Below are 72,089 nucleotides of genomic sequence, written 5' to 3'. Positions count from 1 at the left end.
GGCGACCCGGAGGCCGCCTCATGGTGGAGGGACTCCTTTGCGGTGGTAATTGGGAGCCTCCACCGGCGACCCGGAGGCCGCCTCAGGGGGGAGGGAATCCTTTGCGGTGGTACTTGTCTGGGAGCCTCCACCGGCGACCCGGAGGCCGCCTCAGGGTGGAGGGACTCCTTTGCGGTGGTACTTGTCTGGGAGCCTCCACCGGCGACCCGGAGGCCGCCTCAGGGTGGAGGGACTCCTTTGCGGTGGAACTTGTCTGGGAGCCTCCACTGGCGACCCGGAGGCCGCCTCAGGGTGGAAGGACTCCTTTGCGGTGGTACTTGTTTGGGAGCCTCCACCGGCGACCCGGAGGCCGCCTCAGGGTGGAGGGACTGCTTTGCGGTGGTACTTGTCTGGGAGACTCCACCGGCGACCCGGAGGCCGCCTCAGGGTGGAGGGACTCCTTTGCGGTGGTAATTGTCTGGAAGCCTCCACCGGCGACCCAGGGGCCGCCTCAGGGTGGAGGGACTCCTTTGCGGTGGTAATTGTCTGGGAGCCTCCATCGGCGACCCGGAGGCCGCCTCAGGGTGGAGGGACTCCTTTGCGGTGGTAATAGTCTGGGAGCCTCCACCGGCGACCCGGAGGCCGCCTCAGGGTGGAGGGACTCCTTTGCGGTGGTAATATTCTGGGAGCCTCCACCGGCGACCCGGAGGCCGCCTCAGGGTGGAGGGACTCCTTTGCGGTGGTACTTGTCTGGGAGCCTCCACCGGCGACCCGGAGGCCGCCTCAGGGTGGAGGGACTCCTTTGGGGTGGTAATAGTCTGAGAGCCTCCACCGGCGACCTGGAGGCCGCCTCGGGGTGGAGGGACTCCTTTGCGGTGGTAATTGTCTGGGAGCCTCCACCGGCGACCGCCTCATGGTGGAGGGACTCCTTTGCGGTGGTAATTGTCTGGGAGCCTCCACCGGCGACCCGGAGGCCGCCTCAGGGGGGAGGGAATCCTTTGCGGTGGTACTTGTCTGGGAGCCTCCACCGGCAACCCGTAGTCCGCCTCAGGGTGGAGGGACTCCTTTGCGGTGGTACTTGTCTGGGAGCATCCACCGGCGACCCGGAGGCCGCCTCAGGGTGGAGGGACTCCTTTGCGGTGGAACTTGTCTGGGAGCCTCCACCGGCGACCCGGAGGCCGCCTCAGGGTGGAAGGACTCCTTTGCGGTGGTACTTGTTTGGGAGCCTCCACCGGCGACCCGGAGGCTGCCTCAGGGTGGAGGGACTGCTTTGCTTTGCGGTGGTACTTGTCTGGGAGCCTCCACCGGCGACCCGGAGGCCGCCTCAGGGTGGAGGAACTCCTTTGCGGTGGTACTTGTCTGGGAGCCTCCACCGGAGGCCGCCTCAGGGTGGAGGGACTCCTTTGCGGTGGTAATTGTCTGGAAGCCTCCACCGGCGACCCAGGGGCCGCCTCAGGGTGGAGGGACTCCTTTGCGGTGGTAAATGTCTGGGAGCCTCCACCGGCGACCCGGAGGCCGCCTCAGGGTGGAGGGACTCCTTTGCGGTGGTAATAGTCTGGGAGCCTCCACCGGCGACCCGGAGGCCGCCTCAGGGTGGAGGGACTCCTTTGCGGTGGTAATATTCTGGGAGCCTCCACCGGCGACCCGGAGGCCGCCTCAGGGTGGAGGGACTCCTTTGCGGTGGTACTTGTCTGGGAGCCTCCACCGGCGACCTGGAGGCCGCCTCGGGGTGGAGGGACTCCTTTGCGGTGGTATTTGTCTGGGAGCCTCCACCGGCGACCTGGAGGTCGCCTCGGGGTGGAGGGACTCCTTTGCGGTGGTAATTGTCTGGGAGCCTCCACCGGCGACCTGGAGGCCGCCTCGGGGTGGAGGGACTCCTTTGCGGTGGTAATAGTCTGGGAGCCTCCGCCGGCGACCTGGAGGCTGCCTCGGGGTGGAGGGACGACTCCTTTGCGGTGGTAATTGTCTGGGAGCCTCCACCGGCGACCTGGAGGCCGCCACAGGGTGGAGGGACGCCTTTGCGGTGGTACTTGTCTGGGAGCCTACACCGGCGACCCGGAGGCCGCCTCAGGGTGGAGGGACTCCTTTGCGGTGGTAATTGTCTGGGAGCCTCCACCGGCGACCCGGAGGCCGCCTCATGGTGGAGGGACTCCTTTGCGGTGGTAATTGGGAGCCTCCACCGGCGACCCGGAGGCCGCCTCAGGGGGGAGGGAATCCTTTGCGGTGGTACTTGTCTGGGAGCCTCCACCGGCGACCCGGAGGCCGCCTCAGGGTGGAGGGACTCCTTTGCGGTGGTACTTGTCTGGGAGCCTCCACCGGCGACCCGGAGGCCGCCTCAGGGTGGAGGGACTCCTTTGCGGTGGAACTTGTCTGGGAGCCTCCACTGGCGACCCGGAGGCCGCCTCAGGGTGGAAGGACTCCTTTGCGGTGGTACTTGTTTGGGAGCCTCCACCGGCGACCCGGAGGCCGCCTCAGGGTGGAGGGACTGCTTTGCGGTGGTACTTGTCTGGGAGACTCCACCGGCGACCCGGAGGCCGCCTCAGGGTGGAGGGACTCCTTTGCGGTGGTACTTGTCTGGGAACCTCCACCGGAGGCCGCCTCAGGGTGGAGGGACTCCTTTGCGGTGGTAATTGTCTGGAAGCCTCCACCGGCGACCCAGGGGCCGCCTCAGGGTGGAGGGACTCCTTTGCGGTGGTAATTGTCTGGGAGCCTCCATCGGCGACCCGGAGGCCGCCTCAGGGTGGAGGGACTCCTTTGCGGTGGTAATAGTCTGGGAGCCTCCACCGGCGACCCGGAGGCCGCCTCAGGGTGGAGGGACTCCTTTGCGGTGGTAATATTCTGGGAGCCTCCACCGGCGACCCGGAGGCCGCCTCAGGGTGGAGGGACTCCTTTGCGGTGGTACTTGTCTGGGAGCCTCCACCGGCGACCCGGAGGCCGCCTCAGGGTGGAGGGACTCCTTTGGGGTGGTAATAGTCTGAGAGCCTCCACCGGCGACCTGGAGGCCGCCTCGGGGTGGAGGGACTCCTTTGCGGTGGTAATTGTCTGGGAGCCTCCACCGGCGACCGCCTCATGGTGGAGGGACTCCTTTGCGGTGGTAATTGTCTGGGAGCCTCCACCGGCGACCCGGAGGCCGCCTCAGGGGGGAGGGAATCCTTTGCGGTGGTACTTGTCTGGGAGCCTCCACCGGCAACCCGTAGTCCGCCTCAGGGTGGAGGGACTCCTTTGCGGTGGTACTTGTCTGGGAGCCTCCACCGGCGACCCGGAGGCCGCCTCAGGGTGGAGGGACTCCTTTGCGGTGGAACTTGTCTGGGAGCCTCCACCGGCGACCCGGAGGCCGCCTCAGGGTGGAAGGACTCCTTTGCGGTGGTACTTGTTTGGGAGCCTCCACCGGCGACCCGGAGGCTGCCTCAGGGTGGAGGGACTGCTTTGCGGTGGTACTTGTCTGGGAGCCTCCACCGGCGACCCGGAGGCCGCCTCAGGGTGGAGGGACTCCTTTGCGGTGGTACTTGTCTGGGAGCCTCCACCGGAGGCCGCCTCACGGTGGAGGGACTCCTTTGCGGTGGTAATTGTCTGGAAGCCTCCACCGGCGACCCAGGGGCCGCCTCAGGGTGGAGGGACTCCTTTGCGGTGGTAATTGTCTGGGAGCCTCCATCGGCGACCCGGAGGCCGCCTCAGGGTGGAGGGACTCCTTTGCAGTGGTAATAGTCTGGGAGCCTCCACCGGCGACCCGGAGGCCGCCTCAGGGTGGAGGGACTCCTTTGCGGTGGTAATATTCTGGGAGCCTCCACCGGCGACCCGGAGGCCGCCTCAGGGTGGAGGGACTCCTTTGCGGTGGTACTTGTCTGGGAGCCTCCACCGGCGACCGCCTCAGGGTGGAGGGACTCCTTTGCGGTGATAATAGTCTGGGAGCCTCCACCGGCGACCCGGAGGCTGCCTCAGGGTGGAGGGACTCCTTTGTGGTAGTAATAGTCTGGGAGCCTCCACCGGCGACCCGGAGGCCGCCTCAGGGTGGAGGGACTCCTTTGCGGTGGTACTTGTCTGGGAGCCTCCACCGGCGACCCGGAGGCCGCCTCAGGGTAGAGGGATTCCTTTGGGGTGGTAATAGTCTGGGAGCCTCCACCGGCGACCTGGAGGCCGCCTCGGGGTGGAGGGACTCCTTTGCAGTGGTAATTGTCTGGGAGCCTCCACCGGCGACCTGGAGGCCGCCTCGGGGTGGAGGGACTCCTTTGCGGTGGTAATTGGGAGCCTCCACCGGCGACCTGGAGGCCGCCTCGGGGTGGAGGGACTCCTTTGCGGTGGTAATTGTCTGGGAGCCTCCACCGGCGACCCGGAGGCTGCCTCGGGGTCGATGGACTCCTTTGCGGTGGTACTTGTCTGGGAGCCTACACCGGCGACCGCCTCAGGGTGGAGGGACTCCTTTGCGGTGGTACTTGTCTGGGAGCCTCCACCGGCGACCCGGAGGCCGCCTCAGGGTGGGGGGACTCCTTTGCGGTGGTACTTGTCTGGAAGCCTCCACCGGCGACCCGGAGGCCGCCTCAGGGTGGAGGGACTCTTTTGCGGTGGTAATTGTCTGGGAGCCTCCACCGGCGACCCGGAGGCCGCCTCAGGGTGGAGGGACTCCTTTGCGGTGGTAATAGTCTGGGAGCCTCCACCGGTGACCCGGAGGCCGCCTCAGGGTGGAGGGACTTCTTTGCGGTGGTACTTGTCTGGGAGCCTCCACCGGCGACCCGGAGGCCGCCTCAGGGTGGAGGGACTCCTTTGGGGTGGTAATAGTCTGGGAGCCTCCACCGGCGACCTGGAGGCCGCCTCAAGGTGGAGGGACTCCTTTGCGGTGGTAATTGTCTGGGAGCCTCCACCGGCGACCTGGAGGCCGCCTCGGGGTGGAGGGACTCCTTTGCGGTGGTAATTGGGAGCCTCCACCGGCGACCTGGAAGCCGCCTCGGGGTGGAGGGACTCCTTTGCGGTGGTAATTGTCTGGGAGCCTCCACCGGCGACCTGGAGGCTGCCTCAGGGTGGAGGGACTCCTTTGCGGTGGTAAATGTCTGGGAGCCTCCACCGGCGACCTGGAGACCGCCTCAGGGTGGAGGGACTCCTTTGCGGTGGTAATAGTCTGGGAGCCTCCACCGGCGACCTGGAGGCCGCCTCGGGGTGGAGGGACTCCTTTGCGGTGGTAATAGTCTGGGAGACTCCACCGGCGACCTGGAGGCCGCCTCGGGGTGGAGGGACTCCTTTGCGGTGGTAATAGTCTGGGAGCCTCCACCGGCGACCTGGAGGCCGCCTCGGGGTGGAGGGACTCCTTTGCGGTGGTAATAGTCTGGGAGCCTCCACCGGCGACCCGGAGGCCGCCTCAGGGTGGAGGGACTCCTTTGCGGTGGTAATTGTCTGGGAGCCTCCACCGGCGACCTGGAGGCCGCCTCGGGGTGGAGGGACTCCTTTGCGGTGCTAATAGTCTGGGAGCCTCCACCGGCGACCCGGAGGCCGCCTCAGGGTGGAGGGACTCCTTTGCGGTGGTAATTGTCTGGGAGCCTCCACCGGCGACCTGGAGGCCGCCTCGGGGTGGAGGGACTCCTTTGCGGTGCTAATAGTCTGGGAGCCTCCACCGGCGACCCGGAGGCCGCCTCAGGGTGGAGGGACTCCTTTGCGGTGGTAATTGTCTGGGAGCCTCCACCGGCGACCTGGAGGCCGCCTCAGGGTGGAGGGACTCCTTTGCGGTGGTAATTGGGAGCCTCCACCGGCGACCTGGAGGCTGCCTCAGGGTGGAGGGACTCCTTTGCGGTGGTACTTGTCTGGGAGCCTCCACCGGTGACCCGGAGGCCGCCTCAGGGTGGAGGGACTCCTTTGCGGTGGTACTTGTCTGGGAGCCTCCACCGGCGACCTGGAAGCCGCCTCGGGGTGGAGGGACTCCTTTGCGGTGGTAATTGTCTGGGAGCCTCCACCGGCGACCTGGAGGCTGCCTCAGGGTGGAGGGACTCCTTTGCGGTGGTAAATGTCTGGGAGCCTCCACCGGCGACCTGGAGGCCGCCTCGGGGTGGAGGGACTCCTTTGCGGTGGTAATAGTCTGGGAGCCTCCACCGGCGACCTGGAGGCCGCCTCGGGGTGGAGGGACTCCTTTGCGGTGGTAATAGTCTGGGAGCCTCCACCAGCGACCCGGAGGCCGCCTCAGGGTGGAGGGACTCCTTTGCGGTGGTAATTGTCTGGGAGCCTCCACCGGCGACCTGGAGGCCGCCTCGGGGTGGAGGGACTCCTTTGCGGTGCTAATAGTCTGGGAGCCTCCACCGGCGACCCGGAGGCCGCCTCAGGGTGGAGGGACTCCTTTGCGGTGGTAATTGTCTGGGAGCCTCCACCGGCGACCTGGAGGCCGCCTCGGGGTGGAGGGACTCCTTTGCGGTGCTAATAGTCTGGGAGCCTCCACCGGCGACCCGGAGGCCGCCTCAGGGTGGAGGGACTCCTTTGCGGTGGTAATTGTCTGGGAGCCTCCACCGGCGACCTGGAGGCCGCCTCAGGGTGGAGGGACTCCTTTGCGGTGGTAATTGGGAGCCTCCACCGGCGACCTGGAGGCTGCCTCAGGGTGGAGGGACTCCTTTGCGGTGGTACTTGTCTGGGAGCCTCCACCGGTGACCCGGAGGCCGCCTCAGGGTGGAGGGACTCCTTTGCGGTGGTACTTGTCTGGGAGCCTCCACCGGCGACCCGGAGGCCGCCTCAGGGTGGAGGGACTGCTTTGCGGTGGTACTTGTCTGGGAGCCTCCACCGGTGACCCGGAGGCCGCCTCAGGGTGGAGGAACTCCTTTGCTGTGGTACTTGTCTGGGAGCCTCCACCGGCGACCCGGAGGCCGCCTCAGGGTGGGGGGACTCCTTTGTGGTGGTAATAGTCTGGGAGCCTCCACCGGCGACCTGGAGGCCGCCTCGGGGTGGAGGGACGACTCCTTTGCGGTGGTAATTGTCTGGGAGCCTCCACCGGCGACCTGGAGGCCGCCTCGGGGTGGAGGGACTGCTTTGTGGTGGTATTTGTCTGGGAGCCTCCACCGGCGACCTGTAGGCCGCCTCGGGGTGGAGGGACTCCTTTGCGGTGGTAACAGTCTGGGAGCCTCCACCGGCGACCCGGAGGCCGCCTCAGGGTGAAGGGACTCCTTTGCGGTGGTACTTGTCTGGGAGCCTCCACTGGCGACCCGGAGGCCGCCTCAGGGTGGAGGAACTCCTTTGCGGTGGTACTTGTCTTGGAGCCTCCACCGGCGACCCAGTGGCCGCCTCAGGGTGGAGGGACTCCTTTGCGGTGGTACTTGTCTGGGAGCCTCCACCGGCGACCCGGAGGCCGCCTCAGGGTGGAGGGACTCCTTTAAGGTGGTACTTGTCTGGGAGCCTCCACCGGCGACCCGGAGGCCGCCTCAGGGTGGAGGGACTCCTTTGCGGTGGTACTTGTCTGGGAGCCTCCACCGGCGACCCGGAGGCCGCCTAAGGGTGGAGGGACTCCTTTGCGGTGGTACTTGTCTGGGAGCCTCCACCGGCGACCCGGAGGCCGCCTCAGGGTGGAGGGACTCCTTTGCGGTGGTAATTGTCTGAGAGCCTCCACCGGCGACCCGGAGGCCACCTCAGGGTGGAGGGACTCCTTTGCGGTGGTAATTGTCTGAGAGCCTCCACCGGCGACCCGGAGGCCGCCTCGGGGTGGAGGGACTCCTTTGCGGTGGTAATTGTCTGAGAGCCTCCACCGGCGACCCGGAGGCCGCCTCGGGGTGGAGGGACTCCTTTGTGGTGGTAATTGTCTCGGAGCCTCCACCGGCGACCCGGAGGCCGCCTCGGGGTGGAGGGACTCCTTTGCGGTGGTAATAGTCTGGGAGCCTCCACCGGCGACCTGGAGGCCGCCTCGGGGTGGGGGGACTCCTTTGCGGTGGTACTTGTCTGGGAGCCTCCACCGGCGACCTGGAGGCCGCCTCAGGGTGGAGGGACTCCTTTGCGGTGGTACTTGTCTGGGAGCCTCCACCGGCGACCTGGAGGCCGCCTCAGGATGGAGGGACTCCTTTGCGGTGGTATTTGTCTGGGAGCCTCCACCGGCGACCTGGAGGCCGCCTCAGGGTGGAGGGACTCCTTTGCGGTGGTACTTGTCTGGGAGCCTCCACTGGCGACCCGGAGGCCGCCTCAGGGTGGAGGAACTCCTTTGCGGTGGTACTTGTCTGGGAGCCTCCACCGGCGACCCAGTGGCCGCCTCAGGGTGGAGGGACTCCTTTGCGGTGGTACATGTCTGGGAGCCTCCACCGGCGACCCGGAGGCCGCCTCAGGGTGGAGGGACTCCTTTGCGGTGGTACTTGTCTGGGAGCCTCCACCGGCGACCCGGAGGCCGCCTCAGGGTGGAGGGACTCCTTTGCGGTGGTACTTGTCTGGGAGCCTCCACCGGCGACCCGGAGGCCGCCTCAGGGTGGAGGGACTCCTTTGCGGTGGTACTTGTCTGGGAGCCTCCACCGGCGACCCGGAGGCCGCCTAAGGGTGGAGGGACTCCTTTGCGGTGGTACTTGTCTGGGAGCCTCCACCGGCGACCCGGAGGCCGCCTCAGGGTGGAGGGACTCCTCTGCGGTGGTAATTGTCTGAGAGCCTCCACCGGCGACCCGGAGGCCACCTCAGGGTGGAGGGACTCCTTTGCGGTGGTAATTGTCTGAGAGCCTCCACCGGCGACCCGGAGGCCGCCTCGGGGTGGAGGGACTCCTTTGTGGTGGTAATTGTCTCGGAGCCTCCACCGGCGACCCGGAGGCCGCCTCGGGGTGGCGGGACTCCTTTGCGGTGGTAATAGTCTGGGAGCCTCCACCGGCGACCTGGAGGCCGCCTCGGGGTGGGGGGACTCCTTTGCGGTGGGACTTGTCTGGGAGCCTCCACCGGCGACCTGGAGGCCGCCTCAGGGTGGAGGGACTCCTTTGCGGTGGTACTTGTCTGGGAGCCTCCACCGGCGACCTGGAGGCCGCCTCAGGATGGAGGGACTCCTTTGCGGTGGTATTTGTCTGGGAGCCTCCACCGGCGACCTGGAGGCCGCCTCAGGGTGGAGGGACTCCTTTGCGGTGGTACTTGTCTGGGAGCCTCCACCGGCGACCTGGAGGCCGCCTCAGGGTGGAGGGACTCCTTTGCGGTGGTACTTGTCTGGGAGCCTCCACCGGCGACCTGGAGGCAGCCTCAGGGTGGAGGGACTCCTTTGCGGTGGTACTTGTCTGGGAGCCTCCACCGGCGACCTGGAGGCCGCCTCAGGCTGGTGGGACTCCTTTGCGGTGGTACTTGTCTGGGAGCCTCCACCGGCGACCTGGAGGCCGCCTCAGGGTGGAGGGACTCCTTTGCGGTGGTACTTGTCTGGGAGCCTTCACCGGCGACCTGGAGGCCGCCTCAGGGTGGAGGGACTCCTTTGCGGTGGTACTTGTCTGGGAGCCTCCACCGGTGACCTGGTGGCCGCCTCAGGGTCGAGGGACTCCTTTGCGGTGGTACTTGTCTGGGAACCTCCACCGGCGACCTGGAGGCCGCCTCAGGGTCGAGGGACTCCTTTGCGGTGGTACTTGTCTTGGAGCCTCCACCGGCGACCTGGAGGCCGCCTCAGGGTGGAGGGACTCCTTTGCGGTGGTACTTGTCTGGGAGCCTCCACCGGCGACCTGGAGGCCGCCTCCGGCTGGAGGGACTCCTTTGCGGTGGTACTTGTCTGGGAGCCTCCACCGGCGACCTGGAGGCCGCCTCAGGGTGGAGGGACTCCTTTGCGGTGGTACTTGTCTGGGAGCCTCCATCGGCGACCTGGAGGCCGCCTCAGGCTGGAGGGACTCCTTTGCGGTGGTACTTGTCTCGGAGCCTCCACCGGCGACCTGGAGGCCGCCTCAGGGTGGAGGGACTCCTTTGCGGTGGTACTTGTCTGGGAGCCTCCACCGGCGACCTGGAGGCCGCCTCAGGGTGGAGGGACTCCTTTGCGGTGGTAATTGTCTGAAGTATATTTTTTTTTCCTGGCATTATATACTATAAGGGTCCTTTCACACTGGGGCGGTTTGCAGGCGCTATTGCGCTAATAATAGCGCCTGCAAACCGACCCGAAAGTGCCGCTACTTTCATTCCAGTGTGAAAGTCCCGAGGGCTTTCACACTGGAGCGATGCGCTGGCAGGACGGTAAAAAAAGTCCTGCTAGCAGCATCTTCGGAGCGGTGAAGGAGCGGAGTGTATACCGCTCCTGCCCATTGAAATCAATGGGACGGCGCGGCTATACCGCCGGCAAAGCGCCTCTGCAGAGGCGCTTTGCGGTGGTTTTTAACCATTTCTCAGCCGCTAGCGGGGGGTAAAACCACCCCACTATCGGCCGCATACCGACAGTAAAGCGCCGCTGCTGACGCCCGCCCCAGTGTGAAAGGGCTCTAAGCAGGAAATATAAAAAAAACATACATATTGGTATACTGTACTTTGCCCCATGTTGTTTTTGAGGCATGAGTGGTAAACTGTACATTACAAGAAAACCATTTGGATGCCTCCATTTTCATCAATCCTCGCGACAACACGAATCTGCAAGACGGGTTCTTCATTTGGTGGAGCAAATGCCCGGCAGACAGGACAAGTTGGGGTTTGTCGAAGCCATCTGTTAATACAAGCAGAATGGAACATGTGAGAACATGGTAATGTTCGGGTGTCCTCTGCATTATACTCACCGAGGCAAATGGAACAGGTAGGCTGCTCCATTGCCGGTGGACTCTGTGGCGCTGGGTGTTGTCTCCTCCGAAGTTGTCCTCTTGTCCGGTGTGCAATTGGCTCCTCTCCGCCCTCCTGACGGGATCGCCTTCCACCGGACCGACGTCGTGAAGCTCGTGGCATGGTGGTGGTGACTGATGCCGGTGTACCTGAAAAAAAACTAAAAATGTTAAATATTAATCATAAATAGTAATATGTACAATAATAGTAACATAGCAATATATTTGAATAAAAAACTATAATAATCCCAGGAGACACAATGTGACTCGGTCAGCTTCCAGTGCAGGAATGTTTTGAAACAACTGCAGTCTGGTTTGAACCGGTTTGCAGCCCACTGTGACATCACACACCTCATACCAGCTGACAGCTTTAAGCCTGAAAACTTTGACTGGGAAGGAATACCTCAGTCATGTAACACTGTACCAAATACATTTTATATCATTTCATAGATTTTACATGTAATTAAACTGTACTATTATCATTTTAATGGCTGGGTATGATGGGCATAATTCTCAATATCTCTTCTTATTCTGTATGTGTGGACCCTGCACAGTGCCACTTCTATTTTCCCCTATGCTGGGTATAATGTGAAAGATGAAGTTAAGCTGAGTAAACAGATACCTAACATGTCACGCTCCAAAATTGCACACGCTCGTGGAATTGCGCCAAACTTCGATATTTAAAAATCCCCATAAGCGACGCTTTAAAATTTTTTACTGGTTATGTTTTGAGTTACAGAGGATGTCCAGGGCTAGAATTATTGCTCTCGCTCTAAGGTTCACGGCGACACCTCACACGTGTGATTTGAACACTGTTTTCATATGTGGGCAGGACTTACGTATGCATTCGCTTCTGCATGTGAGCACACAGGGACAGGGGCACTTTATTTTTTATTTTTTATTTTTTTTTATTGTTAATTTTACTTTAGATTTTTTAGTTTGACACTTTAAAAAAAAAAAAAATTAGGATCACTTTTATTCCTATTACAAGGAATGTAAACATCCCTTGTAATAGGAATATGGCATGACAGGTCCTCTTTACAGTGAGATATGGGGTCAATAAGACCCCACATCTCACCTCTAGGCTGGGATGGCTGAAATAAAAAAAAACAAAAAACGATCTCAGCTTCCCAGCCGAGGTGGCGCCGTTTGTTTGAATGCAGAGGCCGGGCGTGATGTCATAACATCGCGCCCGGCCTCTAAACGATCATAGAGACTCCGGCGACCATCTGGTTCGCTGGAAATCTCTATGGTAGACATCCGGGGCTGGCGGATCTGTTCTCCGGCTCACCGATGGCAGCGGTGAATTGGTAGAAGCACTGGAGGGCGGTGGGAGGGGGGTGACGTCCATAAGAATGATCAAGTGGCGGAACAGCCGCTATGATTGTTCTTATGGTGTAGGGCAGGGATATGCAATGAGCGGACCTCCAGCTGTTGCAAAACTACAAGTCCCATCATGCTTCTGCCTCTGGGTGTCATGCTTGTGGCTGTCAGAGTCTTGCTATGCCTCATGGGACTTGTAGTTCTGCAACAGCTGGAGGTCTGCAAGTTGAATATCCCTGGTGTAGGGAATCGCCAATACAATATCTGAAAGATGCCTGTAGCTGCACTAGGGTTGCCACTTGTCCGGGATTCACCCGGACAAACCCGGACACATAATTCAGACTGGACTATGGCCTCCCAGCAGTTGCTGGCTGCAGTTGTCTAAGCTGTGTCTGTTACACTCTCTTTCACACTGCCCAAAGCCAGCACTAACAGTTCCCCCCACATATAGACAGGAGAGGAGAGAGGGCTCGATCTGCTTCTCTTCCTCCCGCCCCTACCCCTCTGTGTCTGCCCACACTCCAATCCCCAGGGATGTGCCTCAGAATAGGAAAGTGGGGGCCGGAAATTTGAAGTCCAGCAGCCTCAGATACGTCTGGATGAGAGGTGCTGACTGCCAAGGGGTGAGTGAGCTCACCATCCATCCCTGTCTGTGACTGAAGTCTCCCCCTTCTCTGTCTTGCATTTTACACTTAGTTTTTAGCAGTAAAGTGAGTTTATCTAGTGAAATACAGTACTTACAATTCCGTCGGACTCGTTAGATGTTGAATTTTAAAAGCAGCGTCAAGCCTGCTTATGTCATAGGTTTGCTAATCTAACAGAAGTTCACTGCTTTCAAAATGTAACATCTAACCAGTCAGACGGAGTTCTAAGAATTGTATTTCACTATATAAACTCACTTTACTGTTACAAATAAGTGTAAAATGCAAAACTCCGGTGGGTGTAACAAGATGTCCTCTTTCCCCTTCTCAGTGTATCCTTACTATGGAGGAGTGTGGGGTGTAGCAAGATGGTGGAGACGGAACGTCACTTCTGTTACACATTCTGACGGGTCGCCTAAGCTGACGAAACAACAGTGTTGGAACGCATATGGAGTGTATGTGCTAGGTGGAGAGTTTGGGGGGATTTGAGCCAGGAGGGGGCATTGGGTGAATATATGTGCTAGGAGAGGGGGTGAAAAATTCTGCTAAGGGGGCTTGGGCTGGGAGGAGGGATTGGGGGGATTTTGTGCTAGGAGGGGGATTGAGGAGGGGGATCTGTGTTAGAAGAAGTGATTGGAAGGATTTGTGCTAGCAGGAAGAATTGGGGGGGGGAGCAGATTTTTGTTAGGAGGGGGAATTGGGGTGGGATGTGAGTTGGGAGGTGGGATTCTATGCCCCCCACTCTTAGCTAACCCCAGACCCCTCTATACCCCCTACTCCTAGATGACACCATAACCACTATACCCCCTACTCCTAGATAAGAACAGAACCATTGTACCTCCCACAATTAGGTAACAACAGACCCCCCCTATACACCCTACTCTTGGAACATACCAGAACCACTATACCCCCCCCCCCACGCACACACTATACTACCTACTATCAGCAATGTGTGCCCCCCTGGCGGGGGATCTCTGTGCCCCCATTGGGTAGTGTGTGTCCCCTGACGGGTATCTCTGTGTCCCCACTGGGTAGTTTTGCCCCCCGTCAGGGATCTCTCTGACCCCATTGGGTAGTGTGTGCCCCCTGGTGGGGATCTCTGTGCCCCCACTAGGTAGTGTGTGCCCCCCGTCAGGGATCTCTCTACCCCCCACTTAGTAGTGTGTGTGCCCCCATGGCGTGGATCTCTGTGCCCCCACTTGATAGTGTTTTGCCCCCAGGCGGGGATCTCTGTGCCCACTGGAAGGGATCCCTGTGCCCCATTGGGTAGTGTGTGCCCCCTGGTGAGGATCTCTGTGCCCCCTTGCAGGGATCCCTGTGCCCCCATTGGTGAGTGAGAGGCAGCAGGGGGCAGCATCTATGTCAGCAGGCAAGCTGCTTTTGGTCCAACCAGAAAGGATCACTGTGACCGCGCATGCTCTATGCAGCCCCCTGTATATAAGGACGCCCGTCCGGTCCGAGCCGGATAAAAACACAGGAGCTGTCACATTTGAGGGGAGATTTACAGCGGGCAAGTGGTGACCCAATAAAGATACCAGCCCAGGAGACTCTCATGGGGCCTCTACTGGTCCCGGGCCCTCGGGCATGGCCAGTCCGCCCCTGGTTACATTACATTTATCATTTGATATATAATAAAGTACATTTTGTATTTTTACTCATTCAGTTTAGGTTATACTTTGTTACTATACCTCAGTGCCTTACTATTGTGTCCTTATGGCAGCTTCTCCTACCTGCTGTCCATAGGCGTGCGCAACCTATTGCATTAGGGTGTGCACCCCAAAGCTCAAATACGCGTGTGTGTGTGTGTGTGTATATATATATATATATATATATATATATATATGAACTTTAAAGGCATCCCAGTCTTAGTCCGTAGGGTTCAATATTGAGTTGCCCACCCTTTGCAGCTATAACAGCTTCAACTCTTCTGGGAACGCTGTCCACAAGGTTTAGGAGTGTGTCTATGGGAATTTGACCATTCTTCCAGAAGCGCATTTGTGAGGTCAGGCGCTGATGTTGGATGAGAAGGCCTGGCTCGCAGTCTCGGCTCTAATTCATCCCAAAGGTGTTCTATCGGGTTGAGGTCAGGAATCTGTGCAGGCCAGTCAAGTTCCTCCACCCCAAACTCGCTCACCCATGTCTTTATGGACATTGCTTTGTGCACTGGTCCAAATTATTTGGTGGAGGGGGGATTATGATGTGGGGTTTTTTTCAGGGGTTGAGTTTGGCCCCTTGGTTCCAGTGAAGGAAACTCTTAAGGCGTCAGCATACCAAGACATTTTGGACAATTTCATGCTCCCAGCTTTGTGGGAACAGTTTGGGGACAGCCCCTTCCTGTTCCAACATGACTGCACACCAGAGCACAAAGCAAGGTCCATAAGACATGGACTTAGCAAGGGTGATGGAAAATTAACTTCAAGTGCAAAAATTCACATTATAATAGTAACTAAAACATATAAAATTAAGTGTAACAATCTAAAAAATAAAAATTCCAAAGTGCTATAATGGTGGGAACCTCCCAACTAAAAAGTTGTTGCACTTGAGGTTAATCTGTATGCCAAATATCTATAGGAGGGGTTTCCACCATCCCTGCTAAGTTTGTAATGTATGTCTTATTTTCAGTGTGATGTGTATTATATGTGAAGTTACATATCATAGAGACCGGTATTGTGGTAACATTGAAGTTTATTGAGATTTCCATACATTGGAGGGCTCTACCATTATTGGTAAATTATTGATCGGTAAGTTAGCGCTGCACTTTTTTTTTTTTTTTTGTGGTGTGGAACACATAACAGTGCTTAGCGGCAGACCTTTCCCTGACACTTTTTTATTTTACCTCCAGTAGTTTATTGTAAATAGTAGTGTGGTGATTACTTAATATACTAAGGCCCCTTTCACACTGGGGCGGCGTTGGCGGTAAAGCTTTACCGTCGGTATTCGGCCGCTAGCGGGGCGGTTTTACCCCCCGCTAGCGGCCGAGAAAGGGTTAAAAACCAAAGCAAAGAGCCTCTGCAGAGGTGCTTTGCCGGCGGTATAGCCGCGCTGCCCCATTGAATGCCCCGGGGCTTTCACACTGGAGACAAAGCAGCGGCACTTTCGGGTCGGTTTGCAGGCGCTATTTTTAGCGCAATAGCGCCTGCAAACCGCCCCAGTGTGAAAGGGGTCTAAAGATCAGCATGTGGCATTAACCACTTAAGGACCACTTGACTAGCCTCATTTTGGATTTTAGGTGTTTACATGTTTAAAACAGTTTTTTTGCTAGAAAATTACTTAGAAAAAAACAATATATAATGTTTGGGGGTTCTAACACCCTAGAGAATAAAATGGTGGTCAATGCAATACTTTTTTTGCACCGTATTTGCGCAGCGGTCTTATAAGCGCACTTTTTTGGAAAAATTTCACTTTTTTTGAATAAAAAAATAAGACAACAGTAAAGTTAGCCCAATTTTTTTAATATTGTGAAATATAATGTTATGCCAAGTAAATTTATACCCAACATGTCACGCTTCAAAATTGCGCCCGTTCGTGGAATGGCGTCAAACTTTTACCCTTAAAAATCTCCATAGGCGACGTTTAAAAAATTCTAAAGGTTGCATGTTTTGAGTTACAGAGGAGGTCTAGGGCTATAATTATTGCTCCCGCTCTACCGGTCGTGGCGATACCTCACATGTGTGGTTTGACCACCGTTTTCATATGCGGGCGCTACTCATGTATGCGTTCGCTTCTGCGCACGAGCTCGTGACGGGGGCGCTTTAAAAAAATTGTTTTTTTTTTCTTATTTATTTTACTTTATTTTATTTATTTTTTCACTGTTTTTTATTAAAAAAAAAAAAATTGGATCACTTTTATTCCTATTACAAGGAATGTAAACATCCCTTGTAATAGAAAAAAAGCATGACAGGTCCTCTTAAATATGAGATCTGGGGTCAAAAAGTCCTCAGATCTCATATTTGGACTTAAATGCAAAACAAAAAAAAAAAATGACAACAAAAAAATATGCCTTTAAGACGTATGTGCGGAGCTGATGTTATGACGTCCCTTCCACCCTCCTATGGTATGGAGACGGTGGGGGCCATCTTCCCCCCACTTGTCTCCATACCACGGACATGACAGGTCCCGATCGCCTCCGCTGCTACCGGCGGAGGAGGGCGCGGGAGAGCGGCGGGAGGGGGTGGCACCTCTCCCGCCACCAATAACGGTGATTTTGCAGCGAATCCACTGCAGAGACCACCATTATCGGAAACACGACCGGCTCCTGAAAAGATGGATACCTCGGTTGTGGAAGCAGCTGCTGCCGTTACTGAGATATCCACCTTCAAAGCGCCGACGTATATGTACAGGAGCTGGTTGGTAAACATCAACAGATTTCAGTTGTGCCCCACCAGGCCGGCCCCCCCATGGAAAATGTGCCTGTCTGCTGAGTTCATCATCCCATCCCTGCACTGATGGGCACTGATTGGTACTGATAGGCACCACTGATGGGCACTGATTGGTAGTGATAGGCACCACTGATGGGCACTGATTGGTACTGATAGGCACCACTGATGGGCACTGATTGGCAGTACTGATAGGCTCCACTGATGGGCACTGACTGACAGCATTTAGTGGCACTGATTGGCAGCACTGATGGGCAATGATAGACCACACCGATAGTCAACACCGATAGTCAACACTGATGAGCACTGATAGGCAGCACTGATTGAAAGCAGTGATTGGAATTTCTGATGGGCACTGTTAGGCAGCAAGGATGGGCACTGACAGGTGGCAATGATTGGAAGCCTTGATTGGCACTGATAGGCGGCACTCATGGGCACTAATAGGTGGCATTGGTTGGCACTGATAAGCGGCACTGACAGGTGGCACTGTTTTTTACTGACTGGCACTGACAGGTGGCACTGATTGAAAGCACTGACTGGCACTCATTGACACTGATTGGAAGCTCTGACAGGTGGCACTGGTTGGCACTAACTGGAAGCACTGATTGGCGGCACTGATTGGAAGTACTAACAGAGGAGAAGCTCTGATCCTGAGTGTAAAAAGTGATTTCTCTTCCCTCAAACCAGAAAGGAGGAGAGAAAACACTGACAGATCATTACAGCACAAGAGGGGTGCAGCTCTCTATTGCCCCCCCACCACACACACACATCCCGACACCGGACCCGATCTCATTGTAAGGTTATAATCACTGATAATGACACTTACTATATCACCGATGGAAAAGCTTGGGGTGTAATCACCGATAAATGCGCTGTAGGGCGCTGTTTTTCTTCTGTGACGAGAGCCGATCAGAGACACGTCCTGTCGCTGCTAACGCACGGAAGAAAATGGCGCCGCTCAGCCCTCTCGTGCCGGTATAACCGTTATCCGTCCGCCCCCCCGTGACCCCCCCGCACGGGGCGCGCGCTGTCTCTGACGTCGCTCGGTCATAATGTCCTGTGACGGGAGAAGACGGATTGCTGGAGAGGATTCGGCGCTCTTCACCCTCCAGCCTGCAGGTGGCAATAGAGAGCGCCGCTGTACAGTGAGGGAAGTCTGTGCACGTTCTCACTTATTCTATCCCCTTGTCAGGTGACTGGAGGGAGGAAGAAGAACATGTTTCCCGGTGTGTCTCTGTAAGTACAAGGACAGAGGGGGGACAGCTTACCACAGACCTTCCCTCTCTACTCCTCACACTGCCCCCTTCCCCCCTCCTCTCCCCCCCTCTCCTTTCCCCCATCTCCTCCCCCCCCCCCTTTCCTCTCCTCCCCCCCCTTTCCTCTCCTCCTTTCCCTCCTCTCCTCGCCCCCCCCCCCTCCTCTCACCTCCCACTTAAAATCGCTGATCACCGCCATTGCTAGTAAGAAAATAAATAATAATAAAATATATACACACACTATAATTTTTGCACAAACGAATCAATATACTCCTATTTTGATTTTTTTTTCTAAAAATATGTAGAAGAAAACATCTTTACCTAAACTGATGGAGATTTTTTTTTTTTTTTTTGGATATTTATTATAGCAAGTAAAAAATATTGTTTTTTTTTTTTTTTTCAAAATTGTCACTGTTTTTCTGTTTATAGTGCAAAACAATAAAAACTGCAGAGGTGATCAAATGCCATCAAAAGAAAGCTTTATTTTGGGGAAAAAAAGGACATAAATTTTTCTTGGGTACAGCGTCACACGCCAGCGCAATTGTCAGTTAAAGCGACGCAGTGCCATATCGCAAAAAATGGCCTGGTCATTAAGGGGGTAAATCCTTCCAGGGCTAAAGTGGTTAAAAAACTGACTGATGTCAGTGAGAGGTACAGTGCCCTATTTTTAGCGTTAGTGGGAGGAATAGTGCACCTTATTGGTGTTGGTGGGAGGAATTGTGTCACATCATTGTCATTGAGAGGAATGGTGCCACATTATTGGTGTCAGTGGGAGGAATAGAGCCCCAAAGACCACCTCCAGCCCTGGGCCACATTTTGGAGATCACTGGTCTACATCCATTGTTGGTGGCAGAGGGAGGAATAGTGCCCCTCATTGGTGTCGGGGGAAGAATGGTGCCCCATGACTGATGTCAGTGAGAGGAATAGTGCCTCATCACTGGTGTCAGTGGAAGGAATGGTGCCCCATTGTAGGTGTTAGTGGGAAGTAGAGTGCCCTATTTTTAGTGTCAGTGGGAGGAATAGTGTCACATTGTTGTTGTCATTGGGAGGAATAGTGCCACGTTATTTGTGTCAGTGGGAGGAATAGAGCCCCAGGGGCCAGATAAAGGCAAACAAAGGGCCACCTCTGGGCCACAGTTTGGAGACCACTGGTCTACATCCTTTGAAAAAAAAGAAAAAAATAATACCAGTTAAGTAGGCATAGTCTATTATAATCTGATAATCCTAATGTCATTTAGAGTAAGCAATGCCATCATTGGTATCAGTGGCAGAAATCGTAAGTGCCCTATTGTTGGTGGCAATGGGAAGAATGGTGCCCCTCATTGGTGTCAGGGGAAAGAATATTGGCCCATCGCTGGTGTCAGTGGGAGGAATAGTGCCTCATCACTGCTGTCAGTGGGAAGAATGGTGCCCCATTGTTGGTGAAGGTGGGAGGAATGGTGCCCCTCATTGGTGTCAGGGGAAGAATGGTACCCCATCACTGGTGTCAGTGGGAGGAATATTGCCCTTTTGTTGTCAGTGGAAAGTTAAAGTGTTTGTCAACACAAAAAAAAAAAATACACATCCTGGTCCCTTAAAGCTGATTAACCACTTCAGCACCAGAAGATTTGGCTGCTCAATGACCAGGCCATTTTTGCGATAAGGCACTGTGTCGCTTTAACTGAGAATTGCACGATCGTGCGATGTTGTACCCAAACGAAATTGGCATTCTTTTTTTTTCCCACAAATAGAGCTTTCTTTTGGTGGCATTTGATCATCTCTGCGGTTTTTATTTTTTGCGGTATAAACAAAAAAGTGCGACAATTTTGATAAAAACACAATATTTTGTACTTTTTGCTATAATAAATATCCCCAATTTTTTTGAAAAAAAAGCTATTTTTTTCCTCGGTTTAGGCCGATATATATTCTTCTACATATTTTTGGTAATAAAAATTGCATGAAGCATATATTGATTGGTTTGCGCAAAAGTTATAGCGTCTACAAAATAGGGGATAGATTTATGGCATTTTTATTATTATTTTTTTTTTTTACTAGTAATGACGGCGATCTGGGATTTTTATCGGGACTGCGACATTACAGCAGACACATCGGACACTTTTACACATACAATATACATTTTACACATACAGAATACAATAGCGCAGCGGGAGGCATTCCCCCATCAGCACTGACTGTGCTGAAGGGGGAATCAAGTGATTTTCTTTCCTTCCACCTGGTGAAAGAAAAGAAAATTGTATAATATATATGGCCATCCTTAATCTCTGGAAAAATGTTTGTGTTGTATATAGGACCCAGCTGGCCGGAATTGAGTTTGGTCGGCTCTCGGATGTAGTAACCCAGAAGCGACGTCACAACCTCACTTCTGGTTTACTGGATTCTTAAAGGCACCAGTTTTAAAAATGTGAAAGTATTTAAAAATGCCGATCTTGGCGTTCTGAATACTTTCAAGTGTAGAGGAGGGGTTTGGTACCTGTTACTGCCTATTACTGTCACAAGGGATGTGAAGAGACTGAAGGTGTAGATGCTTCAGTTCCTTTCTCTGCAGGCTCAGCTGCGCTGCACAGTTACTGAACAGAAAGTGCGCTGTGCAAACTGGCTTCCTATTCATTTGCATTGCTCACAGTTTATATTCAGGAAAAGAAGCAGCCAGTAAATATAACATATTTACTGACCCCCATGCACTTTATCCTGAAAAGATCCCTTTGTGTGTCCTGTAGCAGCTGGTGAAAGAGCACAGGATGGAAGCTGGCAGCACTGTGTGTCGGGGCACACAGGGGAAATCTGAGCTGCAGCCTGCACAGAGGTGGTGGGTCAGAAAGTGAAGGGGGGTGGCACAACTGGAACCAATTCCCCAATGTGGCTCTCCATTCAGCAGAGAGAAAGGGATCGGGAAATGTTGGGGGGGGGGCATACAGGGGGATAAGAGCAGTGGCTGGGTAATCAGAAAGGCAGTGGGGGCTGCTGGATACAGATACCCCAGTGGAAGGGGAGAGGAGGAGAAGACCTGGCTGTGCTGCAGGGGGATCGGACCCCAGGATCGTAGCAGGGTGATTAGTGCAGCCAGGTGCCAAAATTGGCAATGGGCTCTGGGATTTAGCAATGGATCGGTGGGACGCCGGGTTTTCAATCAAATCCCAGGACAGCCTGGCCCATTCTGGAATAGTTGGGTGGTAGGGGTAGAAGAAAGATTAGTAGTGTTATGCCGGCTAGGGGATAATGGTGGGCTGGAGTATGGGCAGGGCAGAGAGACTAATGTTTCTGTTGCTGGATCAGGCTGGTTAGAGAAGCAGGAAGCAGAGATGAATTCACAAGAGGTAGAGACCACTGTCTACACATTCTGGGAGGCAGGTGTTCCATCAGATTAGGTACCAGAAGTGACATTCAATCACCTGCTCATGCGTACAACCGCTAGCAGTGTACAACACTACTCAGAAGAAGACGGCAGCGGACATCTTAGTACACCCACCTATGTCTTGAATTTAAGACTAATTTTAGCAATAAAGTGAGCATATATACATAAATATAGTATGTTGGCATCTGTGATGGTTATTTGATAAATTTTGAAAGAAGGTGGCGGAGGCCATGTTGGTACACCCCGCAATGTTCAGCGCTAAAACTTTAGGTTTTCAAAATTTATTATTATTTTTTTTTTTACTAGTAATGGCGGCGATCTGGGATTTTTATCGGGACTGCGACATTACAGCGGACACATCGGACACTTTTACACATTTTTGGGACAATTATACAACAATCAGTACTATAAAAATGCACTGTGTAAATGTCACTGGCAGGGAAGGGGTTTACACTAGGAGCGATCAAGGGGTTAACTGTGTTCCCTAGTGTGTGTGTTCGAACTGTAGGGGGAGGGGACTGACTATAGGAGATGACAGATCGCTGTTCCTAGCTAGTAGGAACTCACGATCTGTCCTCTCCTCAGCTCACAGAACTGGGATGTGTGTGTTTACACACACACATCCCTGTTCTGGCTCTCGTGCCCACGATCGCGTGTGGCCGCCGGTCATCGCGACCGCCAGCCACGCGCATTGGCACCCCCGCAGTGAGGTAAAGGAGCCGACGTACAGCTACAACGGCTCGCGGGATCATGCCGACCTGCTGCAGTATAAAGACGGTGGTTGGTCGGCAAGCGGTTAAACAGCACAGTGCTTGTGCTGTGTAATCTTCCCCCCCTCTAAACTGTAAAGAAAAACTCCCTGAACCTGTCACTTCCTGTATGCCCTCTCTTTACTGACCACAATAACAAGGGCTACTGAGCCCTGACCACCATGGTCAGAGTGCGTCCCTCCGTCATACGCTGCTATCCCCTCTGCTCTCCTCTCTCCCCCTCACCCCCTCCTTCCTGCCTGTCATCTCCCTGTCTTTGTCCCCGGCCCCCGCCACTATTGTCAATAATTAAAAACCTAAAATTCTCACTGCCAGACCCTCTATTAGAGCCTGGCATACCACACTATGGAAGTTATGTAAAAAAAACAAGTGTTCTAAATACCTATTTACAGCTTTCTTCAGGCCCATCACATGACTCGTGGCCACTTTACAGCTACGAGACAGTGCTTCTGTGGGAGGAGCCGAGCGCCAGCTGGGGAGATCACATGGCCGCTCTGCTCCTCCCGCAGAAGCCCTGTCTCGTAGCTGTAAAGCGGCCACGAGTCATGTGACCGGCCTGAAGACAGCTGTAAATAGGTATTTATAACACTTGTTTTTTTAAATAACTTCCATAGTGTGGTATGCCAGGCTCTAATAGAGGGTCTGGCAGTTACTTGCAAATTAGACTTAACAAACACTTTAAGTGCCCTATTTTTAGTGCCAGTGGGAGGAATAGTGCGTCATATTGATGTTGGTGGGAGGAATAGCATCACATTGTTGTCATTGAGAGGAATGATGCTACATTATTGGTGTCAGTGGGAGGAATAGGGCCCACAGGGCCTGATAAAGACAGGCAAAGGGCCACATCCGACCCCCAGGCTGCAGTTTGGAGACCAGTGTCTTAGAGCCCTGGCCTGACATGCAGTGGTTTGCCTCTGATGATAAATGCTTTGTTACCTACCTTTGTGGAGTTGCACAGGGTACGACATACATTATTATGATGTTTCCTTTATTTAGGGGTAAGGATCTGAAATCTTGGTGCAGATTGTCCTACCCCCACAATCCCCCAGCAGCCTGTTGTGCCTATGCATGGTTCGCTGATCTGGTCTACCTTTGATTCCTATAGTCGGCTATAGGTTTAGTTTTGTTTGGTGTTCACCTCCACAGAATAGTTGTAGACCTACCTTCCCTTTGGCTCTCAGTGTCCTGGACCTGAAAAGCACAATCTGTACCTCCTACCTGTAAATTCCATTATCAGCTCTTACAATTGTACCCAGGCCTGGATCACACTTTTCTGGTATAGATGTGTGTATTTTATGTAACATGTTTTCATGAAGAGAGGACTTCATATGCTAACAATATTTATTGTAGTCGAGTTGCTCCTACCCGTTCCCGCCTTGTGAGCTTCCCTGTAAACAATTGAGGCTGCTCATCACACGGAATGACCCCAGAGAGATTCAGGAACTGGAGTGAAGCCGACCAAACATGGATCGAAATTTGTCTGGTTCAGTAGGGTTGATCGATCAACGTGGGTATGACCAGCATGTTAGATTGTTATACATACGGTTACTGCGCCAGCGGCTATAGCTGCTAGCAGTAATCATTGCGTTCTGCCAGCCGGGAAAGCTCCCTGTGACCCCTGCTGGCAGAATACAATAGCGCAGCGGGAGGCATTCCCCCATCAGCACTGACTGTGCTGAAGGGGGAATCAAGTGATTTTCTTTCCTTCCACCTGGTGAAAGAAAAGAAAATTGTATAATATATATGGCCATCCTTAATCTCTGGAAAAATGTTTGTGTTGTATATAGGACCCAGCTGGCCGGAATTGAGTTTGGTCGGCTCTCGGATGTAGTAACCCAGAAGCGACGTCACAACCTCACTTCTGGCTTACTGGATTCTTAAAGGCACCAGTTTTAAAAATGTGAAAGTATTTAAAAATGCCGATCTTGGCATTCTGAATACTTTCAAGTGTAGAGGAGGGGTTTGGTACCTGTTACTGCCTATTACTGTCACAAGGGATGTGAAGAGACTGAAGGTGTAGATGCTTCAGTTCCTTTCTCTGCAGGCTCAGCTGCGCTGCACAGTTACTGAACAGAAAGTGCGCTGTGCAAACTGGCTTCCTATTTATTTGCATTGCTCACAGTTTATATTCAGGAAAAGAAGCAGCCAGTAAATATAACATATTTACTGACCCCCATGCACTTTATCCTGAAAAGATCCCTTTTTGTGTCCTGTAGCAGCTGGTGAAAGAGCACAGGATGGAAGCTGGCAGCACTGTGTGTCGGGGCACACAGGGGTAATCTGAGCTGCAGCCTGCACAGAGGTGGTGGGTCAGAAAGTGAAGGGGGGTGGCACAACTGGAACCAATTCCCCAATGTGGCTCTCCATTCAGCAGAGAGAAAGGGATCGGGAAATGTTGGGGGGGGGGGGGGGGGGCATACAGGGGGATAAGAGCAGTGGCTGGGTAATCAGAAAGGCAGTGGGGGCTGCTGGATACAGATACCCCAGTGGAAGGGGAGAGGAGGAGAAGACCTGGCTGTGCTGCAGGGGGATCGGACCCCAGGATCGTAGCAGGGTGATTAGTGCAGCCAGGTGCCAAAATTGGCAATGGGCTCTGGGATTTAGCAATGGATCGGTGGGACGCCGGGTTTTCAATCAAATCCCAGGACAGCCTGGCCCATTCTGGAATAGTTGGGTGGTAGGGGTAGAAGAAAGATTAGTAGTGTTATGCCGGCTAGGGGATAATGGTAGACTGGAGTTTGGGCAGGGCAGAGAGACTAATGTTTCTGTTGCTGGATCAGGCTGGTTAGAGAAGCAGGAAGCAGAGATGAATTCACAAGAGGTAGAGACCACTGTCTACACATTCTGGGAGGCAGGTGTTCCATCAGATTAGGTACCGGAAGTGACATTCAATCACCTGTTCATGCGTACAACCGCTAGCAGTGTACAACACTACTCAGAAGAAGACGGCAGCGGACATCTTAGTACACCCACCTATGACTTGAATTTAAGACTAATTTTAGCAATAAAGTGAGCATATATACATAAATATAGTATGTTGGCATCTGTGATGGTTATTTGATAAATTTTGAAAGAAGGTGGCGGAGGCCATGTTGGTACACCCCGCAATGTTCAGCGCTAAAACTTTAGGTTTTCAAAATTTAACATCAAACAACCATCACAGATGTCAACATACTATATCTCTGTGTATCCGCTCACTTTATTTACTGTTGAATTAAAGACGTAGCTGGGTGTACTAAGATGCCCCCTCTCTTCTTATGACTGCATGTGTTCCGTCAGATTACCATGTGTTCCGTTTGCTAGCGGCTGTACGCATGCACAGCTGACGGAATGTCACTTCCATTACCTAATCTGACGGGTCGCCGAGGACTACTGGGGTTTGTGAGTACCAGAGGGCTTGTATCACATTTGGGCCAAGTTGCATTACCGCTGTGCTAGCACAACATGTCTTCACTAGACAAGAGTGGACTGCGATGGGTGTCCTCAGCCCACATTCACCTAGTGGTTCTGGGGGCATTTATTCATTATCTTCAAAAGGAACCCATGCCTGTAATCTTGGGACCCCTATTGTTATAAAGGGTCTACATCACTGGAGTCTTCTTCAGCTTTGTCGAATGAGGTAGAGACCCCCCCCCCATGGTGCCCTCAACATGCGCTTAGAACTTTTTGCCAGTGTTTTCCAACCTTCTTTTTAGTCAAGACACCCTTTAGAATTCTGCACAATCTTGGGGCAGACCAGGAGGTGTGTCCAAATGCGCGCCTCTTTTTGCGTGTTCCTATATGTTATTATTCAATGGTCTACCCTGTGCGTATGAAACAAGTAAAAAGGTGCCTGAACTATTTTTTCTTGCAACCCACCCATACAAGCCACATTTGTGCAGAATTTGTGATATTGTCACATGCACACAATGACCACTTTTTGTCATAAATTCCTGGAACTGCTTTAGAGTTGCTGTAGGCCTCTTCGTAGCCTCTCTGACCAGTTTCCTACTGGCTCTTTCATCCAGTTTGGAGAGATGTTCTGATCCAGGGAGGGTCTGTGTTGTACCAAATACCTTCCACTTCTTAATAATAAAATTCACAGTGCTTCTAGACATTGATAAAGCCTTTTGACATTTTTTTGTATCCATCTCCTGACTTGTGCTTGTCCACAACTTTATCCTGGAGATCTGTAGACAGTGCCTTGCCACCCATAGCTGATTGTATGCTTCAGTTGCACTATCTGGGACTCAAATGCCCCATGAAAGCTCTTTTCATGCTGAGCTAATCAAAATGACCACAACTGATAACAGTTGAAAATCAAATGGCTTTGTGTGCCATTGAGAAGGTGATTAGTTACACCTGACTGAGTCTACAAGTCATTTTTAGGAGGGGGTGATCCTTTTTCCAACTCAGTGATTCTGTTTTTGAATAGTTTTTTATTTTTTTATGACATGTTGATGTTATATCTTTCACTTGGATGTTATAAGTTGCACTGAGTAAATACAGCAGGATAAAACAAAAAATTGTGTCTGTCTTCAGTTCAGGCTGCAAAGCAACAACATGTGATTTTTTTTATAGGGGAGTGATTCTTTTCTATACCCACTGTACCTGCCATTTCTGTGCCTTCTGTTTATTGTGGGCTGCTCCGACAACCTCCTCTGAAGCTTTATGGACCTTTTGTAGTCAGCACTTTTCTGAAAGGCCCAATATACCTGTTAGATGTGACCAGATAGGATCTATTGTTGGCGGCTACATGCCACCAATGGATGAGGCAGTTCAGCTTAAACTGACATTTAGTATGGATTTTTTTTCTGGAATACAGAATTCTACACATTAGTTACACCGTGTGTATCCCATTGCTTGCAAGTGACTGCTTCTACTACAGTGTTCCCCTCAGAGCTGTTGGGTACCATCCTCAGCAGCAGTCTTCCGGCCCTATTGGAGTTTACTGCAGAGCTAACTACAGGGAAAAGTTGTGTTGACCAGCCGCCCGCCCCTTCTGCTTTCTCTGCCATTCACAGAACTAGTATTACTACACTCCCACAATGCATTGGATTATGTGAATGGATGAAGGGGCAGTAGGGAAAGGAAGTCCTAAAGTCGGATACACACTATTAGTTTATTTTTTCGTTCAACCTAGCTCCGGTCAGAGCCGCTGTACTAACCATGCAAGGTAAGTTCAGCGATCTCCCCAGCTGAGCTGTTGTGTTCTGACAGGGGGATGGGCACTGAGAGCACTGACCGGGAGTTGGTCGGATGCTGGCTTTCCAGCATGCTCGTCCAACAGAAGCCGGCCAAACGACCACGCTCCCCAATGCATTTCACTTTGCCCCCGGAGCTAAATCCTCAAAGGATTTTGCTGTGATGTGCGACTTTCAGGACTTCCTTTCCCTGCTTGGATGTTTTGAGCTGGGACGAGCTCTGTCCCTGTTGGCACTCCTATCGGTTTGTCATGCAACAGGACCTAGTGGAGCCTTGAGTGGCATATTTGTTCTGGATGGAGGGGTAGTTTAATGGCAAGTCTTGTCCATTCACAGAACGCATGATGCATTGTGGGATTGTAGTAATAAAGAGTTCTGTGAAAACTTTCCTTTGTAGCAGAGGCAGCTTTAAACCCTTGTCAAAAAGGTCTACACCCTGTATGCTATTGTCTCTGTTGTCACAGTTGGAGAGTTTTCCCTTTCCCTCCATCAGGGGTGTGTAGGGCATTGGATGAGCACCCCCTCAGGATGGTCTCCCCTTTTCCTGTTGATTCTTGGTCCTCCTCAATGCCCTCTCTTGCTATGGGCCTAGGTTCTGAGCAAGACAACCAAAATTATCCCTATGAACCAGGTAATCCATGGCTTGACCCATCTGTCTCTTATTGTAAAAATGTGGTGGTCTTTTTCCCCCAGCATAAGTTCAGAGGACTTTGTGGGATCGAATTGGCTGGGTATAAGTCCTCCTTCTGTGACTGTTCTGCAGCTCCTTGAGGAAGATTCCCCAGATACTTTCCTTTGCTCTGCCCTTATTCATGCAACTGTCTTTAGCAGTGTCTTGTTTCTTACTCCACAGCTATGGACTATCTGCCAGGCCCCAGGGACAACTCTGGGTGTTTGATTGGATGTTTCCTTGTTCATCCCTATTTTCTGCAGGTATCCCTGCTTCTCCAGTCTGGGGCTGAGATATAATTTCCATCCCTGCGTACCATTATGTGGGTGCTTTCCATACTAATGTACCCTTTTACTCAGGCTGACTTTGTTGGACTGTACCCTTGAGGTTTTTGTGTTATGTTCATTTTAAACATTCTTAGATATTTTTTTTTTTTTCGTAAGTAGTTGTCTGGCTTGCATGGAGTTTTCTTTCACTTAAGAGCTTGGAGGATAAGGCTCTGGCCTTTCCATGTAGACCAGCTGGTCTTGTCTTAACCACTTCCGGCCCGCCGCACGCCGATGTACGCCTCTACTTTGAGGACGGATATCGTTGTTATGGCAGCAGCTAGCTACCATAACCCCAGCATCCCCGTGTTCGGCCGGCGGTCCGGTACAAGATAAAAAGTGGTCTCTGCGGCGGATTCGCTGCAAGATCACTTTTATCGGTGGCGGGAGAGGGGCCCCCCTCCCACCACGATCTGGTGCCCTCCGCTTCTTACCGGAGCTGTCGGCAGCGGCGGAGGCGATCAGATCCTTCCTGTGCCTGTGCATGGAGACGAGTGAGGGGAAGATGGCCCCCACCCGTCTCCATGACACTGCAGGGTGGAAGCAACGTCAAAACGTCACTTCCGTCCATAGCTCTTTTTTAAACGCGCCCTGTCCCGCCGAGCTCGCGTGCAGAAGCGAACAAAAATGTGAGTAGCACCCGCATATGAAAACAGTGTTCAAACCACACGTGAGGTATCGCTGCGATCGGTAGAGCGAGAGCAATAATTCTAGCCCTAGACCTCCTCTGTAGCGCAAAACATGCAACCGGTAGAATTTTTAAAATGTCGCCTATGGAGATTTTTAAGGGTAAAAGTTTGTCGCCATTCCACGAGCGGGCGCAATTTAGAAGCGTGACATGTTGGGTATCAATTTACTCGGCGTAACATTATCTTTCACAATATAAAACAAAAATTGGGCTAACTTTACTGTTGTCTTATTTTTTAATTCAAAAAAGTATTTTTTTTTTTTTTTTAAAAAGTGCGCTTGTAAGACCGCTGCGCAAATATGGTGTGACAGAAAGTATTGCAACAATTTTATTCTCTAAGGTGTTAGGAAAAAAATGTATAATGTTTGGGGGTTCTAAGTAATTTTCTAACAAAAAACTGTTTTTAACTTGTAAACACCACATCTAAAAAAAAGAGGCCTGGTCTGAAAGTGGTTAAGTACCTGGTTTTGTCCAAGCCTCTGCCTGAGGGCCCATTCTCTTGGGGATTGCCCCATTATTTTTTTTCTGTTATCCACATCATGTTGAGGGTTTGTTCTCCCTAATTAGGTTATTATGCCTGTTTTGGTAGATTATTGATTTCACAGTCTCTCTGCTGGTTCAGGCTCAGTGTTCCTTCGGATGGAGTCATTTCACTCTGAAAGTGATCTCTATCCTGGTCTTCAGCTTTAGGTTGCTCCCCAGGGTTCTCCCTTGATCGTTTGAAGTTTCCCCGGGCTTTCACTGGGCTTTTCCTCATCTAGTTTAGATTTGGGAATTGGTCCTTCTGGTGCTCCCAAGTTACAGATACACCCTAGTCTCTTATGTGGGTTTGGCAGTGGTTGTTTCCCACTCCTTAGTTGGACTGCTTTTGGATGTACCAACTGTATCTAAATTCCTGTGTCTCTTAATGGACGAGAAAGAAAATAAAATATCTGTATTTTCTTTAAGACCTTTCTTGGAGTCCAAAAAGAGACACAAAACTGAGGTGTGCCGGGTAGAAGAGGGGTTATACGTTGACTGCAGTTTTTCTGTTTGCCAGTGACCAAACCTTTTGTAGGCAGCAGTATTACCTGACTGTATCTGAATTCCCGTGTTCCATAATGGACTCAAAAAATACATTTTATGGTAAGTACCAAATAATAGGAATTTTGACTTACTGGTAAATTCCTTATCTCGGAGTATAGGACTTGTTTTCTTATCCTTGAGTTATATGGCAGCTGCCTTCAGGTGATTGGAACCCAAACAAAAAAACTTGAAGTACCTTGCAGATGAAGCTTGCATCAGCCATGGCCTGAACATCCTAATGGTAGAACTTTGTAAACATGTGAACAGAGACACCAGCAGCCCTGATGTAATGGGCTCTGAAAGGGAAAAGAGGAACTTTGCCTAAAGGCTTATGCAGGATAAAGAAGGTCTTGCCATTAGAAGACAGTGAGGGTTGACTGAAGAATCGAAAGATAAAATAATAAACCAGTGAAGCTGAAGGGGGTCCATCACCTAGAGATGCCAGCAAAAACAGACTTACGCAGTGGGGTGGGGTTAAAGGGGAGGTGCCACGGGGGCGTGTCCTTTAGAAGCTTGCCAGTGTCCAATTGCCTGAATCATCTGCATTAAGGTAAAAAAACCTGTGTGCAGCCCCCCCTTAGACTTCCCTAAGCCCTATCTTCACCCAGCGTTATGCACTAGAACAGCGTCTCTCTCCCTCCTCACAGGGCAGATTAATATCAGCAGGAGCTATTGATGCCTGCTGCTCTCAATCAAATCCTGTAAAGAGGGAACAGGGTAGGGGCTAGACGTGCTGTCTGTGTGTTTGAAATCAAGCAGTTTCCTATGGTGGCACACCAAGAAGAGGAGGAGCCAAGAGCGCCAGTGGGGAACCCAGAGGAGGAGGATCTGGGTTGCTCTGTAGAAAACCATTGATTGCACAAAGCAGGTAAGTATAACATGTTTACAATAAAAATACCCTTTACAGTCACTTTAAGATAATGGAGTCTTATGAAATGGGCACAGGGGCAGCCCTAGCAAGTTTTTTTTTTGTCAGTGTCCAGTCACCTGAAAGTAACTGCATATTACCAGTGGTTTAAGAATACATGTTCTGTACTGTATCATTAAGATTTCTTCTTTTCCTCCATCTGCTGAGACCACACGCAGGCTTATGAAATCAATTTATTAGTTGTTGCAACAAAATCAAACCATGAATCCCATTTACAATCAATACAGATAAATTTGTGTAATTAGTCTATTAATGTCGTCATAATAAAAGGCCTTGCTGGTACAAAACTACAAAAAAGATCTTAACATTAGTGGAAGCTTTTGCCTCTGTAGTCCAGAAAGCTAATGGGCATGTGTACCACACATCCAGTAAGTAGGCATTTGTTGGAGTCCGTGTTGCCGAGGGAATTGGAAAGTATCAAGCTAAAAGCAATATCTAGAAAATACTCTTCAGAATAACCTGCTTTGCAATAACACTGCTGCACTGAAACAAAATTTAATCTTGTTACCATTACTCCTAAAAGGCAATATAACATGTAGATTGATTTGGTTCTACAATCAACAGTGTAATGATAAGACAGAATGTAATATTAAAAGAGAAGTAACGGTTTTGTTTTTTTTTGTAGAATCATACTTGCCTAGCTGGATGCTGCATCTGTCCCCCAACGGCTCTAACACTGAGAACCGAGCAATCAAACACAGCCGATCGCTTGGTTCTCACAGCTCCATAAGCAGAGAGCTGCAGACTGTCAGTCACCAGCTCTCTGCTCTGCCCCCTCCTCACTCACTGGAGCTCTGAGCTGTGGAGGCGGTGGTTGCGGACAGTTCAGACTCTCAGCGGCTCGCTGAGAGGTTGAGCTGGGTGGCATGTGGACGGATCCCGACCATACGGTCTGGATCTTTCCTGAGCATGCACCTCCTCTGTGACAACAGCGGACTTTAGCCCGCCATCTGCAGAAAACAGGCCACAGGAGTGCAGAACGAGCTGCACTCCTGTAATCCACAGGATAAGTACAGTCAAACAAGCTTTGGCTGTACTTCTCCTTTAAGTCTACTGTAGCAGTGTGATACATTTGCCCAAAACACTGCTATATGTTCATTCAATATTTGCATTTTCCTAGGAAAAACGTCTACCTGAAGGAGCTCATCACATAAGGCTGCCTGTCAGTATGCTCCTATGCAATACAAGCAGTGTCCACCAGGTGTCAGAATTGTTTCAAAATACTGGGCAGCTCTGTGACTACAAAACTTCAAAAAATGTCCACAATGAGAACAATACAAGGCTGCTACTGCTGACCTTCAAAAAAAAAAAAAACTAACTGCCTGGCTAGCTCTAGCTAAATCAGGCTTCTAATTAGGTTGATTTAAGTTTGGTGGCAGTGCACAGGATTTTTTGTTTTTCATCTAGTTAAAATACTTTTATCAGCTACTAACCTAGAACAAGCATACATATTAGAAAATCAAAGTGAATGTAATATTTCTGATCTGTAAACGTATTCTAGGTCAGTGCTTGAAAAAGTATTGAAGCCACTGGATCAGCATGACAGCCAGGCAACTAGCATTTTCAGGTGGATAGGTCAGCAATGTCAGCCTGCGTGCTCTCCCACTACAGGCTTCCTTTAATAGATGTCTACACCCTAAACCAATCCTAAAATTTGTGGTAGATACTGGTAAGTTAAATCATAGGAAATGACAGCTGCACACTTAGTTGCGATCATTTTTTTGTACACTGCAAAACAGGACCTGAGGGCCTCCCCTGATGCATTTCACCCAGAACAAGTTACATTACACACTTTTTTTCCTTTTAGTTGTGAGACTGACATGAAATGAACCTGCCATAGTTCTGAGCTCTGCACTGGTGTCACCTGAATCGCTCTTAGTAATAATCCTAGTAAAACCTATGAACAAGTCGGGAGCTCCCACTGTTAGGTCCATGGCAGGTGGGCGAACCTGGGAAATAAAAAAAAATCTGATCTTTCCATTGGAATCCCTACACAGATAAAGTGGTGTGATTAAGAACACCAGCATCTGCCAAAAACAGAAATGACAGTTTTTGGGGCACTGAACCTTTAAAGCAGTATTAAAGTCAAAAGCAAACATTTATTATATTGCCGCTTACCAATTTTTTTTTTTTATAAATGTTGTCATGTTTACCAATTCTTAGATTTGATGGCTGCATTTGCTTTCTTTTTTAGGCTTTTTTTTTAACCCGGTGATTCAGCTGTAAGTCTGTTGTTTTTCAAAAGAACAAGCTGTCCTGCGGATGTAGCAACAAATAGTAGAGACAAACCATTTAACACTGACGGGTGCTTAGAATGGTCAGTTTTTATTTATTCATGTAAACCCTTTATCCCAAAAGTAAAAAAAAAAGGTTGGTTCTAACTGCTTATAAAGTATTAGCTGGAGTTGGGCTTCAATTTGTTAGTGTCTCTAAATCTGCTAGTGCATCTAACACTCCCCTCATTAACAATGCTGCTGGTTCATAAGTCTCTGTACTCCTTCATCCAGAGTGTAGGCACTCTAATACAGGAGGTGTGTTAAGGGCCAGATCACCCAGTGAAAAATAAAGGGAAAAAGGCCTATAAAAAAAATGAATGCAGTCACCACATCTTATGATTGGTAAGCTGCAATATATTATATTTTTGGTTTTATACCACTTTAAGGTGACATTAACAGTGTTTGATATGTCTTGGTCAGGGACAAGTAGTACATTACACATTGTCAGCCTATAAATGTCACAAGCATACAAAGCGCTCTTCTACTGCACAGCACATCATTTATCTTAGTAAACTTCCTAACGTTATGTGGACAGAATCACCTCTCAGGAATAAAATCAAAGCTGAAGAAAATTCAGCATAAGATACCTTCTGGAATACAGATTATGATCCACACCTAATTATAGAACTGTACACTTTGGATATCTTGGAGAGTAAAATGATGCAGTCCGTCCCATTATTTCTCAGGTCCTTAAAGTCATCCCTGACATCAACTATGCTTCTTAAATAAATGTATACATATTTGTATGTTTCTCCTCCCAAATAATAATATAACATATTCCTACTATCATATGGTTTCCTTCTTGGTACGGGCAGCCTAGACTGTTATGGTAGAACTGTTCTTACATTTCATAAACATTCACAGCCTTTTTTATTGGCTTTAACATTATTTTGGCTTTTCACTAAATGAGTTGCATTTCAAAGTAATACCCATTCAGTGTTCAGGGTTGCACCTTGATTTTGCTTAGAAGGAAAGATACACGGCATACAAATTAAGATCTAGCCTTTCTGGGCTATAATGCATTCATCTGTCATGATTGTGATGTGCTAACATTACAGCACTGCAGGGCTTCAGAGGTCCTGATTGATTACGTAGCAGTGTGGACACTAGAGGAATGTTGTGACAGTGTTCATTGCAGCAGTAGTTCCCTGGGCTTCATTGATTCGGCAGACTGGCAGACAGGTCACTCATTACTTGTGCAGGTATGCATCCAGCCACAACTCCCCAGACTCCTTGAGAGAACTGTAGAACACACAATGCAAAATAGGTCATACATATTCAGAAAACCAGTAAACAAATCTGCATTATTTTTTGCAAGAAAAAGCCTGCTTTTGGCTGATGTCACAGATCCGGTCCAGGCTCTGCACGGATCCCAACAATAATGTCAGGATCCACCCAGATGCCTTACTGGCAGCTGACTTGGCCTCTAAGTGTGCCACTGAGCCAGCTGTTCTCAGCCAGCTGCTGTGCTCAGAGCGGACCTGAGAACTGAGCGATCAGTGGTCTTTGATCGCTCAGGTTTTTGGTATAGAGCCAGTGGGGGACAGCTGACAACTGCAGCATCTAGGTGAGTGTGAATATTTTTTTTTTTTTAAATCATGCTTCTCTTTTAACCATTTTAGACTACATAAAGGCTGGCCAGAAATTGTGTTCATTGCGTTAACCAGGAGGAAATCAGCTGTTCATGGGAATATCTTTCCAAAAACAATTGCTACATCATCTCAACCATCTTCTGTTTTACTAAACATAATAAACACTTTTATATACCAGTATTGTTAAAGAGGAAGCAAACTTCCCTCTAATGTTTGTACCGATAGGTAAGCCTACAATAAGGCTTACCTATAGGTACTGTAAATATCTCCTAAACTTGTACCGTTTAGGAGATAATTACTGTATACTGCAACAATGACGTAAACTGCGCATGCGCTCTGAAGGAACGGCTGCCTGTGCCATTTCTTCAGAGCCCTGTGCCCTGACCGGCAGCTTCCGCACGCATGCGTGGGAGTGACATCGCGTGGCTCCGGCCAGACGCGTAGCTGGAGTCCGTGGACCCGGAAGGAAGATGGGCGAAGATGGATGCAGCCTCCATCGAGGTCAATGAAGGATTTGTTTGCAGGTAAGTCCTACGTCAGCTGTAAGTCTGAGAACTGATCATTCACATGATCGCTGACTGCTCGGTTCTTGGTCTGCGGAGACTGTAAGCCACTGTCTTCACTCTGCTCCTTCAGCACTCACTGGAGCGCCAAGCTGGATAGGGGGTGGGCGCAGCTGGCTCCAGCACTCAGCTTCACACTGAGAGGCACAGGCAATTGTCAATCAGGCAGCTGGGTGGATCCCGACAAAATTGTCAGGATCCTTTCAGAGCCTGAAGTGGCTCTGCCACATCAGCTGATGGTGGGCTATACTAAAAATAGAAAATGCTCCTCAAAACCTTTGTATCTCAACGCTATTATCCCTACTTGGCTATTGTGAGTGCTCCAATAACAGGTCAAATAGCCAATTGGTTGTTTTGAACAGTTTTGTTAATTTATATCAGTGTTATTTACCTAGTGTTATTTACTCACAATAACCAAGTAGGGGTAATAACTTTGAGACACAAAGGTATTTCACAGCATTTTTTTTATTTTTTGTTTAGTTCATATTGATGTGGGAACACAGTGCGAGCAGCAAAAACTTAACAGAGTTCAGGTCTTTACTAGCAGGTGTGCACAGATAATAATTCCACTGATGGTGGGCTATAGTCCACTGTCGGCCCATTTGGCGCCCTTCACATGGGCGATCCGATCAGGTCCACCTGTCAGTTTTTTAGGCCGATCTTCTATGGAGCTGTGGATGTCAGTGGATACATGTCCACTGACACCCACCACCATCCAATCCGATCCTATTCCCCATGTGTCTGGCGGATCGGATGGAAATGGACAGGCGGTCCGTTTCCATCCGATTGTCCTATACACAGGAGCGGTCTGTGTCCGTTATGCATAGCAGACACGGACCTGTCATCCGCCTGCTCAGTGGAGAGATTCCCTTCTGAACAAGTGGATCCCGCTTCACGGGGGCACCCGTGTGAAAGGGGCCTTTGGGTCACATGAGTACAACAGTAAGTGCACGCCTGTGACGCACAAGAGAAATATGACCAAAATGCTTTGATCATATTTTTATTTTAATATTACACAACGTTGTACATTTTTGTACTATTTTATCTACTCTAACAGGTGTATGTTATCTTGTGGGAATTTCTCATGGTGAGGCAAAATAGTCTCAGTTGACAAAAGCACGGTCCCTTGCCAACAGGTAAGCAGTTTCCATCAGTTGGACCAAAGACAACAGCCAAGTACCACAGAGTAGTATTCTAATAGAAAGACCTGTAAGTAATGTAACTTACTGAACTATATCAGCAAATGCAGTAAACAGTGGTTTGGACTGGTATTCAATGCCATACTTCTTGCAAAGCGAGCGAATAAGAGGAGCGACCTTCCAGTAATTGTGTCTTGGCATTGTGGGAAATAAACTGAAAATAGAAAGTGGTCATCGTTAACAGTATTATTGGAGGAAAAGAAAGCAGCTTAAGCTCCAGCATACTTACTGATGTTCAATTTGAAAATTGAGATGTCCACTGAACCAATCATTAAACAGAGACTGGTCCACATTACAAGTGGCTTGCAGCTGGGTGAGAGAGAAGAAAAACAATAAAGTAAAAGTACAGTTCTATGGAAGGTAACCAACAAACATTTTCAAGGTTTGAGGATTAATCAATTATAGTCAATGTTGTCTGCAAATCTCAGTCAATGAAAGAGGAGCTCCAGTCATTGGCAGAAAAATTAAAAGTCAAAAACTACTAGCCCAGGGATGCGGTGTGGTCATCGCCCAAGCCGGTTCTTCGCTGGTCTTTGAGTCCCCGGCACCACCATCTTAATAGATAGACCAACACAAAGTGTGAAGTGGAAAGAAAATGATAAATGGTTTTCAACATTTTTTTATTAACAAATATGTGAAAAGTGTGGCGTGCATTTGTATTCAGCCCCCTTTACTCTGATACCCCTAACTAAAATCTAGCTGAACTAATTGCCTTCAGAAGTCACCTAATTAGTAAATAGAGTCCACCTGTGTGTGATTTAATCTCAGTATAAATATAGCTGTACTGTGAAGCCCTCAGAGGTTTGTTGGACAACCTTAGTGAACAAACAGCATCATGAAGGCCAAGGGACACCAGACAGGTCAGGGATAAAGTAGTGGAGAAGTTTAAAGCAGGGTTAGGATATAATGAAATATCCCAAGCTTTGAACATCTCACAGAGCACTGTTAGATCTATCATCTGAAAATGGAAAGCGTATGACACAACTGCAAACCTACCAAGACATGGCCGTCCACCTAAACTGACAGGCCGGGCAAGGAGAGCATTAATTGGAGAAGCAGCCAAGAGGCCCATGGTAACCCTGGAGGAGCTGCAGAAATTCACAGCTCAGGTGGGAGAATCTGTCCACAGGACAACTATTAGTTGTGCCCTCCACAAATCTGGCCTTTATGTAGTGGCAAGAAGAAAGTCATTGTTGAAAGAAAGCCATAAGAAGACCAGTTTGAAAGAAGCCATGTGGGGGACACAGCAAACGTGTGGAACAAGGTGCTCTGGTCAGATGAGACCAAAACTGAACTTTTTGGTCTAAAAGCAAAACCCTATGTGTGGTGGAAAACTAACACTGCACATCACTCTGAACACACCATCCCCACCGTGAAACATGGAGGTGGCAACATCATGTTGTGGGAATGCTTTTCTTCAGCAGGGAAGCTGGTCCAAGTTGATGGGAAGATGGATGGAGCCAAATACAGGGCAATCTTAGAAGAAAACATGTTAAAGTCTGCTAAAGACTTGAGACTGGGGTGGAGGTTCACCTTCCAGCAGGACAACGACCCTAAACATACAGCCAGAGCTACAATGGAATGATTTAGATCAAAGCATATTCATGTGTTAGAATGGCCCAGTCAATGTCCAGATCTAAATCCAATTGAGAATCTGTGGCAAAACTTGAAAATTGCTGTTCACAGATGCTCTCCATCCAATCTGACAGAGCTTGAGCTATTTTGCAAAAATGTCACTCTCTAGATGTGCAAAGCTGGTAGAGACATCCCCAAAAAGACTTGCAGCTGTAATTGCTGTGAAAGGTGATTCTACAAAGTATTGACTCAGGGGGGCTGAATACAAACACACGCCACACTTTTCACATATTTATTTGTAAAAAAATTTGAAAACCATTTATCATTTTCCTTTCACTTCACAATTATGTGCCACTTTGTGTTGGTCTATCACATAAAATCCCAATAAAATACATTTACGTTTTTGGTTGTAACATGACAAAATGTGGAAAATTTCAAGGGGTATGAATACTTTTTCAAGGCACTGTAGGTAATCCTATAGTAAGGCTTACCTATAGGTACAGTAAATATCTCCTAAATGTGCACCATTTAGGAAATATTTACTTGTGAAACCAGTGGTGACGTCACAGGCAAATGTGCTCTGCAGGAATGGTAGACTGTGCCGTATCTTCAGAGCCCTGTGCTGTGATGTCATCATGGCTCATCCAATGAAAGGACTGTGGACCGCCAACCCGGAAGGAAGACCAGGTGAAGATGGAAGTCCTGTCAGTGGTGACAGCGGGCTGCTGGAGGGCTTTGTTTTAAGGTAAGTTTTGCATAATGTGCTAGCATGTAATGCATACTAGCACATTATAACTTTGCCTTGCAGGTTTAAAAAAAATAAAAAGCGCCATTGGTTTACTACCACGTTAATACTACCTTTGGAAGTACCAAATAACACTACAAATGATTCTCTGTTCACTTGTTTTTTCTATGGCTCCCACCTGTGACCTATTTTTGAAATGTAAAGTGTACAATAAATACAGCTGCTCGAAGATCACATTCATCTCAACAGGAAAAGGCTCTGATCACATTCACTGATATTTTGTTTCATTGGTTAAAAATATCAAAATGAGTGTTCAAGTACAGAGGATGAGGTTACTTAACACTGCAGTAGTCTTTCACAGTTCATTTTATAATGTGGTCATAAAAGATGTCAAAATATCATCTATGGATAGAAAGAAACATAGATAATGATGGTTACCTGTCCAGAAAGCCATTCCTTATTCTGATCGTAGTCTATGTGCATTGGAATGTGGTTCATCTGTGTCACCCACACAAACCAGTTACTCTCTATGAACCTAGAATATAATAAAAAACCTTAGAATCATATTACCATTGCCTTTGCAATTCTATCATTCTTTCACTTAATATATTAAAATCAAAGGAGGATTTGTATCCTAAAAGAGATACTCGCCTAGGTGGATGCAACATCGATCAAATGCTGCATCTGTCCCCCACTGGCTCTAAGACCAAGAACTGAGTGATCGCTCAGTTCTCAGTTTTCACTGAGCAGACAGTGGTGACTGTCCCTTACCAGGTCTCTGTTCTGCTCCTCCAGCCATTGGCTCAGTCTCCCATCGGCTCGCTGAGAGGCTGAGCCAGGTTCCAGTCCAGGCATCTGGGTGGATACCAACATTAAAGTCGGGATCGATCCAGAGCCTGGACAGACTGAGTGATTTCAGCCAACAGTGGACTTTAGCCCGCTGTCAGCTGAAATCCGGTCACAGGACTGCAAAACTAAGTACACTTCTGTGTCCCACAGGAGAAGTAGGGTCAAAAGAGCTTTGGCCCTACTTTTCTTTTAATTGATCATGTATTAAAAAGGAAATAAAATATAGCGAGTCTATATCAATCTAATTAATAGTAAAACTGAATAGGGATCTAGAGTGAAAATGTTTTGTTTTGGATAGAGTTGCTAGGACTTCTGTGAGCAGTGACCACCAATATAAGTGGTTGCTTCTACATTGACCACCAATGTTAGTGGCAGGTCTGTATTTAGATAAATTGGGGTACTGGGCAAAAATCTAATTAGGGCCCTCTTACTGAAATCCCCGCTGGCAAAACCCACTTCATAGGGTATGGAATACTCTGCTCCTTTGTGTTTTTCTACCTTTCTGATTAAATCACCTAACAGTTAAACAGACTTTTTTCCATAAAGTTCAAATTTTAATAAAAATGGGAATAGTACACCATAGGAATGTTTAATTTGTGGGATGCTTGCTTTTAGGACAATATTTACTGGGTGCTTGATGTTAGATTATACCCATATAATCTCCACCACTACATTTTACAGTTCAAACTAAACCTTTATGCATACTTTTATGTACATATATCTATCGCTTTTTTTAACTTTTTCATATCATACGTTTTTCATATGTTTTACCTACTATCACCACAACTAATGGACCTTTTTATCTTTTTTTCTTAACTCATACATACTTACTGGCCACTATATTAGGTATACCTGTTCAATTACTTAGTAACACAAATTGTTAATCAGCCAATCACATGACTCAATGCATTTAGCCATCTAGATGTGGTGAAGACAATTTTCTGAAGTTCAAATCGAGCATCAGAATGGGCAAAAAGGGGAATATAAGTGACTTTGTTGTTGGTGCCAGAGGGGCTGGTCTGTATTTCAAAAACTGCTGATCTACTGGGATTTTCACACACAACCATCTCTGGGGTTTACAGTGAATGGTCAGAAAAAGAGAAAATATCCAGTGAACGGCAGTTGTGTGGATGAAAATGCCTTGTTGATGTCACAGGAGAGTAGACAGACTGGTCTGAGATGATAGAAAGGCAACAGTAGCTCAAATAACCTCTTGTTACAACCAAGGTATGCAGAATGCCATCTCTGAACGCGCAACAAATTGAACCTTGAAGCAGATGGGCTACAGCAGCAGAAGTGCCACTCCTGTCAGCTAAGCAATTCATACAGGCTCACCAAAATTGGACAATAGAAGATTGAAAAAATGTTGCCTGGTCTGATGAGTCTTGATTTCAACTGCAACATTCAGATGGTAGGGTCAGAATTTGGTGTAAACGACATGAAAGCATGGATCCATCCTGCCTTGTATCAACGGTTCAGGCTGCTGGTGCTGGTTTAATGGTGTGGGGAATATTTTCCTGGCACACTTTGGGCACCTTAAGCATCGTTTAAACACCACGGCCTACCTGAGTATTGTTGCTGACCATGTCTATCCCTTTATGACTACAGTGTACACATCTTCTGATGGCTCCTTCCAGCAGGATAATGCACCAAGTCACAAAGCTCAAATCATCTCACCACTGATTTCTTGAACATGATAATGAGGTCCCTGTATTCCAATGGCCTCCACAGTCACCAGATCTCATCCAATAGAACACCTTTGAGATGTGGTGGAATGGGAGATTCGCATCATGGATGTGCAGCCTACAAATCTGCATCAACTGCGTGATGCTGTCATGTCACTATGGAGCAAAATCTCTGAGGAATGTTTCCAACACCTTGTTGAATCTATGCCACGAAGAATTAAGGCAGATCTGAAGGCAAAAGGGGTCCAACCCGGTACTAGCAAGGTGTACCTAATAAAGTGGCCGGTGAGTGTATATTTTCTTACTGTATAGATCCTCCCCTCCTTGGATCCACATTGAGAACGTTTTTGTCATATTTTTATGTATTTCCTCCAGCTTTTATGTATTTCATACACCTTTTCCTGATGAAGTGGCCACTAAAGAGCCATAAAATGCATTAATGGTGTTTTAACCTGCTTTTATGATCAATAAATACTAATCTTTCTTACTTGGAAGCACCTTTTTACTGAATGGGAGTCTCTGCTGACCACACACTGGTTCCATTTTGGGGCCTTATTCTATCTAATATTGCTTCTAGGACGATCATCAGTCCCTAAGTGCAGGTAATCGCTCTCAATGCGATTACTTGTGGACAGAAGCAGAGAGCTGCTGCTGCTTTGTACAGGCTTCCCAGACATGGCAGTCTGCACACACCTGGGCTGAGCTGCACTATTCTGGAAGATATGTGCCACACTGCGGCTTATTTGGCCATGTGAATGGGGCCTTTGATGTCTTCTCTTTCTCTGACGCTTAAAATTTTTATCCTATGACATAGTCAGTAAAAGTATTATGTGTCCTCATCGCTAACAGACAACAGTAAAACTCCGCTCCACAACAACACATTCATTACAATAGCCTGAGTCACCACTAACTCATTTCATTCTATTCATTTGGTTTTTCTAATCCTGTAATATGAAATACTTACCTGACTAGCATGAACATGCTGATTGTGCCACCAATCCCAATTAGCGGGAAATAACAATAGGCAAACCTCACGTAGAATGAAATCATCCAAGCCAAATCCTGGAAGGAGAAATGATTCAGTCACATTCTATTTAAAATCTCATAATGAAAGCCCATCTGTATTGCCGATCACAGCCAATCAGATCCTTCCTCTCATTTTTTAACCACATGCCGACCAGCCGCCGCAGTTGTACTGCGGCAGAATGGCACGGCTGGGCGAAACGACGTTATGTAACGTCGCTTCGCCCTGTGGCCACTAGGGGGTGTGTGCGTGCCACGGGGAGCCGATGTGAGTGCCCGGCGGTCTCCATCACCACTGGGCTCCCGCGATCGCTCGGAGCACACGGAGAACCCAGAGCTGTGTGTGTAAACAGTTTACGGTTCTCTGAGCAGAGAACTGACAGATCGTCTGCTCATACAGAGTATGAACAGCGATCTGTTAGTTTCCCTGCACAGTACCCATCCCCCTTCAGTTAAAACACAAATTAGGACACACATTAACCCCTTCACTCCCCCCTAGTGTTAACCCCTTCACTGCCAGTGACATTTTTACAGTAATCAATTCATTTTTAATCGCACTGATCGCTGTATTAATGCCAATGGTCCCAAAAATGTGTCAAAATTGTCCGACGTGTCCGCCATAATGTCGCAGTCACGATAAAAATCGCCGATCGCCGCCATTCCTAGTAAAAAAAAAAAATTATTAATAAAAATGCCATAAAACTATCCCCTATTTTGTAGACGCTATAACTTTCCAAACCAATCAATATACGCTTATAGCGATTTTTTTTTACCAAAAATATTTAGAAGAATACGTATTGGCCTAAACTGAGGAGAAAAAATGTTTTTTTAGACATTTTTTGGGGATATTTATTATAGCAAAAAGTAAAAAAATGATGCGTTTTTTTTTTTTCAAAATGGACGCTCTTTTTTTGTTTATCGCGCAAAAAATAAAAATTGCAGAGGCAATCAAATACCACCAAAAGAAAACACTATTTGTGGGAAAAAAAGAACGTCAATTTTGTTTGGGAGCTACGTAGCACGACCGCGCAATTGTCAGTTAAAGCGACGCAGTGCCGAATCGCAAAAAGTGCTCTGGTCTTTGGCCAGCCAAATGGTCCGGGGCTGAAGCGGTTAATATGCCAGAGAAACACAAAAGGAGGTTATGATTAGTTGCTATTGGCAACACGTACAGTTACTGTATCCCACACTATTTCGATCATGAAGGATTTCTAGCCACAAATAAAACTGTACTCACTACCCACTTCTTCCGCTGGACAACAAAATAGAAAATGTACCACTGAAAGTACAGGGGGAGCAGAGCCGGGGGACCAACTGCAAAACAGAAAAAAAAAACAAAACAGAATTTCACGCTAGATAGGGACTGAGCCATAATCATTGAACTGCTGTGTGCAGGTAATGTACTGTATGCATACTCACTCAGGAAGAAGTACTTGTGCTGGTGATTATATGGCATATATTTCTTCTTTTTAATTCCAAGCTGTGGATGAATCAAACATTATTATTATTATTATACAGGATTTATATAGGGCCGACAGTTTACGCAGCGCTTTACAACATGAGGGTAGATAGTACACTTACAATACAAATCCATACAGGAGGGATCAGAGAGCCCTGCCCGTTAGAGCTTACAATCTAGGAGATACTGATAAGCTCCAATTCTCTAGGTAGCCATGAGAGGATAACATAAATTATAATATATATATATCAATTATAAATAATCAAATCCACTACTACAAAAAATCTTGTATCCTAAGTTTGTATAAATAATCTTTGATTAAAGAGAATCCTGCCATAAATCAATTCACCCAAAGTGCAGACAAGGACGGGTGCTCTCCACCACCAGTTTCAAAGGCTGCTCATCTCATATAAGAGGAAAATCAGGAGTTGTCCCCTCTGGGGAAAATGATGACACCTGGCATACTATGGATACACAGACCTCATTAGGTAAAAGGCTCCTTAATAGGGTTCCAAGAACCCTGATCGTCTTGCCCGATTGGATTTTATACGTAAAAGAAAAGTAACATCTAGTGCTCTCTGTTTCCAATAATTTAATAATATAAAGGTAATAGATACACTTACAAGTAAAGCACAATCAGCTTGTGCAAACTGCAAGGCATTGCAAACATCCATGGCCGCAGTGTGACGTCAGTGTGCAAGCTCCGCCCCCTAAATGTGTTTCGTCAGGGCGTTGACTTCCTCAGTAAGCGTTGGAGCTACATCTAGTACACACGTGAACGGATTGTTAGCAATCAATCATGCTACCCGACCAGATATGGCGTGTACAGGAAGGTATCACTCAAAATTCACTGAGGACGTGACAGAGCGCAGGTTACCTCATACATACTGCCACAAATTAAATACAAACCGGGGCCTACCCACTAATGTACCACACCACAGCCATCTTTACAAATGCTATTGTAATGAATGTGTTGTTGTGGAGCGGCGTTTTACTGTTGTCTGTAAGGGATGAGGACACATAATGCCTTGACTGACTATGTCATAGGTTAAAAATTTTAAGCATCAGAGAAAGAGAAAAATCATTCTCATGTCATCATTTTCCCCAGAGGGGACAACTGCTGATTTTCCCCTTATATGAGATGAGCAACCTGCGAAACTGGTGGTGGAGAGCACCCATCCTTGTCTGCACTTTGGGTGGATTGATTTATGGCAGCATTTTCTTTAATCAAACATTATTTATACAAACTTTAGATACAAGATTTTTTATAGTAGTGGATTTGATTATTTATAATTGATGTATTTATGTTATACACCTTTTGATATATTTATTTAGTAGCACAGCACTGTTTTTTTTGGTTATATTTCTTTGTAGATGGAGTGAAATCACTTTAAGTGACAGCAGCTACTATAGTAGTAATTTATTTATTCACAGTATTTGAGATTGCGCCAACTGTTATTTTGTACATTTTTTGTAGCCATTAGAGGATATCTGAACATTCCAATTTCATTATAAATCAGTGAAATAATCAGATCTAAAGCTGGATACACATTATACAATTTTTGTTGTTCAATTTTCTTTACATTTACTTTCAACTATGCCTGATTGCATACAATTTGAAAGTGTTTAGGTTTGATCTCATATTATATGGTTTGGTTTTGTACAAGTGTATACAAATTATATAGTGTGTAGCCAGCTATACAGTATGATCTGCTATTCTTGAATCTTAACATTACATGTTAAACCCACCTAATATGATGTCACAGATGATCTACTGCATGCAGTCTGAGCACTCTCATCAAGTATACACATGCTAATTCTGTGCAGAGTCAGAGCCCATTCACACAGGGGCAACTTTGGATCCGACTTCAAGTCGCCCCTAGTCGCCTCAAGTCACGCTACATGAAAAAATCAATGTAAGTAAATGGATCCGTCTTAAGGTAACTGGATAAATGCTGACACCTGTGTTTTAACCACTTTACCCCCCCAGGCCAAATCTGACATTTCACACTTAAGCCTCGTACACACGATCAGATTGTTCGCCGCCATAACCGTGGAATTTTGTCCAAAGGGCGTTGGCCCAAACTTGTCTTGCATACACACGGCCACACAATTGTTGGCCAACAATTACGAACGTAGTGACATACTACGTGGTTTTTCAGCTCTTTAGCGCCACCCTTTGGGCTTCTTCTGCTAATTTCGTGTTGGTAGAAGTTTGGTGAGTGTTGATTCACACCTTTCATTTCATGCTTTTCATTTTGTGCTTTTCAGTTCGTTTCTGAACGGCCGTTCTTCAACCAGCCATGTTGTGGAATCGGAGGAGATAACGTGTTATTTATTATTGGCCTTGGAGTTATTGCTTTGACATTTTCTTGGTTGAATAATGATTTGATTTGGTATAATTTCTATATTTTTGGATGCATAGAATGCACTTTTTGGTTAAAGCGGAGTTCCGCTTAAAAAAAAAAAAAGAATCTGCAGCTACAAATACTGCAGCTGCTGACTTTTAATAATCGGACACTTACCTGTCCCAGGGTCCAGCGATGCGGGGGAAAACGAAGCCCCGCTCGTCTCCCCCTCCACTCAGCGGCGCCGGCATTGTAACTGTGGGCACCTGGCTGTGGCTTCACAGCTGGGCACCCACTGAGTATGCATGAGTCGCGCCGGGCACCGTGACTGGCCGTGCAATCATCTGGGACCTGTCACGTGTCCCAGTTGATTGCCTAGAGGGAGGGGGGGAGAGCTGATCTCCCTTCCTGCGCCAAAGGAGGTAGATTACGAGGGACCCCCTAGCAACAAGCATTAAAGAGGTGAGTAAAAAAAAAAATTTCTCCAAATGTTTTTTTTTTTTCATGCACATTAATGATTTTTTTTTTTTCTTTGGGTGGAACTCCACTTTAAGTTCTATTGGCAGATAGCATGTCTAATTTTATTTGTTTTCTTTTTTTTAATGCACAATAAAAAAATTGTGGAGAATAATACTTGGTTATGTGTTTTACTTCAAATGACAGTTTGGGAGTAGTCAGTTCCATTTAATAAAATTCAATGTAAAATTGACAAGGGACACCAACATAGTTGTATCTTTGATCTTAAAAAATACGGGATAATGGTGTTGTGGTAACTTGCCCCCCCAAAAAAAAAAAAAAAAATGTTTGCAATAACTCCCATCAGTATCACCAGCAAAGCAGCTTCATTATTATCCCATTAAAGAAGAAGAGAATGTGCGCTGCATTGCAAGATTTCATAATTTGCCACATCACAAATGTTAATTCTCCATTACGAACGCTAGTTTACAAGACCGACTGCTTCTGGCTCGTCCTTGCTTCTGACCATGCGTGTTTGTACTTTTTTCCAACGGACTTGTGTACACATGCTCAGAAAATTCGACAACAGACATTTGTTTGCAGAAAATTTGATAACACGCTAGCCAACGTGTCCGCGGAAAATCCGACAACAATTGTCCGATGGAGCGTACACATGGTTGGATTTACCGCCAACAGCTTGTCATCGAACATTTACCGTCTGAAAGTCCGATCGTGTGTACGAAGCTTTACATGTAAAAATCTGCATTTTATCGATAGAAAATTACTTAGAACCCCCAAATATTTTTTTTTTAAAGCAGAGACCCTGGAAAATAAAATACTGGTTGTTGCAAATTTGTATGTCGCACAGTATTTGCGTAGCGGTTTTTCAAAAGCAAATTTTTTGGAAAAAAACTTAAACAAATAATAAAAATAAATGAATTTTCATGAACGCTAACAATATAATACCCAATTTTTGGTAAAATATAAAAGATGATGTTATGTCGAGTAAATAGATACCAAACATATGCTTTAAAATTGCGCACACCTGTGGAATGGTGAAAAACTAAGGTACATTAAATTTTCCATAGGCGACACTTTCAAAGCCTGTACAGGTTACCAGTTCACATGAGGTCTAGGGCTAGAATTATTGCTCTCACTCTGACTTTTTGCGGCGATACCTCACATGTGTGGTGCAATCACAGTTTATATACGCATGCAGGACCTACGTGTCTGTTCACCTTTGTGTGTGAGCATGGGGTGATGAGGGCGCTTTAAAAATTTTTACATTTTATTATTTATTTTATTTAAATGTATTTTTTGCATGGTACCTTTATTTGTATTTTGTTGGGTCAACTTTATTGCTATCACAACGGATGAACATCATAGCATGGGACGTGACAGGTCCACTTTTTGGAGAGATCTGGGGTCTATTAGACCCCAGATGTCTCCTCTGGCCTCCAAAGCATCTGATCAAACTGAGATTGCTTTTATCTCATCACTTCCCCTTTCTGATGCCAGATAAGGGGGGAAAGAACTTCCGTTCCTTCCATTCTTCTCAGTGTATGTGACCCCACCGGCTGCATCAGTCCCAGGTTCCCTGATGGAATAGGAGAGCCCAGGAAAGGCAGAGGGAGGGAGGAGGGAGGATCCCCTTCCATCACCCTTAGGGATCAAGCAGCTTTATAGCTTTTTACATTGTGCAGAATTGTCAGCTGTAAAAAACAGTACCAATGTAGCATCACATATGGCGACCCATAACATTTGGCTACCTGCTGGACTGCGCATGCGTGACGCCGCCATATGCCACTGTGGCAATCTGCGCTTGCGCAGAATTTTGTGGTCACACCCCTGAGTCCAGCGAAGCGAGGCGCCCAGTGGCAAAGTGGTCTTACAACAGTGTTGGAACACATATGGCGGCGTCACCCATGCGCACTCCAGCGGGTAGCAAAATGTGACTTGACACCGGGATTATGGTTGTAGCTGCAACCATGGTCTCGGTATAACCACCTCAATATGAGGCCGTATATCTACATACAGCGGTACTGTAGTGGTTAAGTGGCTGGGTAGCGTTTGCATTTTGGAGCATTATGCATTATGTCAAAACACTAAAGCCAGGTCCATGGGAGAGAAGCCAGTGATGTTTTTTCTGACTAAATATTTTTCTGCATCAAGCTATTTTGTTAATGTAGTATACATTATATAGGGCGTGACCTAGCGATGTCTGGAAGTGAGGATAGCGTGTCACGAGTGGAGAGGATTAGCCTGAGACTGTCCAAGCAGTGGATGCACGATATAGAGGAGGGCGTCTCCTCCTGAACGGTGACAGATTGTTTTATACTACTTTTGCTTTTTTAAATTTTGTATCTTGTAAGGCCCCTTTTCACACAAGCTTGTCCATGTACGGACTCCGCTTTGCTCTGCAGGGATCGATCCGCCGATCCCTGCTGAGCAGGCGGATAACAGGTCCGTCTCCACTCACTGTGAAGGGACGGACCTGTCAAATCCCTGCTCTCCTCTATGGGGAGATCGGCTGAAAATGGACCACCTGTTCATTTTTATCCAATCCGACTCTCGAGACGGATGGAAAATAGCGTTTCCATCTGTCTGGATTTCACAGACAGGATCGGATATCGGCAGAAGACAGCAGACATGTCACCGGTGACATCTGCCGTTCCATAGGAGTACATGGAGCATCCGATCAGGTCCACCTGAAAAACTGACAGACAGACCTGATCGGAAAGCCTGTGTGAAAGCGGCCTAAGTGTAATCATAAGGGGGGTGGTTGTTCTAAGACCCCATACACACTATACAACTTTTGTTGTCTGGTTTCCTTTAGATTTACCAAAACTATGTAGTGGAAGGGCCTGCCTGATTGCATACAAATTGAAACTCTTAAAGTTTGACCTCATATTATATGGTTTTGTTAAATCTAAGGAAAAAATCTACAGAAAATTGTATAGTGTGTATCCAGCTTAACAATAACAATAAACTAGTTGAAACGAGATTGCGCTATGTGGAGTGTCTCTCTTTCTCATGTGATCAACCACCCATGGAGTGATGGATTGAACGGATGGAATCCTGAACAGGCGGATGCCCTTGAGCTTTAAGGCTTCTATTGTTTAGCAGTCTGATGAGGGTATACCCTTACAGGGAGAGTGACAGGGAGAGTGACTCACGAGGTGCGGATTTCTCTTATGGGACTTTATGAGCTTCACTCAGACCCCATACACACTTTTAGATTTTCTGCAGATTTTTGTCTTCGGATTAACCAAAACCATGTAGTGCAGGGGTCTGCCTGATTGCATACAAATTGAAACTCTTAAGCCTTCGATTGGATTTTCTGATGGGAAATGTGTGATGACAGGCTGTTGGCGGAAAATCCAACCATTTGTACGCTCCATCGGACAATTGTCAGATTTTCCGCTGACAAATTTTGGAGGCCAGGTTTAAAAATTTTCCTCAGATTTTCCGAGCGAGTGTACACAAGTCCATCGGACAAAAGACCAAAGTACAAACACGCATGCTTGGAAGCAAGGACGAGCCAGAAGCGGTCGGTCTTGTAAACTAGCATTCGTAATGGAGAATTAACATTCGTGATGCAGCAAATTATGAAATCTCCAAATGCAGCGCACATTCTCTTCTTCTTTAATGGGATAATAATGAAGCTGCTTTGCTGGTGATACTAATGGAATTATTGCAAACAAATTTTCAAAGGCTTTTATTTTCTAGTGATATCAAGAATAATATATTATTATGCTTTTTTTTTTTTTTTTTTTTTTTTTTTTGGTGCAAGTTACCACAACACCATTATCCCGTAGTTTTTAAGATCAAAGATACAACTTTGTCAATGTTACATTGTATTTTTTTAAATGTAAAACTCCCAAACTGTCAAGTAAAACACATAGGGGGTTATTTACTAAAGGCAAATCCACTTTGCACTACAAGTGCACTGCAAGTAAGTGCAGTTCCTGTAGATCTGGGGGGAAGTTCTGAAATGAGGGGAAGCTCTGCTGATTTTATCATCCAATCATGTGCAAGCAAAAATGCTGTTTTTTATTTTCCTTGCATGTCCCCCTCAGATCTACAGCGACTGAACTTCCAAGTGCACTTGTAGTGCAAAGTGGATTTGCCTTTAGTAAATAATTCCCATAGCCAAGTATTATTCTCCACAATTTTTTTACTGTGCATTAAAAAAAAAACTGCCAATGCTATCTGCCAATAGAAATTCCACGGTTTTGTTGGTGAACAAGCCGATCGTGTGTACGAGGCTTAAGTGTGAAATGTCAGATTTGGCCCTGAGGGTAAGGTGGTTAAAAAACATAGGTGTCAGAATTCTTCAGAAATCTTTTAAGCGCTGCTTTTATATAATATATTTTTTACATTTTTTTATTCACCTGCATAGGATTGCAGTTGTACCCAGCAATAAGGGGTACTTCAAGGCCATTTGTTTGTTTGTTTGTTTGTTTAATGTAGTATACTTGTTAAACATGAAGTCATGCATTTGTCTAGATACACTGATGAAATACATATATGTGACCTTTTTTTTTATCCGCTAAAGGATTTATGATTCAATCCCTTCAGTCTTGTGATCTAAGCGCCCCTGTGAAACAGCACAGCCAAGTCAGTGACCTCACATTTTCTCTGCAATACAGCTTATTCAACCACCTATCCAAGCCATTGAATAGACAATAAAGGAGCAGCAGCACACTGATGAAGTAGCCCTGTCCTCACTCCGTCAGTAAGCATGCTCAGAGTGTTTGCCTGTGTCCTGATTGGCTCTCAGTCAAGCCCCACCCACTCACAGTGTGAATGCTGATATGCAGGGGATTACAACAAGTTAGTATAAAGATAGATTAAGGTATAATATGTATGTAAGAAAAAAATATACACTTTAGATATATAGCTGAAATCTGTATAGAGTTCAGTTTTCAACTTAATATGTTATCGCATTTACTATTCCTCCTGCTTAACCACTACTATATGTCCTTACCTCCACTGACAACTTCTTGCCCAGTGCAAAGAAAAGCGGGTGCATATTAATATCCGGGTCTTTGCGAAAGCAGTTGGGTTTGGCATGATGCTGGAAATGCAAGTGATTCCACCAGCTTGCAGGAGCACCCTGTGCCAGGAAAAAGGGGAGATTACATATAGAATGCATATAAAAACAGTAGGAGACAGACAGAGTTAGAGATGGGGAAGCTCATAAAACAATGCAAATAGCATACACAGAAATGATATACACTGACAGCAATGAAAACAAGCTAAGGTGATATTACAGGCATACTTACCTGCTCTGTGCAGTGGTTTTGCACAGAACAGCTCTGATCTTCCTATCGGTCCCCTGCCGGCGCTCCTGGCCCCTCCCTCCTGTCGGTTTTTTCAGGGGTTGAGCTTGGCCCCTTAGTTCCAGTGAAGGAAACTCTTAAGGCGTCAGCACACCAAGACATTTTGGACAATTTCATGCTCCCAACTTTGTGGGAACAGTTTGGGGATGGCCCCTTCCTCTTCCAACAGGACTGCGCACCAGTACACAAAGCAAGGTCCATAAAGACATGGAGGAGTGAGTTTGGGCTGGAGGAACTTGACTGGCCATCCCAATAATTTTGACAATATTGAATTATTAATACAGTCATATAGTTTATATGAATCTGATTACCGATCACACCCACCTTCAACTGTCCGATCACAAAATGGTGTACTAGGTGATTCCACTTTGACTTGCTGAAAACTGACAGGTGGCCAAAGTCATGTTGCAGCCACCCGGCCTGAGCCTGTGAAAGAATGGGGAGAGGGTGTTAATCAACGTCAAATGTGATTAAAGACATACTGTAAATTTTTTCAACTGGTTGAACTAGATGAACTTCTGCCTATTTGCAACCTAACTATGTAACTGATGACTTAGGCTGGGTTCAAATTATCTTTGCCTGCGGCTCACAGCAGGGGTTCGGTGCGTCCCAGTTCTCCGTTTCCTGAAACGGACCAAAAGACACACAGAGCTCCTGTGCAAAGTCACACCTGAGCCGCTGCAGAGATATGTGAAACGGCTCCATAGAGAGCCTGTCAAATCTCCTGCTATTGCAAATTGGATGAGGATGCATCCAATTCGCAATAGTGTGAACCCAGCCTTAAAGTACAACAAAGGCAAAACCTTTTATTAGTTTTGGATAGAGTGGAGAGGCATTAGAACATCTGTCAGGTTCTTATTGCTGTCTGTGTCAGTTAGGGAGATTCACCCTCTCTATTTGTCCTGTTTACCTTTATCATTAAGGCTGGGTTCACACCTCCGATGGATGTGGCGCGCTGCAGGGTTCCGGTGCATCCCTGTTCTCCGTTTCAGGGAAATCAGGGAAAGATTTTTGCCTGAATTCGGCCCTGAAATGGAGCCAAGCTGCTCCGCAGCCGCAATGGAGATATGTGAACCGGCTCCATAGAGAGCCGGTCACACTCTGCTATCATGCGAATTGGATGCGGAGAAACTGGCATCCAATTCGCATAGGTTTGAACTCAGCCTGAAAGTCAAAGTAAAAGAAAATCCCAAATTTTGAGTAGTACCCAATAAATATATAGAGGGGAAATCCTCTATTGGGAAAACTAGTTTTGGTGACCTGGGGGGCCCCAAGGGATTCCTCTAATTTGCAGGGATTTCCTCTCACTTCCTGTTTTGGCTATGGGACAGGACGTGAAAGGAATTTATGTAGTAACTTATGAAGGAAAATTTGTTCAATCTCTGTGTATCACCTGAAGCCAGTCATTTTAATGGGTATATGTGTAAGGGTTTACAACCACTTTACTGCTCAGCTATACTCGGCTGAATCTCCATCACTGCAGTGTGCAAGCACACAACCTTGGGCCCCCAAAACAGGATCACCTCTACTACACAGCATCATTTTTGGTTTTACTGGATTTAGCCTGACTTACTGAATATAAAATCAATTTTTTTTCTTTGGAAGATGACTGTATTTCTACTAATAATGGGGGAAAAAGATTTGGATAACAAGGAAAAGCAGCCTATTTGCCTACTATGGCTAAGGGAAGATCCAGCCCTGGTAATGCTTTGTCACTCCAATAATTCAGTATACATTCTATGACATCCTACCCAGACACACAGAGATAGACAAAGTTTTCTTTAGTTCGTTTCTCAACACTGAGATATGCAGGATGCTTCTTCCATTTCCTTTTGATACCAGATGGGTGGGGGGAGGGGGGAAGTTCCGGCTAGAAACCCAAATGCATATTATGGGCTTATTTTTACTGCACAATAAAAGATGAAACTGATGAAAGAAAGATGCCATATGCCACAACTACCATGCCATCAAAAAAAAAACACCTCCTACCCTGCATTCTACTTGTTTTGCTAAAGGAGACCTGTCATAAAAAGCATTATGTGGGATGCCACTGTGGACCCTATGAAAATGCCAGCTGCCTGGTTGTCAGAAATCCTGATCTACCTACTTGTTCTACACCAGCAACTCAGAAAGTGTCAAATTATTTGTAAAGTCAACTTTGTTTTTTTCTTTTAAAGTGGTTGTAAAGACTGAAGTTTTTTTACCTTTGTGCATTCTATGCATGAAGGTAAAAAACCTTCAGTGTGCAACTCCCCCCTCAGTCCCCTCTAATACTTACCTAAACCTGATCTTGATCCAGTGATGTGCATGAGACTCAAGGCTCTCCCGGGTCTCTCCCTCCAGGTTTGGCTGAGATACAGTAGCAGGAGCCATTGGCTCTCACTGCTGTCAATCACAGCCAGTGAGACTGGAGCAGGGCTGAGCCGCACTGTCTGTGTCTTATGGACACATAGAGATGGCTCAGGAGCAAGCACGCACGAGTGCCCCCACAGCAAGCAGCTTGCTATGGAGGCACTTGGCAAGGTTGAGGTGCCCAGAGCACCAGCGAGGTACCCAAGAAGAGGAGGATCAGGGCTGCTCTGTGCAAAACCACTACACAGAGCAGGTAAGTATAACATGTTTGTTATTTTTTTTAAATAAAAAAGTTTCCTTTATAATCACTTTAAGATAACAAACATAGTATACCTACCTGCTCTGTGCAGTGGTATTGCACACAGTGGCCCCAATTCTCCTCTTCTGAGGTCCCCTGTCAGCGCTCCGGGCTCCTCCTCTTTTCGGTGTGCCACCAGAGGAAGCTGCTTCCTCTGGTGGCACACCTGCGGGCTTGATCTCGAACTGTGCTGCTTGCATCAATAGACACAGACAGCGAGGCTTGACCCGCCCCTCACTCCCTCAACACAGGATTTGACTGACAGCAGTGGAAGCCATTGGCAAAGCCTGTGAGAGCAGTGAGAAGAGGAAAGAGCTGCTACAGACAGGCGCAGAGCTGGATTGAAATTGTGCTCAGGTATGAGGGGGGGTGGGGGTGGTCGAGGGGGCGATACACATGCTGAAACATTTTTTAACTAAATGCAGGGAATGCATTAAGGTAAACATTTTTAAGGCTTACAACCACTTTAAAGACAGATGAGCAGATGGAGACACTAGTTTTTGTAACCTGGGGGGCTCAAAAAGATTCCTTTAATTTTCAGGGACTTCCTCTCACTTCCTAATTTGGCTATGGGAAAGGAAGTGAAGGGAAATCTCCCCACCCTAATGGGACACAGATGGCAAAAAAAAACCTCACGGGGGTTATAATCCTCCCTTACTCTATTCAAAATGAATGAAAAAAGCTTTGCCTATACTTCTACTTTAAATTTACCACTGAAGGTGTATTTTGTTAGTCCTGTTTGATAAGTGCAAAAAGATCTGTTGGTCCTGCCAGAAATCTTGTAAGCTGATTACTTCCTTTACTTTCGGCCTGCATTGACTGTTATCAGTTTGCACTGTGCCGTAGTAGTTCAGTGGAGTTATGGACCACCCCATGTTTAGGAGAAGAGCAAAGGAGGAAATGTTATATAGTCCTGTCCTAGATTGACAACGCTGCTCCTTTATACATACAATATAGTGCAGGGATCCTCAAACTACGGCCCTCCAGCTGTTGCGGAACTACACATCCCATGAGGCATTGTAAAACTCTGACATTCACAGACATGACTAGGCATGATGGGAATTGTAGTTCCTGAACAACTGGAGGGCCGTAGTTTGAAGACCCTTGATATAGTGAGAAAGCATTGTCACCCTAGGTCAGGAAGTGTTGATGGCAGGATCACCAGGTGAATCATACACTTTAAAGAATAATTTCTGGTATGGATATTTTGTACATATTTACAGCTTGGACCAATATAACTATGTACACTATATTACCAAAAGTATTGGGCCTGCCTTTACACGCACATGAACTTTAATGGCATCCCAGTCTTAGTACGTAGGGTTCAATAATGAGTTGGCCCACCTTTGCAGCTATAACAGCTTCAACTGTTCTGGGAAGGCTGTCCACAAGGTTTAGGAGTGTGTCTTTGGGAATGTTTGACCATTCTTCCAGAAGCACATTTGTGAGGTCAGGCACTGATGTTGGATGGAAAGGCCTGGCTCACAGTCTCTGCTCTAATACATCCCAAAGGTGTTCTATCGGGTTGAGGTCAGGACTTTGTGCAGGCCAGTCAAGTTCCTCCACCCCAAACTCGCTTATCCATGTCTTTATGGACCTTGCTTTGTACACTGGTGCGCAGTCATGTTGGAACAAGAAGGGGCCATCCCCAAACTGTTCCCACAAAGTTGGGAGCATGAATGTCTCCAAAATGTCTTGGTATGCTGACGCCTTAAGAGTTCCAATCCCTAGAGGTAAGGGGCCAGGCCCAACCCCTGAAAAACCACCCCACACCATGATACCCTCTCCACCAAATGATTTGGACCAGTGCACAAAGCAAGGTCCATAAAGACATGAATGAGCAAGTTTGGGGTGGAGGAACTTGACTGGCCTGCACAGAGTCCTGACCTCAACCTGCTAGAACACCTTTGGGATGAATTAGAGCGGAGACTGCGAGCCAGGCCTTCTCATCCAACATCAGTGCCTGACCTCACAAATGCAATTCTAGAAGAATGGTCAAACATTCCCATAGACACACTCCTAAACCTTGTGGACAGCCTTCCCAGAGGAGTTGAAGCTGTTATAGCTGTAAAGGGTGGGCCAACTTAATATTGAACCCTATGGACTAGGACTGGGATGCCATTAAAGTTCACATGTGTGTAAAGGCAGGCGTCCCAATATTTTTGGTAATACAGTGTATATACCATACCTGGCCGATGCCCCGGAAGCTGGATATCACTGTAGTAGACATTGCTACTCCAGTTATTTCCACTTGCTTTAGGTCCCGTGTTGAGTGACCTGCAGCATTCTCAACATAGGAGGTTGATCACTCGGCACATGCACCATTAAGAAAATTTTTCTTAATATATGAATTAATTCAAAGCGCTCTCTGATGTACAAGGCGGAGAGGCGGGTAGGTGACATCATGCTCTTCACCTCGTCCAATCAGAATATGCTTTGCATTCATTCAAAAAATGCAAAGCATACTCCGAATGGCGTCTTTGTGAGCAAATGCCCTCCTGTGTTCAAAATGCAGCAGAGCAGCCACTTGGTGTGAGACAAGGAGGCAAGTGGAGATCACTGGGGTAGTGCTCTCTACTACAGTGATTTCCAGCTTCCATTAGGATCTCACAGGTATAGTATATAAATAGTTACATTAGTACAAGCTCGATCAATGTAACTATGTATATAATATCCATAAATGGAATTCTACTTTAGGTTTTAGATTTAGTTGCCATTTCTGCAAACAACCAGGGTGATTTTCTGTTGCAAAGAAGCTATAACATTTGCTCAGCACCTGATCATTTACATGACAAGAACACGCATGTGGGATCTTCTGAGATCAGAGCTGCTTTCCAAAGTCTGCAATAACTCCATACCACTGAATGATCAATACCTGAACAGTGCCTAGGATCAGAGATGTGATCAGGAATGGGATGAGTGAAGGACCAAAATAATACAGATTCAGCCAGCCTAGTACATCCAGCAGCAGAATGTGCAGAAGAACACCAAAGAAAAATAATTTATTGGGATTAAGAAGATCCATCTGTTCCACGGTGGAGCGCAGTGTGCGGAAATCCTCCACCATAGCCGCCTGTGGGAGAAAAAAAATCAAACATCAGCAATGCTAAAGGGGGGGGGAACAAATTACAGGGCAGAGAAATTTTATGCCAGGGAACATGTGGACTCCTTACATTCTTGCTGGGCTCCACACAAGGCTGTCCAGGCGCCAGCTCCCCAATCAGCAGGCATTTCATATGCTTCTGTACTAACTCCTTATCAATGTGGAATGCAGTGAACGGGTCCTGAGGAGTAAGAGAGAGAAAGGGATACAAATAGTTATCATTTTTCTAAATCATCTGATAAAGTTTATATATATATGTTTATATATATATATATATATATATATATAAAATGTGTGTGTATGTATATATACTGTGTGTGTGTGTGTGTATATATATATATATATATATATATATATATATATATATGTGTGTGTGTGTGTGTGTATATATATATATATATATATATATATGTGGTAAGGTTTAATTTATACTAAACTAATGATACTTTGCTCTATCTCAACTCTTGTGAATAAATCTTAGGTGCAGTCAATAAGTTGCTGCAGGCATCTACATGCATTCCTGCAAACACTAATAGATTCATATAATAAAGGATGCCACGCTACTTATTAACACCTATCTATACACTGTATGTGCATTAAATCTCGATTTACCCCAATATATATGGCAATAAATAAATCCTAATTAGGAAAGAATATCTCCGCGCTACCAGGACAACAATAAACAACGGGACACCAGCTGCAGCAGACACCGAACTGGTCAAACCGCACCAACAATAAGTAAATAAAAATAAATATATGGTGTGGTGCTCTAGTGAAAAAATTAGTACCATAAATAAAGTGCTAAATTAGTTAAAGTGCTATATAAAATGATATCCCATGTGCAAAATTGCATAGAAACGCATAAAATTGCAAAATAATTACATAACATTCAAGTTGCAAAAATACGCATATAAAGTGACATTGCATGTTCAAAATTGCATAGAAACGCATTAAAATTGCTACATAATCGCATAACCTTCAAATTGCATAGAATAAAAAGGTGCTAATGCTGACAAAATATGAGGTAGAGTCCAACAGTGCACAGAAAAAGTTAAAAAATAAAATGAAAATAAGATGCGGTCAAGTACTGTGCTCCAGTGTTTATACACTGAAGAGGATTCACATCACCTATGCACTGAAAGACTGTATTTTCACTGACTGTCACTTGGAGCACAGTACTTCGTCGCATCTTATTTTCATTTTATTTTTTTATTTTTTCTATTTATGTGCACTGTTGGACTCTACCTCATATTTTGTCAGCATTAGCACCTTTTTATTTTATGCAGGTTGAAGGTTATGCGATTCTATGCAATTTTGCACATGCGATGTCAGTTTATATGCGTTTTTTTGCAACTTGAAGGTTATGTTGTTATTTAGCAATTTTATGCGTTTCTTTGCACATACGTTGTCATTATACCCTGTTTCCCCGAAAATAAGACCTAGCATGATTGTCGGTGATGGCTGCAATATAAGCCCTACCCCCCAAATAAGCCCTACCCTGTTTCCCCGAAAATAAGCCCTACCCTGAAAATAAGACCTACAAGGACTTTAACTAGGGCTTATTTGGGGGGTAGGGCTTATAGTGCAGCCATCACCGACAATCACGCTAGGTCTTATTTTCAGGGAAACAGGGTATATGCGTTTTACAATTATTGTCCTCTCCTCGGATGTGGACCTAACAAATTACTTAGGTCAAACAGCGCATTACCCTTTAAGGTCTAGTGACTCCACTTCTCCTTTGTCGCTACTTCCTCTATGGGGGCAATAGATAGGATGGCTCAAAAGAAGAAAGATGACCTCATCATGTTTCAGAGTATAGAAAATAAGTTGGATTTGGGCTTTAAGCACTCTGGACGCTTATTGTCAGAGATGCTGATATTTTAGATACAGCTCTAAGATGCGTACCCACATCCATTAAGGACCTGTCTGCCCAATGCACAGGTTGTCAGACCAGTGACCTGAGAAGGCTTTATGACTCTTTGACATAATCCCAGTTACAGGATATTAATCCTCTAACCAGTCTCCAGCTATATTAAAGTGACTGTAAACCTTTATTTTATTTATTTTTTTATTAAAATAAAAAAAGAGGCTTATACGTACCTGTTCTGTGCAGTGGTATTGCCCAGAGCGGCTTTGAACATTCTCTTCGGGGTCCCCCACCAGCTCCTCCTCTTCTGTGTATGCCCCTATAGCAAGCTGCATGCTATGGGGGCACACATGGGAGTGAGCTCCTGAGTGGGGCTGTGCGAGTCCATAGACATGCACAGCACAGCTCTGCCCCACACCTTGCTTTGTTTCTTCACAGGATTTTACTTACAGCAGCAGGAGCTAATAATGGCTCTCACTTCTCTGAGCAAAGCAGGTGAAAGCAGAGAGAGAGAAGAGCAGCTGGGCACAACATTGGATCGATGGAGTAGTCAAGTAAGTGTCAGAAAGAGGGGTGGGGGGAACTAGCATTGGAAGGTTTTTTTTACCTTAATGCAGAGAATGCATTTAGAACCACTTTAAAAAGCCATTAAGCCCTAATGAAGGGGGGATTCTAAAGCCTGTTTTGGACAATGCTTGTAACCCATCATTTCTGGACAGTAATAATAGTGTAGTGCTTCTCTTCTTACTACTCCTAAAGAGAGTGCTCTAAGGGCCCAACCACAGAACCATACATAAAAGAACTACCAAAAAATATCCCACACCCAATTGGGCTGTCCAATCCAGCGCACCAGGACCCATCTAAGTAATCTTCAGACTGAGCAGCCTAGTGCTCCTGTGAGCATCATTGCTAGACATTCTTTTATTCCCATTTTTGGGCAATTTAAATAACTTTCAGAAACTTAAAAAAATTATAACCACCGTACAAACCAAACATCATAATCTTACGCTGACACCAAAACAAAAGGCTTCAAAAAAGTTAGGTACAGTACCAGCTGGTTACTGTGCCCAATCCTGTTTTACATTACATGTACAAATGATACTTTAGAACCCTATCTCTTGTATCATGTCTGCAGTCTCTGACCATCCCTTGTATAATGTCTGCAGTTTCTGATCATCTCTTGTATCATGTCTGCAGTCTGTGATCATCTCTTGTATTATGTCTGCAGTCTCTAACCATCTCTTGTATCATGCCTGCAGTCTCTAACCATCTCTTGTATCATGTCTGCAGTCCCTGACCATCTCTTGTATCATGTCTGCAGTCTGTGATCATCTCTTGTATTATGTCTGCAGTCTCTAACCATCTCTTGTATCATGTCTGCAGTCCCTGACCATCTCTTGTATCATGTCTGCAGTCTGTGATCATCTTTTGTATTATGTCTGCAGTCTCTAACCATCTCTTGTATCATGTCTGCAGTCCCTGACCATCTCTTGTATCATGTCTGCAGTCTCTAACCATCTCTTGTATCATGTCTGCAGTCTGTGACCATCTCCTGTATCATGTCTGCAGTCCCTGACCATCTCTTGTATCATGTCTGCAGTCTCTGACCATCTCTTCTATCATGTCTGCAGTCTCTGACCATCCCTTGTATCATGTCTGCAGTCTATGACTATCTCTTGTATTATGTCTGCAGTCTCTGACCATTTCTTGTATAATGCCTGCAGTCTCTGATCATTTCTTGTATCATGTCTGCAGTCTGTGACCATCTCCTGTATCATGTCTGTAGTCTCTGATCATCTCTTGTATCATGTCTGCAGTCTGTGATCATCTCTTATATTATATATGCAGTCTCTAACCATCTCTTGTATCATGTCTGCAGTCTCTAACCATCTCTTGTATCATGTCTGCAGTCCCTGACCATCTCTTGTATCATGTCTGCAGTCCCTGACCATCTCTTGTATCATGTCTGCAGTCTGTGATCATCTCTTGTATTATGTCTGCAGTCTCTAACCATCTCTTGTATCATGTCTGCAGTCCCTGACCATCTATTGTATCATGTCTGCAGTCTGTGATCATCTTTTGTATTATGTCTGCAGTCTCTAACCATCTCTTGTATCATGTCTGCAGTCCCTGACCATCTCTTGTATCATGTCTGCAGTCTCTAACCATCTCTTGTATCATGTCTGCAGTCTGTGACCATCTCCTGTATCATGTCTGCAGTCCCTGACCATCCCTTGTATCATGTCTGCAGTCTGTGATCATCTCTTGTATTATGTCTGCAGTCTCTAACCATCTCTTGTAACATGTCTGCAGTCCCTGACCATCTCTTGTATCATGTCTGCAGTCTGTGATCATCTCTTGAATCAGGTCTGCAGTCCCTGACCATCTCTTGTATCATGTCTGCAGTCTGTGATCATCTCTTGTAATATGTCTGCAGTCTCTAACCATCTCTTGTATCATGTCTGCAGTCTCTAACCATCTCTTGTATCATGTCTGCAGCCCCTGACCATCTCTTGTATCATGTCTGCAGTCTGTGATCATCTCTTGTATTATGTCTGCAGTTTCTTAACATTTCTTGTATCATGTCTGCAGTCTCTTATCATCTCTTGAATCATGTCCACAGTCTCTGACCATCTTGTGTATCATGTCTGCAGTCTGTGATCATCTCTTGTATTATGTCTGCAGTCTCTAACCAACTCTTGTATCATGTCTGCAGTCCCTGACCATCTCTTGTATCATGTCTGCAGTCTCTGACCATCTCTTGTATCATGTCTGCAGTCTGTGACCATCTCCTGTATCATGTCTGCAGTCCGTGACCATCTCTTGTATCATGTCTGCAATCTCTGACCATCTCTTCTATCATGTCTGCAGTCTCTGACCATCCCTTGTATTATGTCCACAGTCTCTGACCATAACTTGTATCATGTCTGCAGTCCCTGACCATCTCTTCTATCATGTCCGCAGTCTCTGACCATCCCTTGTATTATGTCCACAGTCTCTAACCATCTCTTGTATCATGTCTGCAGTCTCTTATCATCTCTTGAATCATGTCCACAGTCTCTGACCATCTCGTGTATCATGTCTGCAGTCTCTGACCATCTCTTCTATCATGTCTGTAGTCTCTGACCATCCCTTGTATTATGTCCACAGTCTCTGACCATCACTTGTATCATGTCTGCAGTCCCTGACCATCTCTTGTATCATGTCTGCAGTCTTTGACCATCTCTTCTATCATGTCTGCAGTCTCTGACTATCCCTTGTATTATGTCCGCAGTCTCTGACTATCCCTTGTATAATGTCCACAGTCTCTGACCATCTCTTGTATCATGTCTGCAGTCTGTGATCATCTCTTGTATTATGTCTGCAGTCTCTAACCATCTCTTGTATCATGTCTGCAGTCCCTGACCATCTCTTGTATCATGTCTCCAGTCTCTTATCATCTCTTGAATCATGTCCACAGTCTCTGACCATCTCTTGTATCATGTCTGCAGTCTCTGACCATCTCTTCTATCATGTCTGCAGTCTCTGACCATCCCTTGTATTATGTCCACAGTCTCTGACCATCTCTTGTATCATGTCTGCAGTCTCTGAACATCTTGTGTTATGTCCATAGTCCCTGACCATCTGCTGTATCATATCCACAGTGTTTGACTATATCCTGTTGTTTGTTTTTAGCCTCTGACACTGAATATTCACTCATGTTATGTGCGGCCCTTTGGAGATGTTGAAGGCTGCACTTGAGCCCCCCCAACCCCCATATAGAGAAAGTTTACCACCACTGCTTTAGCATGTGGACAGCACAGTGGCTCAGTGGTTAGCACTTCTGCCTTGCAGCACTGGGATCCTTGGTTTGAATTCCAGTCATTATACTATCTGCATGGAGTTTGTATGTTCTCTATGTGCTTGTGTGGGTTTCCTCTGGGTGCTCAGGTTTCCTCCAACATTCCAAGACATGCTGGTGGGTTAGATAGCTCCTGTCTAAATTGGCCCTAATATGTGCATGTGAGTTAGGAACCTTAGATTGTAAGCTCCTTGAAGGCAGGGATTGATGTGAACGTACAACATGTAATGCTTTGCGTAAATTGATGGTGCTATATAAATCACCTGTAATACCTAAATATCTAATATTGATAGGGGAACTCTGAACAGTTACAAGGAAAACAATGCTGGGCGATCATTTCTGTGCTAGTCTGATAACCATACAAGAAACTGGAAATGATTTCGGATCTCTTTCTGGGTAATATGTATGATCTCACATACTTTTTTAGGTACTGCTACTTCTCGTAGAATATTTACGATATACTAGTACATCTAAATTACACAGCTGAGCTCAGATATACAGATGCACAGCTTAGCTTTGCCTTGTTTTTGGTATGGTAAGGGTTAACCAGATCTGGATGCTGCAAGCTTAGTAGGAAAACACACGCTCCACCTCTGGGGGATAAAGAGGAGGAGAGGTTAGTGGTGGGGAAGTGGGCTGAGCAGACGGTGGAACCACAAGGCTGCACCAATCCAGTCAATGGATACATGTTGTCAGAGCACAGAAAAGCCAACACCTGACACTGAATAGAATCTAACATCCATGCTTTACTGGCACCGCGCTTACGTGGACGGGGACACAGTGACTCGCTCTCCACGTTTTCCCGCTCAAGAGTTTACAGAAAAATATATTTAACACACCACATATCATTATATATCCAGAAGACACAATAAGAAGTAATAATAAAGTTATTACTATATAGAAATGTACATTATGTGTCACTAGTGTGTAAAGACACCCCACAATTATACTAAATATAAAGAAATAGCTACATACCCATCATGCTCTCACTTCCTGTTGCATTGTGATAATTGATGTAGCTTTTTATTATCTTGCGTTGTTGTCTTTTATTCTATATATGGTTACTTTATTTCGTATCATTTATTTTATGTAGTTTTTTTTTATACAGAAGTTACATTTGTATCATATTGTTATTTTGTAATATGTATTTTATGTCATTTTTCGTATGATGTCATTTATTTTATATTGTTACATTATTGTGTATTATGTCATTTATATCATTTGTATTTATTTGTATTATATTGTTATTTTGTAATATGTATTTTATGTCATTTTTCGTATGATGTCATTTATTTTATATTGTTACATTTTTGTGTATTATGTCACTTATATCATTTGTATTTATTTGTATTATATTGTTATTTTGTAATATGTATTTTATGTCATTTTCCGTATGATGTCATTTATTTTATATTGTTACATTATTATTTATTATGTCATTTATATAATTTTCATGTAGTTACATTTGTATTATATTGTTATTTTGTATTATGTATTTTTATTTATGTAGTTTTTTGTATTATGTAATTTACTTGATATAGTTACATTCTTGTGTATTATGTAGTTTACATGTAGTTACATTTGTATTATGTCATTATTTTGTATCATTGTCTTTTTCTATTATATGTTATTTTATATTATGTAGTTTATTTTATATAGTTCCTTTTTTATGGTTAAGTTTTTACTTGTTTCTTGTCTTCTTTATAAGGGTTGCATTTTTCGTATGATGTAATTTATTTTATATTGTTACATCATTGTGCATTATGTCATTTATCTAATTTTTATGTACTTACATTTGTATTATATTGTTATTTTGTAATATGTATTTTATGTAATTTTTTGCATGATATCATTTATTCTATATTGTTACATTATTGTGTATTATGTCATTTATATAATTTTTATTTAGTTACATTTGCATTATATTGTATTATGTATTTTTATTTATGTCGTTTTTTGTATTACTGTATGTTTTTTACTTGATATTCCGGTAGTTACATTATTGTGTATTATGTAGTTTACATGAAGTTACATTTGTATTATGTAATTATTTTGTATCATTATGTCTTTTTGTATTATATGTTATTTTATATTATGTAGTTTATTTTATATAGTTCTTTTTTATGGTTACGTTTTTACTTGTTTCTTGTCCTCTTTATCAGGGTTGTACCGTTACCGGTATCAGTACCGATACTGAGCATTTGCACGAGTACTTGTGGACATGCTCCGATACCTAAACCGATACCTTTGCGGTGTGATTTGAGCCCATACAAAATTAATTTGCTCAAATCGCACTGAAAAAGAACTGCATGCCATTGAATAGGAGTGTGGTGTGATTCCCGTCTGAATCGCATGCGTGTTTCCCCCCTCCGCTCCTGCTTGAACCCAGGCTTATCACAGTGACTTCAGTCTGGATTCACACAAGACCGGCAGGGGAAATCGCATGTGATTCATGCTCAAGTACTCGCCGATACCGAGTACGATACCTTTGCGGTGCGCTTTGAGCCTATACGAAATGAATGGGCTCAAATCGCACTACAAAGAAACACATGCGATTTGAACAGGAATGCGGTGCGATTCCTATCCGAATCACATGCGGTTTCCCCCACTTGTCTTGTGTCAATTCAGGTTGAAGTCACTGTGACCAGCCTGGGTTCACATAGTAGCGGTGGGGGAAACTGAACGTGATTCGGACAGGAATCACACCGCATTCCTGTTCAAATCGCATGTGTTTCTTTGTAGTGCAATTTGAGCCCATTCATCTTGTATAGGCTCAAATTGCACCCCAAAGGTATCGGTGTTCGGTATCGGCGAGTATTTGAGCATGAGTATTGGTACTCGTACTTGCTGCTAAAAAACGCTAGCGATGCAACCCTATCTATCATCATATACAGGTGTATATTTTTATATATACAGAGCAGGCTGATTTCTCCTTTTTTTTCTTAAAAGAGACTGAAAGTAACATCAGCCAACTGATTCAGTGAAAGGAAGTGTAATGTGTCCAAGAAAAATCTTCCCCCAAGATCATAACTTTATCCCAAACTCTGCTATTATAATAAGCTCCTGAATGATCGCTCAGATTTCTGAATGCTATCAGTGGTCACGTCATATTAAAGTCAGCCTGTTGGCATAAAACTATGGAACCCTCCTGAAAGTATCTCACCAAAAATGACATTTTTGTTGCAGGGGATGCCTGAAATCTGACTTGTATCTTAGGCAGACTTCTGGGAAAATTGATGAGCCAATCACGTAAGCAGGGAATGATGTTTCTGGGGAGTGGTCAGTATAAACTCTGTGTACAGAACAACCCCATGTAGCCATATTGCAATGTATTCTCAGAAAATTACATCAGCTGCAGATTGAAAGGGAAAGGTCATTCTTAACATCATTCAACTACAATATGATTTGTGTCGCAATTATATGTGCTATATTATTTTTTCTTTATTTGCTATTTTTTTCCCCACAAAAGTGGAGTTACCCTTTAAGGCTTTAGAACCACTTTAAATGGAAGTGCTGTATACAGGTATATTTCTAGCACTCCCATTGAGATCTATGGGCAGAAGACATGTGATTCTGTCCCAAAGATGAATGACTTTACCCTAATGGGGGGCGGGGGGGGATGGGCCATTTACCCTAATGGGCCCGTGTCTGTGCGTCTCTCTCCCCCCAGCCTCCAGTGGCTCTGTCCCCCCAGCCTCCAGGGGCTCTGTCCCTTCAGCCTCCAGTGGCTCTGTAACCTCAGCCTCCAGTGGCTCTCTCCCCCCAGCCTCCAGTGGCTCTGTAACCTCAGCCTCCAGTGGCTCTCTCCCCCCAGCCTCCAGTGGCTCTGTCCCCTCAGCCTCCAGTGGCTCTGTCCCCCCAGCCTCCAGGGGCTCTGTTCCCCCAGCCTCCAGTCGGCTCTGTCCCCTCAGCCTCCAGTGGCTCTCTCCCCCCAGCCTCCAGTGGCTCTCTCCCCCCAGCCTCCAGTGGCTCTGTCCCCTCAGCCTCCAGTGGCTCTGTCCCCCCAGCCTCCAGGGGCTCTGTCCCCCCAGCCTCCAGTCGGCTCTGTCCCCTCAGCCTCCAGTGGCTCTCCCCCCCCCCAGCCTCCAGGGGCTCTGTCCCCGCAGCCTCCAGTGACTCTGTCCCCCCATCCTCCAGTGGCTCTGTCCCCCCATCCTCCAGTGGCTCTGTCCCCCCATCCTCCAGTGGCTCTCTCCCCCCCCTGCTTCCAGGGGCTCTGTCCCCCCAGCCTCCAGGGGCTCTGTCCCCCCAGCCTCCAGTGGCTCTGTCCCCCCAGCCTCCAGCAGATCGAGCCATCCACTGTCAGACACCGAAAAGCCGCTTTACTGGTCCAGGGATTTGAAATTCACGCGGCTTTCTCTCCTCCTCTTGCAGTGCTGACAGTACAGACTACAGGGATTCTAATGGGTCAACACCGTCACATGGAGAGCGCTGACCAATCAGAAACCATCTAGCCCGGCAATCTGGTACAGCGGGACCGGCCGGGGGGTTCATCCAGTGGATGGCTCCAACCACTGAAGGCTGGGGGGAAAGAGCTGCTGGAGATGCGGGGAACCAAACCATGGGAGAGGCAAGGGGAGCCCAAGCCGCAGATGTCCATAGGGGGATCGGGAGCCGGAGATGGGGGAACCCGTCCTGCAGGGAGGTTTCCCACACCGCTCTAAATCACTATGACAAGCCTGGACTCACACAGGAGTGGCGTGGGAAGTCACATGCGATTCAGACAAGAATCGCACCACATTCCTGTTCAAATCGTTGCAATTCTTTGCAGTGCGATCTGTGCCCATTCATTTTGTATGGACCGCAAAGTATCGGTTTCAGGTATCGGGAGCATTTTCATGAGTAGGAGTCGGTATCAGCACCGATATCGGTATATGTATCATTCATCTCTACTGCGAAGTATGGGATGATTGGGACTTACATTTGCTGTCCTTTAAAATGTTTTTAAACAGAATATCTGCAATAAGAACTGAATGTTCTCCCTTGGATGAGAATCTGCACCAAACAAGACATGCGGAGGATGAGATCTGGGGGTACGGGGGACCTCAGACGGTGCGGATCTCATCACCCCGATCGATTTATAGTCATTAGATTCTCTCCAGCAGTTTTCATTATATAAAGTAGCAGATGGATTTGCTGTCTTTGAGATATAAAAATAATAAAGCAATCTGATTGTTAGATCTACCATCATCTCTATAAGGACCCGTGCAACTGGATAGAAATCGATCGGATCGTATACGTCTGTCCTCATATTACAGAGACTGTACAGGGATTGTACAATCAGATTGCAGTGTGTGTGACCACCTTAAGGTGACAATACACCATACAACCTGATTGTAAAATCTCCTTCCGATCTACCATTAACTGTTTTGTACGAGAGCCTGCCTGTTTCAATACAAATTGGATGGATTGTTTAGGTGTGCCCTCGTTTTGGTAAATCTAAAGGAGATTGTACAGGGATTGTACAATCATATGGTAGTGTGTATGTCCACACACTGTACAACCTGATTGTACAATCTCCTTTAGATCCACTAACAATTATGCAATACAAAAGCCTGCCTGACTGGATACAAGTTGACTACATATATAAGGTCCTACTACTACTACTACATACTACATAAATCTGGAGGATCCAAGGTTGGTTGTAACATGTATGGTGAGCCTTAAACTGGCCATATATTATACAATCTCTGTACAATCTCCCTGGGTTTACCAAAAGGAGGACACACCTACACAATCCATTCAAATCTGAATTAAATCAGGCCGGGACTTCTACTACAAGTGCATGGCAGAGCTAAAGGAGATGATACAATCAGATTGTATAATGTATGGTCCCCTTTAGACAGCGGTCCCCATTGGAAGATTTCCTCTTACCTTGTGTTCTGAATTTTAGAGTCCCTCTCACTTTTATTTTTGGTGACAAGGGTCACCAGTACAGATAGAGGGCGACTCTCCCCAATGGGGACACAGACAGCAATAAACACCAGGCAGAGGGTCTAACCCCCCCCCCCCCCCCCCCCGCTCTATCCAATACTAAAGAAAGTTTTACCCAGAGATAAAAGTAACTAGTAGAGCTGGAATAGAATAGAACAGAACAGACTACAATAGCATGAAATAGAACACAGACTAGAATAGAACAGATTAGAACCAACTAGAATAGAACAGACTAGAATAGAATAGAACAGACTAAAATTGAATGGAATAGAACGCAGATTAGAATAGAATAGAACGGGATAGAATAGAACAGACTGGACTAGATTAACATAGAATATAATAGAACAGAACAGACTAGAACAGAATAGTACAAAATAGAACAGACTAGAATAGAACACAGGGTAGAACAGAATAGAACATACTAGAATAGAATAGAACACAGACTAGAACAGAATAGAACACAGACAAGAATAGAATAGAACATACTAGAAAATAATAGAACACAGACTAGAACAGATTAGAACACAGACTAGAATAGCACAGACTAGAATAGAATAGAACACAGGCTTGAACAGAATAGTCTAGCATAGACTAGAATAGAACACAGACTAGAATAGAACAGAATAGAACCGACTAGAATAGAACAGACTATAATTTAATGGAATAGAACACAGATTAGAATAGAACAGAATAAAATAGAATAGAACAGACTGGACTAGATTAGAATAGAATATAATAGAACAGACTAGAACAGAATAGTACAAAATAGAACAGACTAGAATAGAACACAGGGTAGAACAGAATAGAATAGTACAGACTAGAATAGAACACAGACTAGAATAGAACACAGACTAGAACAGAATACAATACAATAACACAGACTAGAATAGAATAAAATAGCACAGACTAGAACAGAATAGACTAGCACAGACTAGAATAGAACACAGAATAGAATAGAACACAGACAAGAACAGAATAAAATAGCACAGACTAGAACAGAATAGACTAGCACAGACTAGAATAGAACACAGAATAGAATAGAATAAAACTAGAATAGACTAAGACTAGAATAGAAAAGACTAGAATAGAATATTATAGAAATAATAAATGAATTCATAAAATAAAATGAATAAACATGTGTTCCCCCCGTAGGTGAAATGGGCCCCCCGGGTTGTGGGTCCCGGGTAGCCCCCCATTATTATTATAGCCCCCCTCACCGTGGCGTCCTGTCCGGCGTAGTGGCTGATGACCCTCGGCCCCCCGGGGTGCCTCTGGCAGAATGTGGTGATGTCATAGACCTTGCGGTTGATGACGAGCCATCGCTCCTCACGGGTGCACCGTCTCTGGACCTCCTCCCAGGTGTAGGGGGTGAGTTCTGGGCTGGATCCCATGGCTGGACCCTCCTATGTACCTCTTATCACTTTATATCCCCAACACACAGTCACTGCACACCGCCCATACATAGAGCTGACTATACAATGGGGGAGACCATACACATCACATGACCTACACCTGTCCCCACATCCCCATCATATAACCCCGCCCTCTCCTCTCTTATACAAGGCCCGGATCTCCGCACTGCTCTCAGTATGGGCGCTTCTCTATCTCTCTCTATCCCCTCCCTCCGCCCGGCAACCCGGTTCTGAGCTTCAGCACCAAAAACCTCCTGGACCGCGGCCTCAAGACACGCCCCCGCAAACACCTCCCCCGTCCTCACTGGCCACCGCATTGGCCTATCAAAATATCCAGCCGTCTAAGCACCTACCCCCTAGCGCTGGTTGGTTAAACTCAGTAACGCTAGAACCAATCTGCAGGGGGCTGTTCTTAGAAGCATCAGCTCACCCCCGCTCAGCCCCGTTATCTAGAGGAATCAATGTAGAGAAGCTTTATTTAAACGGGCAATGGCTGTGATTATTGATGCGGCGTGTGCTGTGAAGTAGTGCCGCCAGGTGGCAGCAGAGATAGCGGTGTGTGTGATGAGTCCTGTGATGTCTGGAGTCTGTTCTAATCACACACACACAGTGCGATCTGATTGTACGATCTGTAGACAAGATCGAGACAGACAGTTCATCCTATTTGTATTCAGTTAGGTAGGCTCTTGTACTACATATTGGCAGATCTCACCACACAAGATACAATCTGTCCAATCGGAGGCTCGGTTCGTCCATTTATTATGGTTTCCTATGGACACGTCACATCGATGATTTGTTCAGCCACTGCGTTTTTAGGCCTGATTCACACCCTGGTATTGTTAGTGCTTTTTGCATTTTTCAGATTTGCACTACAGAATTTGTTCCATAGGAAACCACGTTATATGGACTGTAGTGCAAATCTGCAAAA

At 46.6% G+C, this 72,089-nt stretch overlaps 1 protein-coding gene and 1 long non-coding RNA gene across 3 annotated transcripts; one reads left to right on the top strand and one right to left on the bottom strand.

Moving 5' to 3' along the window:
- The first annotated feature begins 18,004 nt into the window (after positions 1 to 18,004).
- LOC141112136 (uncharacterized) lies at positions 18,005 to 52,323 on the top strand. Its single transcript, XR_012236529.1, has 3 exons — positions 18,005 to 18,237; positions 41,647 to 42,008; positions 51,568 to 52,323. It is a non-coding gene; the product is annotated as an uncharacterized lncRNA (long non-coding RNA).
- On the bottom strand, positions 31,400 to 71,473 carry LOC141112134 (acyl-CoA (8-3)-desaturase-like). 2 transcript variants are annotated; one of them, XM_073604616.1, is made up of 12 exons: positions 70,967 to 71,471; positions 58,178 to 58,288; positions 57,880 to 58,077; positions 52,679 to 52,780; positions 52,000 to 52,128; positions 44,166 to 44,226; positions 43,984 to 44,060; positions 42,688 to 42,785; positions 39,628 to 39,724; positions 37,099 to 37,178; positions 36,898 to 37,023; positions 31,400 to 34,757 (listed from the first exon to the last, which is right to left on the bottom strand). In XM_073604616.1, exons 1-12 carry the CDS (start codon positions 71,138 to 71,140, stop codon positions 34,706 to 34,708), a joined length of 1,305 nt encoding a protein of 434 aa, XP_073460717.1. In that variant the 5' UTR covers positions 71,141 to 71,471; the 3' UTR covers positions 31,400 to 34,705. The 2 variants fall into 2 exon arrangements, with proteins under 2 accessions (XP_073460717.1, XP_073460718.1); XM_073604617.1 differs by lacking the exon at positions 37,099 to 37,178 and having other exon boundaries at positions 70,967 to 71,473.
- Positions 71,474 to 72,089: the final 616 nt, after the last annotated feature.

This window comes from Aquarana catesbeiana, linkage group LG11, assembly GCF_042186555.1.
Source record: "Aquarana catesbeiana isolate 2022-GZ linkage group LG11, ASM4218655v1, whole genome shotgun sequence".
NCBI lineage: Eukaryota > Metazoa > Chordata > Amphibia > Anura > Ranidae > Aquarana > Aquarana catesbeiana.
Note: the sequence above shows the minus strand (reverse complement) of the source record. Positions and strands in the feature narration are given on the sequence as shown.

Coding starts and splice junctions, on each gene's coding strand:
- LOC141112134 (XM_073604616.1), bottom strand. CDS start 71,140: ATGGGATCCAGCCCAGAACTCACCCCCTACACCTGGGAGGAGGTCCAG. Junction 58,289..70,966: donor ACGCCGGACAGGACGCCACG/GTGAGGGGGGCT, acceptor CTTACTCCTCAG/GACCCGTTCACTGCATTCCA. Junction 52,129..52,678: donor TTGTGATCGGACAGTTGAAG/GTGGGTGTGATC, acceptor TTCCTGGCACAG/GGTGCTCCTGCAAGCTGGTG.